A 72,089-nucleotide genomic window follows, 5' to 3' on the forward strand; every position below is an offset into this window, starting at 1 on the left:
GTGTTTAGGAGGATGGAAGTGTTATTCACTGTGATAAAGATACTGGAAAAGGGGCCAGGTGACAGGGGGTTTCATTAGCTCTGTCCCTGTCTTTATGTTAGTGATCAGCTACAAAGAACAGAAAGTCTCACTGCAATGGCTGAACCAGTTAGAGATATGTGTGATTTGCAGGACAGGGAGTCCATGGCTATATAATCTAGGGCATAAAAAGCAGCTCAACCATTCAGAGATGGTAGGGTTTCTTCAGCTTTCTGGTCTACCTACTGTGGTGTGTAACCCTTTACCCTTTTGCTTATCTCCTTATGGTTCAAGATGGCTGCTGTGACCCTGCCCATGTACCTTGTAAAATTGGATGAAGGGCAAAGAGGTGAAGGGCTTTTTCCTAGGAAAAATTTTCCCTTTTATTTGTGAAGGGACCTCTCCCCAGGAACTTTTCCAACATCATATTGATCTGAACTAAGTTTCATGGCCACGCCTAGCTAAATGGAGGCTTGGAAATCTGGTATTTTAGTTTTCTAGCCTCTATGGATAGAGGAAGACCAAGGAGAGGGGCATGTGAATAGCTTTTAGGACTTGCATATGTGGTGTGGAGTTTGGGTGCTTTGTGTTGTCCAAGTAGAGATTTCAATGAGAGGGGAAGTATATTGGCCCAGAGCTATTCCTCCTCCTCCTTTTCTTCCTCCTGAAGGGAAATAGGTGATTTGGTGACAATTTTAAAATATGGCAGTTAAGGTATGTATCCCATCTCCTCAAAATAAAAGGAAAGCATAAAAGCTCTGCAAGAAGTTTGATCAGCCAAAAGGATGATTCCTTAATATTAACTACTATTATTGGAAGTAGGTGACTGAAAGGACTTTAAAATAAAGACCCAATAATTCTGTGTGGGTCATGCTTGGAAATGGCATCTTGCATTGACCCAGCCAGTCTCTCTGATGGTGCGTGAATCTGTAGCATCAGCTTTTAATAATCTCTTCACTCTGGGTTACATTATAAACTTTAATGCACCAATTATAATGACAGTAATAACCTTCCTGCTTCATGGGCTGAATCTCTCTCTTCCCCATACATTTTTTCCTTGAGAGGAGATGATGAGAACAAGGGTAATGTCATTTCATAAGAGATTGTCACTGAGGAGGTGACAGTTGAGCAGAGTCCTAAAGGAAGTGAGGGAGGGTGCCATGAGGACCTGTAGGGAAAGGAATTTCAGGCAGAGGTGGAAGCAGGCCTAACGGCCCAAACTGGGTTAAACAGTTTGTTACCACATATGGAGGGTCTGTAGGGAAGTATCCAGGAGAGAAATGGAATATTAACATCAGTCTCTTTCATTTTAAAAGTTTTAAGTAAGCTATGAAAATGATACACAGGAAAGTATAATATGGGACTTTCTATTTCCACTGCTATTTTGAGCCCTTTTCCTTGCAAACCATCCTGCATCATTGAACTGGTTTCTAGAATTGCATCTGTATCAATCAGGATAAATAGGGTATAGGTAACAGAAATCTTGACAAACATTTATCTTACATAAATGAAGTCTGGAGGTAGGAAGTTCTGGGGTTGGTTTAGCAATGCAACAACCTTTCTCTCACAGGGATAAGATGACTATAATAACTCCAATCATACCCCCAGTGCTGCCCCAAACAGGAAGGAAGGTGAAGGCCAATAAAAGGAGCTCTTTACCTTTCTAGCTCTCTGTGTATCCATGAGAAAAAGAGCTCCTCAGCACATTTCTGCTTATGCCTCATGGGCTGGCACTCAGTCAGCTGCCCTCCCCTAAAGACTATCAGAAAGTGGGAATGGAGCAATCACACTTGACTTGCACTGAGCCTGGCTCATCCTCAAGGGTTGGTGGAGGGGTTTAGCTACTCTGAGCTTGTTGTGGCCAAACCAAGTTGATTTGTATTGACAATGGAGAGAGGAACAATTGCTATGGGGTAGGTAACCAGCAATGTCTGTCACAGCAGCACACCCATGAATCCTCTCAAGTTTGGTCATAGAAAAGATGATTATTTTCCTCTCTTTATTCTGTCCAGATGTGGACCCTCACTGGTGCATTTCCTGACCAATCTAGAGGGTGGACTCACCTTGTCCTAATTTGGGTTACCTCCAGAAGCTGACCTGAGGCAAAGATTCAAGTGCAAAGAGCTTCTTTGGAAGGTGCAGGGAACACTGACAAGGATGTGGAAAGTGATACAGGGATGGGAAAGCAATCAGTAAAGGGTGAATTAGTACACTAGTTACCAAGGTGAGCAACTGCACCTTAATCTTGGTGAGACTCTGGGAAACAGTGGAAAGCACATGCCTCGGAATAATCCCATGTGAGAGATGAAGGAGCTGAGGTATTTATCCTCCAACTCCCATTGATCAATGGTTGAGGGATGCTCCTGAGATGTGCTAATTTCCCAGCACTCCTGGCCTGCATACACAGGCAGATAGTCTTCCATGGCTCTGGGAAAAACTCTTAAGTCCAGAAATGCAGACAATTGCTGGTGGAGGTCGTCCAAAGCACAAAGAGATGGTGGGGTCTAAGGGACATGGGACGTGGGTCTGAAGGGCACAGCACTTGCTACACACCCTACCTCCAATGGTCATCAGCCCCTTCCTTGATATGCACTAAAATGGTGGAGTGCTTCTAACATATATCTGTAACTCTATCAGTGTTCACCAGAAATTGTATGCTCCTCAAAATAAGGGTGGACCAGACTTGTATAATTTTATTGACACAGCATCCTGCACAGTGCTGTGTATAAGTAACTACTCTTTTACATACATTTTGTTGGTGTCATGTTGAGGATAGAATGACTTCATATATCACAACATTTAGGCAGTAGTTATCATCATGACCAGTTTCTATGTTTTTTTTTTCTTTTGATCTTTACTGGAGTATAATAGCTTTACACTGTTGTGCCAGTTTCCGCTGTACAACAAAGTGAATCAGCTGTATTTATACATATATCCCCATAACCCCTCCCTCTTTAGCCCCCTCCCACCCTCCCTATCCCACTCCTCTAGGTTATCACCAATCATCGAGTTGATCTCCCTGTGTTATGCAATTGCTTCCCACTAGCCATCTATTTTACATTTGGTAGTGTATAAATGTCAATGCTACTCTTTAACTTTGTCCCAGCTTCTCCTTCTCCCCATCCCTGTGTCCTCAAGTCTGTTCTCTATACCTGTGTCTTTATTCCTCCTCTGCCAAAAATGGTACTGAGGAACTCAGTGGTAGTTTGTATGTTGATACAACTTTTCCAGTCAGGCAAATAAGTCAAGTGATAAAGTCCTGAAGGAGCACAACTTGTGTAACACGGGGCGAACCTACACTACACCCAGGAAATGGAGACGGGTGGATCCATAGTAATTGATGACAGTAGTCAGGCCAGTGAAAAAGTTCAGTACTCCAAATTCCAGAACCACGATCACATTTACACCTAGAGATTTCCTTGTGTCTCCTTTGAATCCAAATGAAAAGAGCCATAGCAGTGTTTAAAGTCTATATGGTGCATAAGCTGTTTTCATAAATGTGGAATAATTCATTGTGGATATAAGTAATGTTGAAGGGGCATCCTGAAAAAAACCTTGCTTTTGATATAATCTAGTCAAATGGACTATTTTTTTTTTTCATCCTGCTCCCCACCCCCACCTTCCCTAGTTCATTTTTGCCAAAGTGAGTCTCCATATGTTTCATCTAAATGAGTCACATTCAGAGAAATCATTCAAATTATCTGTGGGCACAGATACTTTTCTTTCATTTGTGGCTTGAAGGTGGGTGATTATAAGGAGTGGAAATGATGATGGGCTTTTCTCCAAACCCCAAATCTTTGGTTTACTGTGATTCTCTGAGCTCTCTGAATCTCCAACTTTATTCTATAGCAGAGGGAAATAGCCATAGTAAATTGTAAAGATTATTCAATTTCAGTCCACTTTAAGTATCCTTAAAGGGAGACTGCACTCATGGCTTCTCAGGGGATAGGCAATGCATCTTGCCACAAGTAAAGTGCTGGTTGAGAGGTTTTAAATCACATTTGTAGCTTAGGAGACTAATATTGGAGGCAGTCCTCTTCCTAAAAAGTAATGCCATCTGTGTCACTGGCTGTGCAGAGCACAAAGGGGTGGGAGTGCAGGGGCGGGGGGGAGATCAGAGCTAACTTGTTTAAAGAACGATAGAACCATTCAAAGGGTGCCTTTCAAGGGACATAAATGCCTTCCCCTGGTTACTAAAGACTGTCATTACATTTCACACTTTTAGCTTCAGGGATGCAATTATTCTCTGGGTCTCTCTAAGTCACCTTATGTCAGTCAACCTGAAATATACACAAATCTGAAACCAAATGAAGCAATGCATTTGATCTATGCTTGAAAAAGAGATCTCTGTTGAGTATTTATTTAATGCTTTGCTTGATTGTCACCCTTCTCATCAAAGGTCATCTTAATGAGTGACCACTGACAGAACACTCACATCTGAATGGCCTAGATATGGAATTATTCTTGACTTCCCCCTCATTTGATTGATGTTTTCAAGTGAATGGGTACATTGAATGTTTCATAGATTTCATTGCTATTTGGGTTCCATGATCTCTATAGTCTCTTGGAAAGGACTCAATTCAATCCCATGTGCCCTTGCTGAGTGCAGACTGTGCCTGACACTGGGGTAGTAACCAGCCAGCCTGTCTGGAATCCTGCACAGCTGCCAGCCTCTCACATAGACCACCTGCAGCGTATCCTCACAGTACTTGGTGCTGTCCCAGGAAAGATAGAGAGGAGCAGGGACGGAAGGAAGGGAAAAAAGCAGGAAGGAAGGAGAGAAAGAAGGTAGGAAGGAAGGAATCAGGACTCTATAAATTTCAGATTGTTCCAAGCAGAGATCATCATGTGTGTGATGGGGATGTAGTTGAGCTGGAGGAAAACGCCTTGTCTTTCCCTTTTGCCTCTGTGAACGTTACTCTGTTGGACACATTCCACATTGTGGGCTGGATGATACACCCGGACTCCTTCAACTTCAGCTCTTTAAATGTTTCAAAAATCTGTGAATCTGAAATTCTTCCATGCAGATGAGGTGGCTCATGTCCAACCCTGGATGTTCCATTTCTGCCTCAATAGCCACCTTGGCTTGGGTGGAAATCTGTGTCACTCTCCCTTCCTTCTTGCTCAGTCCTCTTGCTGGCTGAGCAGGACTCCTGCAGCAACCAGCCAGCCAGCCCTGTCAGGCTGACCTATTTCATGGGCCAAAGATGGGTGAAAGCTGATTGTGATCTGTGCAAACAACAGAGTTTGGAAGTAAGTTGGGGTTAATGTGTCTCAGATTGTCCTCATTAATTTTTAAATGTATTTATTACTTAGACCCTACCTATCTCTAAAGCATCTTTTAGATGACTGACAGTAAAAGAAAGAAAAGTAATTAGACTCATATAACAAAGATAAAAATGAAAACATATATGAAATGGTAAACCTAGACTAAAAAGAGCTACTATTATTATAACACTAATTTTAGTAGTAGGTTCTTAGGCAATTGAAATTTTGAAATGTAACGAGGGACTAAACTAAACTACCTGATGATAAAAAGGATACATACTAATTCACCAGGAGGTGAGTTTTCTCTTTAGATTGCTAACTCTTTTTTTTTTTTAATTTATTTATTTTATTTTTGGCTGTGTTGGGTCTTTGTTGCTGTGCGCGGGCTTTTTCTCTAGTTGCGAAAAGTGGGGGCTACTCTTCATCATGGTATGTGGGCTTCTCATTGCGGGGGCATCTCTTGTTGTGGAGTACGGGCTTTAGGTGCTTGGGCTTCAGTAGTTGCAGCACATGGGCTCAGTAGTTGTGGCACATGGGCTTAGTTGCTACATGCGGCATGTGGAATCTTCCTGGCCCAGGGATTGAACCTGTGTCCCCTGCACTGGCAGGCAGATTCTTAACCACTGTGCCACCAGGGAAGTCCTAAATCACTAACTCTTAATTAAAATTTACTACATGGATCCTTGAATACAGGCAGGGACTAGCAAACATTTTTAATGGTGATATTTTTCAAGTTGTAGAAATATTCTTAATGTGTCCGTGTGTCATAGAGTGAAAAAAGTTGATTGGTTTATGTAGGAGAAAGAGGATCCTTTTTAGTTTTTCAGTTTTATTTCATCTGAGCTGTATCTTATCCATGCCAGAAGCATGGACATGGGCTTTTTGGTAGGAAGCATGATAGTTGGCCCACTCGGTCTTGTGCCAAGGTGGTTTATATTCCAGGCTCTTAAAGAGCTCACCAGAAGCTTTCCCTGCAAGGGTATCTTGCCATGGTTACATAGTTGCTTGGTTACACAGTAAAGCTTTCATTAGGAATTCTTTTATCTTTCCCAAAGGAAATCCTCCTTTACTTTTTTCCTCTTTACTGAGATATAATTGACACATAACATTGTATGAGTTTAAGGTATAGAACCTGATGATTTGATACAGCTATACATTGGGAAATGATTACCACAGTAAGGTTAGTTAACACCTCCATCACTCCACATCATTATCTTTTTTTTTTTTTTTTTTGGTGGTGAGAACATTTAAGATCTACTCTCTTCACAACCTTCAAGTATATGACAGTATTGTTAACCATGGTCCCTGTGCTGAAGCAGTTTATCTTATAACTGGAAGTTTGTACTCTTTGACTTACATCTTCCCATCTCCCTCACCCCCTAGCCCTTGGCAATCACCACTTTACTATCTGTTTCTATGAGTTCAGGATCTTTAGATTCCACATGTAAATGAAATTAAACAGTATTTGTCTTTCTCTGTCTGACTTATTTCACTCAGCATAATGTCCTCAAGTCCATCCAAATGGACAACATCCAATGTCACACGTGGCAAGATTTCCTTCTTTTTTATGGCTGAATAATAATCCTCTGAATATACATGCCACATTTTCTTTATTCACCTATTGGTGGACACTTGGGTTGTTTCCATGTCTTGGCTATTGTGAATAACACTGCAATGAATATGGGAGTAGAGATACTTTTTGAGGTAGTGATTTCAATTAGAGATTCTTGAAATTGACTCTTTTGGCTCACTCACAGATGTCCTTGGAATAAGAATTGGTGGCCCCTTTAGTGCTTAGGTCTGTTCCTAAAAGATTATTTTCAGGGAAAACTCCAGGCCTGCTTAGCACCTTTTGCATCCTGTTAAGACCATGGTACTCTCTTACCAAGGGATCACTTCTGATGACTGCTGGAGCTCCAATCACTCGAGAGATGAGAACCAAGCTTTTAGACCGATCCTCAGAATTAGGTATCAATTCATTTCAGCAGTCAGTGCCACAGCTAATTTTGGTAGTCTTTACTATTTGACAAAAATGTTCTTCAGCATGAATATTTAGAGTATTTAACTTCTAAAATTCTGCCTAGTGCAATGACATCACAAATGAGTAATACTGCATGTCCCAACTTCAAAGGCTGACAAATAGTTTGATGAAAGAAGCAAATTGACTCTGGCTCAGAGCCATTTATGCCGTAGACATAGATCCCAGATGTCAAATGTCAAATATCATTGAAGAACAGTAGAGCACTGAAGCAACAGAACGTTTTACCAGGGCAGGCAATACTGTCCCAGGCAGCAGAGAACACAAGAAGGAAATGATATCAGGGATAAAAACACATGAAAAACATTTAATAACCCTCAGAACATATGGAAATTAATGATATTCAGAGCTTGCAGAATACCAAGATTTTTCAGCTTAAAATAATCTTCCTGCTGATGCGCAGTTACTGGAGGGCTCCCAAAACGCCACAGAGAAAATTAGATGCAAGCAAGAAAAAGCAAATCTTTGAGATTCAGGGATGGGTTAGAAATAAAGTAGAATTATTTTCGACTAGTTGAAGAGACAGTGATACGGAGACAGCACCAGATTGAGACTTGGGTCCATGCCCCAGTTTTCTCCTTACCCATTCTAATTGGTCTTGGACAAGATTCTTGTCCTTAATTTCTTTATTTGTAAGGTGCAGTTTTATTTTATAACATTTAAGAACCTTTACATCTTTATTTATTTATTTTTTCCAGATCTTTAATGAAGTATACTTGCTTTACACTGTTGTGCCAGTTTCCGCTGCACAGCAAAGTGAATTAGCTGCATTTATACATATATCCCCATATCCCCTCCCTCTTGAGCCTCCCTCACACCCTCCCCATCCCAACCCTCCAGATCATCACCAATCATTGAGTTGATCTCCCTGTGCTATGCAGTTGCTTTAAAACTGTGTAATCTATGCATATGACAAAGACCCAGTAGCTGGAATGATTTCTATCTGTACTAAATCTATACTGAAGTAGTACTTGACCCCTGACCACCCAGTTCTTGGAAATGTGATAAAAATTTGTAGCAGAAGAAAGGGCTGCTCCACTTCCAAGCTCAATTGCCACTATATCATGCTGCCCCAAGTATAGCGCATGGTGTGGGGAAAAGACGGGTGAAGAAAATGGAGCGCTAGTCCACTGGAAGCCTGTATGTAACCACATTATCCATTTATTCTCACCTATTGCTGCTTGAAATGGGGATTAAATTGAGTAAACAGGTCTGTGCAATCCTAAATCTCAGGAGCAAGGTTTCTCCAATGACAGAGCTCTCCAGCTTAAAAAACAAGGTGTCCCCGAGGGCTGGCTGAATGCACTCAATGGTGACATATCTGAATCTCTTACACTTATTTACTATAATTGAATCAGAGCCTCAAAATCCTTGAACTCTGTCTCCCATTTCACCTCAGGACCTTATTGGCAAGCAGCATGGCTTCTGGAAAGTGGACCAAACCAGAAAGCTTTGAACTGACTCTGGATTCAAGAGTGACAGACTTTCAAAGAGCTCTGAGGCCTGCAAAAAATCCCAGGAGGGTTGGGAAGTCACCAGCAGATTTTTGAATTATTAACACATGTTTAACAATTAAAGAAAGACATATTGATAGGCTATCAAGGCAATTAATTATTTAGTTGTAAAAAGTAAAGAGTGGAAAAAAGATTAAGTACAGTGGATATGACTCATAGGCTGTGAAGGCAGTTCTGCATGAAGTGCCTGTCATAAAACTTTACTTATTTGAAATCAAATCACATCGGATTCCAACCTCCCAATCCACGGGGCTGTGAGAAGTTTCATCTCAGGTGGGATTATTAGCATTCTTTCCCCCCTATTTCCAGAGTCATGGATAAGTCCTTACTGAGAAAGGGTAGGTCTTACATGAAGCTGATGATCAGAGTCCAAGGCTATGAAGCGGGTCTGGCTTCCAGGGGCTCTGCGAATTCTGAGCGTGCTGGGGAAAGGACAAATCTTGCCTAAGGCTTGGGCTTCTTAGGTGTACCCCTCCCCTCCATCACCTCTCAAAGGAAGTGAGGGAGACAGCTGTGGATGGAAACCCAGTAGCCCTCCAGTCAACTCAGGGCCATCTCAGTTCTTCTCTACTGCACTGCTTTTCCTGCAGAAGCATTTTAAATTCTCTCCAGTTCCCTTTGGAATACCTGTCACCATCCCTTCTGAACTGCCCACCTCAATCTCTTCAAAGACTCATACTTTCATAAGAGAATGAAAAAGAGACTTTTCCAGAAGCTTTTTAATTTTCCCCCTAGCAATACAAATTTCTCTAGATCCAGGAAGCACAAAAGCCTAGCCACCTGCATGGCACTGGAGGTGGGAGATGGGTGTGAATGAAAAGACATTGTAAGGACAAGCCCAAATTAGCGCATCAACAAATCATCCCATATCCTCACACTCACCCTGCCCTCTGTCTCAGTAAATTTTGGGGTTCCTTTAGCTCAGATGTCCAGGACCCTTTCCTCAGTAACTGTCCCACACAAAGCTGCAGGGGTGTGATACTTCCCCAGACTTTTCAAGGGCTGGGTATGTGATCCCAGGTTCAAGGCAGAATTTTTGCCTTTTGACGTGAAGAGGCAGCTCTGTGTAACAATTAAAAGCAGATGTATTGATAGGGTATCAGGATGACCGATGATTCATAAGTACAATGGCACGAGAAGAAGGAAGACTACCATTTCAACTCTCATTGGTGAGAAAGACGCTTCATAAAAGAGTTTGTCACCAGCACTCAAGATGAATTGATGTGGAATGTTGCAGCACCATGGCAGTCATCTGGTAAGTGACCGGGGACTCCCTGGCTGCTGTGTAACTGAGAGGCCTGAGGTTATGACAATTAAGTACTAGGTACACTGCCTAACTGGATCCCTAAGCTAGGAATATCCTCCTCTCTTTTTACCCCTCTAATGAAATTCCCTCTGACGTCAAGGGATTTTTTTTTCTGTATTTTGTGTCCTTAGTAAAAGAGCAATTAAATAATTTTTACAACTAATAAATAAATAACCTTTATTTATTTAAGGTTTGTCTTCCTTGCAAGCTCCATGAGCACAAGAACCACTATATGACTTGATTTTCCTGTGTTTCCAGAACCTAGCACAGCACTTAGGGCTCAGTAGGTACTCAATAAAAATTTTGGTTGAACGAATGAGTGATTCAGGTAAAGGGTATTTTAGTCTAAAGATGTCCCTAGCCATTTAGCCTAGAGAGCAATCTCTTTCTTCCTTCGAGTGCCCAGAGCACTAATCACTTATGTGACTGAGTTGTCACAGAACATAAAATGCCTTGTATCACATGTTTGTCCTGCACAAGTACCTGCAAGCCTCCACTGGCAGTTTGTAAGGTCATAGAGGGCAGAGGCGATGACTCACAATGCTCTGATTCTCGCTGGCAGTAGCACTGAGCTTTGAGCTTAGTGGGAACCTGATGTATAGTATTTACAGTTAATTGTTCTGTTTAGAAATAAACGTTTGGCACTCAGCCTTTTCTTGCTAACAGTGCTGTTCATGCAATGAAAATCCTTTTGCTGGAAATCAGTTGTAGATCCTTCTGCTACAAAACAATATGTGCACTTCTGGAAAAAATGCATTTTGTGTATTAAACATAAGAGGGTTTATGGAGAAATTACAATTGGGAGCAGGCAGTTCAAAACCTGTGCAACTCTTTTAACCATAGGCCTTATGAAAACAAGAATTGCTACCTTGAGAGAGAATTTAGCCGGGGTGGTGGTAGCTGGAGAAGGACTCATGGATACTAAAATGCATGAAACCAGTAGGGCGCAGATGGCTGGCCTGGGGCACTGAGACTATGCATTTGGAAGTGAGTCCTGAGTGCACCTGTCCCCAACAGAGAGTGCTGTGAAGCCGGGGGTGATGGGAGGGGAGCCCTCGTTGTGGGCACGCATCTTCAGGTTTCTTAAAATTGAGCTAAAATGGCTCTGCTTATGCAGCAGCCAAACTTCGGGCTCTTTCCTTTGGTGCTGGAGGTTCTTTCTGTTCTGTCTCCCTTTCCTAAGAAAATTCACCTATGAACCGACAGAACTCTCTCATAATGTAGACATCACTCGCTGATTTAACAACTGTGTGTGACCTACTTGTTGTACAGGATAGACTGTACTTCTGTTTGATCTCCATCTGCTTCCAATATTCTAGAATGTAGTTCCACTCAGAACTATGGGTTTAAATGTTTTACTTGCACACCCTTTCCAAAAAACAATAATGAGACAATAGCAACAACAACCATTCCTTTCCACATCTACAGTCTTTGGGATCAGCCTTTTATGGCCCAGAGTGTGGTCTGTCTTGGTGAATGCTCCCTGTGAGTTTTCAAAGAATGTGTATTCGGCTGCTGTTGGACGAAGTAGTCTATAGGTGTCAATTATACCCAATTGATTGATGGAGGTGTTGAGTTCGACTGTGTCCTGACAGATTTTCTGTCTGCTGGATCTGTCCATTTCTGAGCAGGGTGTTGAAATTTCCAGCTATGATGGTGGATCGTTCCATCTATTTCTCCTTGGGTTCTATCAGTTTTTCCCTCCTGTATTTTGATGCTCTGTTGTTAGGTGCATATTCTTTAAGAATTGTGATGTCTTCTTGGAGAATTGACCCCTTTATCATGATTTAAAGCCCCTCTTTGTCCCTTATAACTTTACTTGCTCTGAAGTCTGATCTGTCTGAAATTATATTCCTGCTTTCTTTAGATTACTGTTAGCACAGTTTATCTTTCTCCATCCCTTAACTTTTAATCTATGTGTGTTTTTCTATTTAAAATGGGTTTCTTGTAGACAACATACAGTTGGATCTTGTTTTTTGGTCTGCTCTGACAATGTCTGTCTTTTGATTGGTGCATTTAGATCATAGACAGAGTAATTATTGATATAATTGGATTAATATCTGTCATATTTGTTACTGTTATCTATTTGTTGTCTTTGTTCTTTATTCCTTCTAGTCTTTTTTTTGCCTTTGATGGCTTTAACTGAGAATTTTATATGATTCCATTTTCTCTGCTTTGTAAGCATATCAGTTAAACTTCCTTTTTTTTAAAAATGTTTTTAATGGAGTGGTCTCCCTAGAGTTTGCAATGTATATCTACTAATCCAATATGTATATTTAACTATTCCAAGTCCATTTTCAAATAACACTATACCCTTTGTGTTATATATACATAATCAGACATAATTGAATACACTGTTGCCATTATTATTTTGCACAAACTATCTGTTAGGTCAATTAAGGATAAAAAGAATGAAGGCTTTATTTTACTTTCACTTGTTACTTCTTCAATGCTCTTTCTTTCTTTATGTGGACCTGAGTTTCTGACCTGTATTAGTTCCTTTTTTTGCAAAGAACTTCCTTTAACATTTCTTGCAAGGAAGGTCTACTGGCTATAAATTCTCCAAATTTTTGTTTGCCTGAGAAGCTCTCTATTTCTCTTCACTTTGGAAGGATAATTTCAGAGGGTACTGAATTCTAGGTTGGTGAGTTGTTTTACTCTTAACACTTTAAATATTTGACTCCACTCTCTTCTTGCTTGCATGATTTCTGAGGGTAAGTCAGGAATAATTCTTATCCTTGTTCCCCTAAAGGTAAGGGGCTTTCCCCGCTCTGGTTTCTTTCAGGATTTTTTCTTAATCTTTGATTTTCTGTGGTTTTAATATGCAATACCTAGGTGTAGTTCTTTGCTTGGCACTTATCCTACTTGGTGTTCTCTAGGCTGCCTGGATCTGTAGTTTGGTATCTGACTTTAATTTGGTGAAATTCTCAGTAATTATTATTTCAAATACTGCTTCTGTTCTTTTCTCTCTTCTCTTTCTGGTATTTCCATTACATGCATTTTGCACCTTTTGTGCTTGTCCCATAGCTCATAGGTATTCTTTTTCCTTTTTCAGGTTTTGTTCTATTTTTCAGTTTTGGAGGATTCTATCAACATCTTAAAGCTTAGAGATTCTTTCCTCAGCTATGTCCATCAAGAGCATACACACACACACATATGTGTGTGTGTGTGTGTGTTGTTTATTTTTGGTTCTTTCTTAGAATTTCCATCTTTCTGCTTACATTGACTGTGTGTTCTTGCATGCTGTCTACTTTAGCTATTGGAGTCCTTAGCATATTAATCATAGTTGTTGAAGTTCCCGGTTTGATAATTCCAACATCCCTGGCATGTCTGGTTCCAATGCTTGTTCTGTCTCTTTGAACTATATTTCTTGCCCTTTGGTATGACTTGTAAATTTTTCTCAACAGCTAGACGTGATGTGCTGGGTAAAAGGCCTTTAGCAGTGTGGTAGTAAGGTGTGCAGGGGAATTCTGGTATGTGTGTGGTAATCACGGTCCTGTGATTAGGCCTCAGTCTGTTACTGAGCCTGTGCCTCTGGATTGTGAACTGCACGAGTGCTTCTCGGTTTTTTCCCACCCCTTAGATAGACTGGATTTGGATTTTTCTTTCCCAGCAGGTCAGTTAGGCTCTGATAAAATCCCAGCAGGTTAAGCTCTGGTAAAATAGTTTCTCCTTGCTAAGAAGAACTGAGTGCTCTGGTATGTTTGAAATGGTTCGTTTTTCTCTCTTCTTGCCAGAAGCATAAGGGAATTTTTCTGATATTTAAGTGAGAACCTAGTGGAGCTCCAGGAGGTAACACTCACAAAAGTAACTAGGTTTTTATCTCTGCAACTTGTCCACACTGAGCTTAAGCAATTCATCATTTACAGTTCTAATTTTCTTACCTGGCACTGCTAAGATGAAACACCAATGATGTTTCAGCTCCTGAGTTTTTGCTCCAGTAATTTGTGATTCCCTGTACTAACCTGTTGGTCCCTTCAGTTTGGGGGACTAGCCAGTTGCCTTGTAACATCACTACTTTACAAATCTAAGAAGAGTTGTTCATTTTTCAGTCTGTAGCTTTTTACTTGTTAGTATGGGGTGGTGATTTCCACCCTCTTTATATGCAGAACCAGACACAAGAAGTATCAGATAAGCATTTTACATATTTTGTCTATTTAATATTCAGAGCAACCTTAAAATGAAGATATTCTTGTGCTCTTATTACCAATGAGTAGACTTCCTCTTGGAGCAGACCATGGTCTCATGGGGGGGTCAGGGATGGTGCCTGGATGTTAAGCTGGCACCTCAAGCCAAGCTGGGTAGTGAGGAAGGTCTGGAAAAGCATCTTATAAGCTCTGATCTTTCTTCTCTCCTGGCCTCAATGAGGTTACACTAACTTTCAAAGGGAAGAGTGACTGGTCATTTTCTCTTGTTCACTATCCATAGGTAACTGACAACACAGCATCTGGCTGAACAGGCAAATGGTAAAAGTCTTTTTAGATTGAGAAGGTGAATCATTTGTTTCCAGGCTGACATTTTCTCTCCTTGAAACTTCCCAACCCCTTGTTTTATAGTCAGTCAATTCTGCTGAGAATTTTTAAGAAAGATTTCCTCCCTTATTATTCTGGAAATACTGTATCAGTCTTTTCCCCTAAGCACTTCTGAACTCACCAGAGGCTGACAAAAATTAAACATCTTGAAGGCAAAAGGTAATTAAGTTTCTCCTCTGGTGCCAAAAATGTAATTGAAGATTTTAGACAAGGACTTAATTTTTTTTTCTTTTTAGGCTACCTACAACATCTATAGAAACATAGCTTGTTTTTAATTAGATTATCACATGATGCCAACTGCTTCTAATACTTTAATGGGAAAACATTCTAGATTAATACATTTAAGATTGTCGGCTCCCCTGGTATTTACTGCAGAGTGTATTGATGGAGTAAATGTGTCGTCAATAGCGTCAACCAGAAACAACAATTTGTTAAAATCTATGATGTTATTATGTATAAATTGGTCAGACACTGGAGCAGGGTTCTCCAGAAAAGAGCCCTCAAACTTACTTAAGTCTTATGCCCATGAGCTAAATCAAAATACAGCGGAGAAAGAAACAGTTGAGGTCAAGTATCAATCAATTGCTTATAAAATCCTAAGCCTATTGAAGGAGATACTTTTAGTTTCTCACATTATCAAAAAGGGAAACTGGGACTTCCCTGGTGGCACAGTGGTTAAGAACCCCCCTGCCAGGCGGCTCGGGCTCCGGCTCCTGAGCGATGGGACTGCAGCGCACGGGTGGCTGCTCAGCTCACCGCGTTCCAAGCGTCGGCCGCTAGCATGGTGGAATGTGGACCCGCGGTCAGTGCAGGAGTTCCGGACCTCTCCGGGTGGCCATGAAGTTTCCAACTCGAAACACCAGGGGAGCAGCCAACCAAAGAGCAGCACCCCCTGAACCCTCAGAGAATTCTGTGACCGGTTCCAATTCTGATTCAGAAGATGAAAGTGGCATGAATTTTTTGGAGAAAAGGGCTTTAAATATAAAGCAAAACAAAGCAATGCTTGCAAAACTAATGTCAGAATTAGGAAGCTTCCCTGGCTCCTTCCCTGGAAGGCGTTCCCTGCCAGGCCCCAGTTCACGTCCAAAGACACCCCGAAGGTGCACATTCCCAGGTATCCCCTGCAGGAGAAACCCTGAGCAGAGAGGGTCCCGCTCTCCAGGTCAAGGTCCCGGGTCCTTGGGTCACTCAGCGCCCTGCGCACAGAGGAGGAGGATGACGAGAAGCAGGAAGATAAGTACATGTTGGTGAGAAAGAGGAATCCCATGGACGGCTAAGTGAATGAAGATGACATGCCCCAAAGTCATCGCCCTGGATCCATGACCCTTCCCCACGTAATTCGCCCGGTGGATGAAGTCACGGAGGAAAAATTGGACAACATCTGCAACAGCTCTCGAGAGAAGACCTATAACCATTCATTGGGATCTACTGGTCATCAGTGCCGCCAGAAAACTATTGATACCAAGACAAACTGCAGAAACCCAGAGTGCAGGGGTGTTCGAGGCCCGTTCTGTGAGCCCTGCCTTCCAAATCATTATGGTGAAGAAGTCAGGGATGTTCTGCTAGACCCAAACTGGCACTGCCCACCGTGTCGCAGGATCTGCAACTGCAGCTTCTGTTGGCAGAGAGATGGGCAGTGTGCAACAGGGGTGCTTGTGTACTTAGCCAAGTACCACGGCTTCGGGAATGTGCATGCTTACTTGAAAAGTCTAAAACAGGAGTTTGAAATGCAAGCATAATAATTGGAAGATCCACTACCTGCCTTCCACTTCACAAATCTTTCTTGTGGAAGCTTTCAATTTTGTCATGTGATTGAAACCCAAGTTAAGAATTCTGATCACCTGTCTGTCTTGTAGGCAAATCGAGTTAACCTCATTAGACGTGCATGTCTGGGCATCACAGAGATATAGTGCCAGCTGTACTCTGCCCTCCTGCAGTTTTTCCTTTGCTTTCTCCCCACCCCTCACTCCAGGCCATCCCCCCCCCCCCCTTATTTCCAGTGGTTCTCTTCCATCACTTAGTTTCGGAATCTTTTTTAAATGACAATTTTATGAAAGCATGTCTGATTTAATTGGTGTTGAAATAGCCCTGGAATCCACCCATAAAACCAAGCACTTAGAAATGCAGCAGTAGTGTTAACTAACTACATCTATCAAATTCCAGAGACTAGCCCTCTAAATTGCTTACATGAAAACTCTGGGTCTGATTTAGTGTTTGTTGACATTTTTAACAGAATCAAGGCACAAAAGTCTTAAAATCAGGTGGAAAAATTAGGTGATTGTTGGCAAGTGGAGTATATGACTTTGGAGGCCTCTCAGGAGACTATTCCATGTATCGTGCTTATTATTCAAGTTGTCACAGTTGAGGCTTAGTTGCTGCTGATTTCTTCTACCAAGTGCATCTGGCCCAGGCAGTCACAACCCGAAGGTTCACAAGCAGTGCTAATGCTTGAAATCATTGTATAAAAGCCATCCTGGGGAATTGGGACGGGGAGGCCTATCTGAATTCATGGAATAAAACTTTAGGATAATTGTAGTTTGCCAAATTTATGTCAGTTCATAACATAAGGTATTTCAAATAAATTCTTAATTCATAAGGTATTTCAAATGAAATCTTAATCATGGAAAATTGATACTTATACTCGGCTACAATTCTTTGCAGTTTTTGCTTTGTTGAAGAAATTATAAGCCAGGCATAGGGTTCATGTTCAGGTTTGAAGCACTTTTATAATACTGAGAAGTGTCTTTTTGGAGAAGGGTGACTTTCAACAGTTTGCTAACTTGACATCTCTGCCAGTTTAGTTTCTAGGCAGAGTCCATGTGTCGTCTCTCCCTCTCCCTGTTGTGGCATGAATCCAATCATTCGGAAGAGGAAGAATCTGTGTGTGTGTTCATTTTGCTTTGCATCTGCAGCCTGTAGCTGTGACTGTTCAGTGTTTGGTGCATAACTTGACCTTGAATCCATAAATGTAAATAGAGCTTTTGATCTCTTACGCTTTTATACAAAGGTCTTTATTTTAATAATAAAATGTTTTGTTCTAAAAAAAAAAAAAAAGAATCTGCTTGCCAGTGCAGGGGACGCAGGTTCGATCCCTGGTCTGGGAAGATCCCACATGCCGCTGAGCAGCTAAGCCCGCACGCCACAACTACTGAGGCTGCGTGCTGCAGCTACTGAAGCCTGAGTGCCTAGAGCCCATGCTCCGCCAGGAGAGAAGTCACTGCAATGGGAAGTCTGCGCACCACAACGAAGAAGCCCCTGCTCGCCACAATTAGAGAAAGCCCACCAACAGCAACAAAGACCCAGCGCAGCCAAAAATTAATAAGTAAATAAATAAAAACCTTAAATAATATATTAAAAAAAAAGGGAATTGGACACCAGACATGAGTAACGTGACTTTCGTAAAACAGGAGCAGAGATGTGGCGTGGAGTTTCCTGCAGTCGTCAGCTAGCATGGGAACAAGCTAGCGATACACACCGAAAGGCCTGCAGTGCACATTGCGATCGGTGTCTCTCCAGTCCCTCTTCTGAATTCCAACAAAGAATGCTAATGCAAGATATTTAGTTGGTTTAAACTTCTTCCTTTGCGTCTTATTGTAAAATAATTCTTAAGGGGAAAGAGAAGCCCATAAATAACTCCTCAAAAGCTCACTATTTCTTCTGTCTTTTCCAGATCAAATTTGACTCCGACCGCTTTTTCCATGGGTCTGATTGGTATGTAAGATGGCAAGCAGAGCTTGTTGCCTTCTGGACTATCACGTTGGAACTGGGCTGTAGGTTGCGCTACAGGCAGGGAAAGAAAATACATTTTGTGGTGGCAATATGGTGACCCTTTGGTCAGGCTATTGGGACAAATCAGGGCACATCTATGTGGCTTCACCTTTGAAAGACATCTCAGATTTGTTCTATGGGTTGATACATTGTTATTTAACTTACAACATGAACGGCCTACTATCAATTTTTATGGCTAAGTGAGGTGCTCTGGAGTGACATATGTCTTAAGTTTGAAAAACTCAAAGTCATTAACTGGCAACCTGAAGACTGTAAAGCTATGTTCTCAGCCCCAAGAGAGCCTGAACTCTTCATAAGATACCACTTTACTTTCCTCCCCTTGATATTCGACATGGCAAAGGAAAATGACACGCATAATTCACACAGCTCTGTAAAAATCCCCACCGTAGTGTTTTTTATTTTTTTATTTTTTTTAAGAAGGCATGCTTCAAGGCATTTTTTTCAGGGATTGGAAAAGTTGGTCAACATACGATTTCTCCTTTACAGCCAAGTGAAATGTATTAAGATTTGTTCCACTGTGTGAGAGACAGGGTAGCATAATGGGTAAAAACATGGATTCTGGAGTCAGTCAACTGGGGTTCAGATTCCAGCCCTACCAGTCACTAGCTCTGTAACTTTGGGCACGTTCCTTTACTTCTCTGTGTCTCAGATTAAATGAGCGTGTGTGAGTGTGTTTGTGTGTAGTATTCAGCCCATGATAAATACTATGTGTCTGCTGTATATTTCATAAGGTGAAGTAAAGTTTTGCATGTTTAGTTCAGAAATTTTAGAGACTTTGAGTCACTGTATATAAGTTTTTGAGCAAAATCAATGATCATAGTTGAAGCATGAATGACACTTTACCTGGAAGCTAAACAAGCATCGAAGTAAGAATTTCAATGTCCTATTTATGTGGGCAATTCACTTCTGATTCCTTGAAGAGATTTGCTTATTCCTGATATATTTATCTTCTAGAGGAGTTAAATCTTTTCTAAGTATAGATTCAGTGAAGTCAATTATAAAATATAAAAACTTTCCTATAATAAACAATTTTATCTTCTCTTCCAATTTCTACTTATATTTCTTCTCCCATTTCAGCAAATTAACAGGTGTTAAAATCTTATCATGTTTCTCTAACTTTGCTTCTTAACTTTGCAAAAAGAGAGCTACTAAAAAACAAAAAAACAAAAAAAACCCCACAAAAAACAGCAAAACAAAACAAAAAACAAAAAACAACTCCACCACCACAAAACAAAAAACAAACAAAAGACCTTTTCTCTTAGTGCTTTACATTCACAAACTTTTTTTTTTCTCTCTCCATTCATTCTCCATTCTCTCTTTGGTGTGTTAAATGCCTAGCATGTTGCAGATGAAGCTATTACAAATGTTTCCCATGAGGCTTCTTATTAAGCTCTCAAGCTATGAGATTACCTTAGGAAAAGAAACATGGTATTTGATTTCCTAAAGAAGCCACAGTTCCTGGAGCATCTGGTAAGACACCAAAGCATCTGGAGAGGCTAAAGAATGTCCAGGGATGAGTCCCTTATTTCATCTTAAAACATAACACATATATGCTCCAGTAATCCCACTCTTGGCCTTGTATCCAGAGAAAACTCTAATTCAAAAAGATACACGCACCCCAATGTTCACAGCAGCACTATTTACAATAGCCAAGGAATGGAAACAACCTAAATGTCCATCAACAGATGGATGGATAAATATGTGGTATATATATGCAAGGGAATACTACTCAGCCATAAAAAAGAATGAAATAATGCCATTTGCAGCAACATGCATAGACCTAGAGATTATCATACTAAGAGAGTAAATCAGACAAAGACAAATATCATATGGTATCGCTTATCTGTGGAATCTAAAAAAATGGTACAAATGAACTTATGTACAAAACAGAAATAGACTCACAGACATAGAAAACAAACTTATGGTTACCAATGGGGGTAGCAGAGTGGTGGGGAGATAAATTAGGAGTTAGGGATTAATATCAGTAGCAAACAAGAAGAACCTACTGTATGCCACAGGGACCTATATTCAATATCTTGTAATAACTATAATGGAAAAGAATCTGGAAAAGAATATACATATGTATAACTGAAACATTTTGCTGTACGCTTGAAACTATCACAACATTTTAAATTAACTATACATCAATTAAAAAAATAACACACAAAATCCAGTGCTTTTAGTGCAATAGGATTGACCGAAGTCCTATAAAAACTAGAGATGAACATATTAAAAATAGTTTTTAGTATTATTCTGCAGCATAGGTTTGAAGCTGTTTTTGAGGTGTTGACAATCTGGTGGGATTCCATGGAGGATGACCAGCAAAGACTGAAGTTTGGAATGTTGTCACCTGAAGGGCTGGAGGGAGGCAGAGATGTTAAGCCTGGTGAAGAGGAGGGGAAATCAAAGCTGTCTTGTTATACTGGAAGTGATGATTTGCGAAAGAGGAAGTACATTTGTTCTGTGTTACTTAAAGAGCATAATTAGCATACAGGTGAAAGTTAGAGCAAATTAAATTTCAACTCAGTATAAGAAAGAACCAAGTAACAATTAGAAGTACTGAAAGTAGATTTGGGTTGCTTTTGGACATAGTTAATATTCTTGCCAAGGTAGCTAAGCTGACTGACATTGTTTAATCATTTATCAGGGATTCTTTAGTAGATCATATTGAATGGAAAGTGAGTCTTGCTAATCTCTCAATTCTGTTGCAATTATAACATTCTCTGCATTAAAAAAGCCATATTAAAGATCAAGATTCTAATGTCAGGAACAAACACATTGCAGCCCAAGCTGCACAGATGTATGTGGTTCTCCAAAAGGAGACTAGAAAGAAAGAAGTTGAGTGTATTTCCCCAGACTTTACTGGGAATGTGTAGACTTCCTCTATGAGCACTTATTAGACATTTGTTACATCAAGGCACCATGCTAGACTCTGTTCAAAACCTCCTGCAGGGGTCAGGGGTCATGCTTTTTGGGTGAGCCAGCATCTGAACTGCTTCCCTATGTTTTGGAGGATGCCTTCACTTGATAAGCCTGGAGGAGGGGTAGATCTCACTTCTTTCTACAGAATCTATTTTCACATTTTTCACACTTACCTGCCAACTAAGTCACAGGGATCCACAAATTAGAGGCACCTGTTGCAAGTGTTGTGAGGATTCTCCTCTAGGGGAATGATGGTTTTGGGAAGAGGTACTGTAGCAGCAGAAGCTGTGTAGCAGCAGAAGCTGTGGTGCTCAGGGTAGCATCCAGGATCCAAGTTGGAGATCTCCATGGGGCACAATTTAGCCTCTAATGCCTGGTCACCATGGCCAGGGGCATGCTCACCAGCAGTTCTACAACATGATGTCAGGCAGTGTTCCTGATCGCATACTCCTAAACCTTGTTCTCTAGCCTTCCTAAAAACCCTATGAGATGTGCAATATCTTCTAATAACTTTCTTTCTACCTGTATCAGTCAGAATTGATACTGTTGCTTTCATGTGAGAACCCTGAATAATACCTAAACTAGTACCAGGAATGGTTGCAAGCAACTGACTTTCCAGGAAATGGAGGAGGCTGGAACTTTTTATAAATTTTGGCTGGGGCTGAAGATTGTGAGAATCCATCTAAGTATTAAAGCCTCAACTTTTGCAGCTAATAGTTGTAAAACAGTTGTGAATCATGTAATATCTGGGGAAAGCACTGAAAGACTTTGCCAAGTTATAAATCTTCCAAAGTCTGAAACTGTAGGAATGCATTCTTAGGTAGCTAGATAAAGGAAGAAAGAATATAATATTATAAAGTTAAATTTATTAATACAGGAGCTCTTAGCAAGTATTCTGGATTTAACGTGCTAGCTCAAGCGGTAGGGACTGGTTCCAGCTGGTTGCTTGTTTTAGGGTCTGGATTCTGGATTAAATGGAGGCCATGTTAAATGCAGTTGAGATGCCAAAATTCCCTTGGTATTATGTAGAGGAAGAAATCTTAGAGTGGATTTATCATGTTTAATATGCAAATGTTAATTATGTCTCATTGATAAATGTATTGGTGAAAGAAGCAGCAACACTTTTATTAAGTCCATTAGTGTCTGTTCGCCATAGGCTGAGGATTTAGGACATGATGTTCAAGTGTAAATGAGCCCTCTGTTTTGAATGTGGAAACCAGAGGTGGTCATGAAGGTACCGCACTAGACAACAGACATGGCATCAGAACCAGAATTTTCTGATCCACAGGAATCTTTGATGCTAGTTAATTGATCGTGGGGCAGTAGGATAGAAATGGATGGGTAGCCCATTAAAAAAGAATTTGATTTGTGGAACTGATAAGACAGTAAACCCGGTGAAAAGGGGCCTGATCTGAGCTACCAGAAGAGAGGCATAACACTGTTTTGTGCCTAGGTCCTAATTTATAACGTGAGTGATAAGACGGAGAAGCCAGCACCATTGAGAGATCTTTCATCACTTACATTTCCTGAGAGAAGGGTAAGCCATGCATAGCCAGGAGGAAGCATGGGGTTGGGTTTTGTTTTTTTTTTCCTGAAAAATTTATTTTTGCTTGAAGTAGAGTTGATTTACAATGTTGTGTTAGTTTCTGGTGTATGGTAAAGTGATTCAATTATAGACACACACACATATCGATATAGATATAGATTCTTTTTCATATTCTTTTCCATTATGGTTTGTTACAGAATACTGATCAGGAGGCAGAAGCTAGAGTGTGGGGAGAGCCCAGACTGTGGCCTCTATTGCGGTTTCTGTGGGAAAGGCAAGGCAGGCAGTAAAGAGTTTAGGCTTAACCAGTTTGAATAATGTCATCAGGCTGTGGGCTGTAGGGGTGGTCTCTAGTTGTCTGGTAACCTGTCCTGGGTTGGCTGGGGTGATTTCGGGCAGGAGAAATCTTTGTTTTGTTTGTGATATTTAAAGGTTTAAAGGGCTGGGAAGGGGTATAGACTCACTGGGATTAGTTGTTTTGCATATGAAAAACTACTCCAGGCTGAAGAGGTACTACTGGGTTTCTAACAACTGACTATGCCTGGGAAAGGTAGTCTCTCCAGCAAAATTTTTTAAGCTCTCAAAAATATCAGAAGGTACGAAAATTTAAAAAACATAATTCTTAGGGAAACTAGGAGAACAGCAGAGGGTGGGCAGTGTCAGGACTCTGTCACCTGGTTCCCGTTATCCAGGTGGATTCTCCCTGTGGAGGCTGAGAGACATGTCTTAGCACACAATGCAGGGCTGCTTTCAGGGAACACCCAGACATGACCAACAGGGCTGGATGGGTTTCCATAAAAAAAAAAAAGATTAATGTAAGCCCCTTGTCCAGTTTTCAGACTTGAGTCTGTGCACAGGCAAAGACATTGCAGAGTAAAGGGAGGTCAGCTGCTCTAGAGGAAGAACCACTAGACTTTGTAGCGTGATGCTTCCTCCTAGACTTCACCAAAGGCAATGGCAGATATTTATTAGGGCAAATGCATTGTGGAAATGAAAATACCCAAACATTTTTGAGGTTATTGGACACTGGACAAAGCCAACACTGATTCCTGGAGACCCAGAAAGCCATGGTCAGAACAGGGCTTGAGGGGTTGGACACTAAGGAGAGCTTCTGTCGCAGTTTTTCCCTATTGTAGACTCATTGAGACCTTAAACACCCTTTGTGGTTATATCCCCAGATATATCTGTAATACTCACGTCTGTTGGCAGTATCCCTATAACAGCCTTTTGTCCTGGAGCAGTGGGTATTATGGTAGAAAGAGTGGAATGGAAATCCTTACAACTCCCTCTCCCTGCCCAAAGAGCAAACCAATACACCACCTCTGGAGGAAATCAGAGTTAAAGGCCACCATCGGATACCTGAAAGTTACAGGGATGGTAATCCTATTACATACCCAACCTAACTAATTTGGCTTCTGCTGAAGATGGTTTGTTTGATTAAGAATAGATGCTTGTTTCTTTAGGATTTTCTATGTATAGTATCATGTCATCTGCAAACAGTGACAGTTTTACTTCTTCCTTTCCAATTTGGATTCCTTTTATTTCTTTTTCTTTTCTGATTGCCATGGCTAGTACTTCCAAAACTGTGCTGAATAAAAGTGGTGAGAGTGGATATCCTTGTCTTGTTCCTGATCTTAGAGGAAATGCTTTCAGCTTTTTACCATTGGGTATGATGTTAGCTGTAGGTTTGCTATATATAGCCTCTATTATGCTGAGGTATGTTCCCTCTATGCCCACTTTCTGGAGTAGTTTTTTGTTTGTTTTCTTTTTGTTTAATCACTAATGGGTGTTGAATTTTGGCAAAAGCTTTTTTTGCATCTATTGAGGTGATCATAAGTTTTTTATTCTTCAATTTGTTAATGTGGTGTATCATATTGATTGATTTGCAGATATTGAAAAAAAAAAGAATAGACTGTTGCAGCTTCTCTTCTGTTCCAGATGGGCTCTTCTAATAAAATCAATTAATGCATCTTCTAATTATAGATATGCAACTATTAATACAGTGCAATCCTTTTTTTCTCACAGAACACAACAAATTTTTTCTTAAAGAACCAGAGAGCAAATACTTTAGGCATGTGTTACCATATGATCTTTATGGTAACCACTTAACTATGACACTGGCAAAAACCACCATAAACAGTACATAAGTGAATGGGTATAGCTATTTCCAAAAAAGCTTCATTTACAAAAACTGATAGCCAGCCCCTGAGCAGTTTGCCAACCACAACTCTATCTCAATAGTCAGAAAGCACCAAAAATAATTTGCTCTAATCAGGATAGGACAGTGGAACATTATTACCAGTGAGTCTGGGAGAGGGAGTGCTTCAGTAATAGATGCACTGAAACCAGAACAAATCTCCTCTAAGATAAATATGGCCCTAAGTGTCCATGACTCTTATGCAAATATTTCTGCCCCCTTTTCATCATATCCCAAAGGTGAAGAGAGAGACACTGCAATACCTCATTTGCTTATTGAGTCTCAAGCTTCCATCACCATCTAAAAAAAGTCCAATTACCGACATCTCAAATTATTGGGTGAAACTTACATTGCATGAATATAATTAAAAGATTCCACTTCAGTGACTTTCCCAAACAAAAAATTAATCTGATATTAGGTGACTCAGTAAATTTACCCCTAGAAACAAACTTTTAGCAATTCATTCTCCTAAAAATAAAATAATAAAATTATCACTTCATACTGCATCCACAATTCTTTGTGCTTTTCAATAGTGTAAAGATAGATCATAGTCATTCTGATATTTCCTTGGAGGACATCCGATATGCTTTCTTATTAGTAGACCTTGAGACTCAGGTTTGAATGGGGATAAAGCGCAGTTTTTATTTAGCTATGCATTTCTATTGATAAATTCCAGATATGAGAACTTCACTATGCAAAGGAACTCCCAGGCTATCACCACCTTCCTAATAAGTTTTGTCCATTGAAATCTGATCTCTCCCCAGCAGAGACGTGCCACGGGTTCTGAATTACTGTGTGGCGATCCTATTAGTCACTGTAAAATTGCTAATGTGCCCCATTTAAACAGGCACAGTGGATTTCAGAGCAGCACAGTGATAGAAAGCAGAGCTGACAGCTATGCCGTCAATCATTTTTCTAGGCTGTGCCCTGCAGCTGTTTAGCATTATCACTTATTTACTGTTTAAAATAGACACTTTATAACCATAACTCAAAAGCCAATGTGGCCACAAAGGGGAGAAAACTGGCCCTTGAGATCTGGGGAAACTTTGTGGTCGGATATATATTTACGCTTATGTTGTTTGAATACATCTCATTACTCACTCTGAGTGACCCTTAGCCGGCCGCATTAAGGTGATCAAGCTCACCACAGAGTGACTAAATGGAAAAATACAGCCCACTTTGCCTTCAGACTCTTCTCGTGAAACTAAAGTACTTAAATACCTAAGCGAGATTTCCCGGATTCCAGAACTCAGTGGCTATAGCTTTACTGGCTTAGTATTCAGTCTTGATCTTTATATCCTAATTAAGTTTGCTGAATGTTGGATCCTTCCACAAGAAATGTTGTGTCAACCCAGTAAATTTTTCTCTTAAGCCAATTTGTGGCAAAATGCAGCAAGTAAGTTATACACGGAGAGAATGAGAGAGAGAGAGTTAATAATGACAATAGTTTAGGCTTGGTTTATGTATAAGCTGGCTTAGGAAATTTGAGCATTTCAATCATTGTCATGACTGCTATAAATCAACATGGGTGAATAGGCTGTAGTGACATCCATCTTACCCATTAAAACTGCTGTGCCCTAGTCCACCATTTTCTGAATTTAAACTGGACCTCAGATATGAATTGTTTTTGAAGGCAGACTAGTTAATGATGTAAACTGCAATGAGGTTATGGAAACTCAAGTAAGATATTCTAAAGATAACTTCCCATTCATTGACAAGGTAGGGCAAAGGGAAATCTGATGGAAGAAAAATAGAAAAGTTTCCCTTAATCTGCTCCAGAGCCAAAGAGCTTTTCCTGGTTTCTTTCAATGTCAGGACTAGAAATGAAAGTGCACAAAATTAAGGGAAATTCCATTGGCATTATCAGGCAGTCACCCTTGCTCAATCTATGTGCACTGTAAGAATAAAATAGGGATTTGGGGATTTTATGTATAAAAGTCAGCTGTTTGTTATCTGAAAAATTATTTGTGAATCGGTCAGATAAGGATTTATGGTACCCATTATCTGTGAAATATGGTTTAAATTACCTTCTGTTTACATTTGAATGAGACATCTATTTTGTTTTTCTCAACAGATTTAGTTGCCATCAGATGGTTTTCTTTTTTACTCTGTGAAATTTGAACTTAACGAAATTTACGGATGCTCAAGAAATATTTTGCAAATGGAATATTTTTCAAATTAAATCTATGAATATTTTCAGAAAGAGGAAATTTATTTTGGAAAAAAAAAAACTCAAAATGAACATGTATAAATATCCAGGATTTTAAAACACATTCTTGTTTGATGAAAACCTAATATACAATTAGATAACTATTTCAGCTCTTTTGGGTGGGGTGTCGGGAAGCTGTGGAGAGGGAGCACTAGAGGGTGGGGGAAGGTTTGTGCCTCACTTCCCAGAGCCTCGTCAGCACGTCTCCTCTCGTACTTCCTACTGTCTCGGGGGTAGAACCATCAGTGGCTGAGGAAAAGAGTACAGCTGGCACCTCTGTACTGAATACAAACCTAAAAGTGTGGATGAGGGCAATTAGGACTGCTGAGGGTGGGACAGAACAGCAAGATGAGCGAGTAGTGGGGCCACATGAAAAGCAGTCTCTGCCTCCCAATTCAGCCATTCTGTGGGCCAGAGCCCTCACATTGATATTGAATCCAAGCTTGTACTGCTTGCTGCAAAACAGGCCAATAAATTGGGAGATTTATTGTTGGGGCAAGGAATAGCAACTTTATTCAGAAAGCCAGCAGACCAAGAAGATGGTGGACTTGTGTCCCGAAGAACCATTTTGCCTGAGTTAGAATTCAGGCTTATCTTATACTAAAAGGGGAGGGGGCATGGTTGGTTGCTGCAAACTTCTGGGTGTCAGAATCCTTTGTTCTTGCAGCTGTCCATGTAGGTCAGGTCCCAATGTTCCTGTAAGCCTCCAACAAGGCAAATGTTATTCTCTGTTTTGCAACTTTTTATATCTATGCAAATAGAAAAGTGTTATACCCTTAAAGGTCAGAGCCTTGAGAATGGGCTGTCTTGTATATTTCAGGCTTTAGGCAACATTCTTTACTTGCAGCAAAAGTAATAGAACACAAAGGTTAAAGTAAAAGAAACAGATCCAACATGGAGTTAAATTTGTTCTTCCCTATTAAAACACATCAGATGTGTAGCCTTAGTGCTCCAGTGAGGACTGAGGTGATCACATGGTACGTTCAGGACTCATGGACTCCATGGCCATGGGATCTATGGCCTCTGTGCACATAGGGCCCAAACGGTTCTTGTGGCCATTTGTCTGCCTCCACACAGACAGGTTCTTGGTTAGGGTGCAAAAATGGACCCAGGAACACTTCTCCATCTGTGAGTGCCTTGAGAAGGTGGCAGGACTGTCCCTATTCACAGGCAAGAAAATTAAGGCCAAGAAAAATGGCATATCCCAACCTGGCCAACCTGGAGGATGGAGAGGACTATTTGGGGATTCCAAGTCCCAGCTGGAGATGGATGGCCAGAGGTGGGGGCATATGGAATGGCCCAGGCTTTCTGTTGCCCCTGGATTGGCCAAGACCCTTCCTCTTCATGAATCTTAGTTTCCCTCTCTGGATGTGGCTGGAGTTTTTCATTCCAAGAAACCCAGATAAAATAGTCTCAGAAAAGGCCTCGTATGAGGTTTGGGAAGATCCAAACCTGGGTTGAATCTCCTGGCATTCTATCTCTAGATTCAGCCCAAATTCTGAAAATGGCTTTGACTGCAAATGGATCTTCTAAGGTGGAAGGAGGTGTGCAGTTCCCTCTAGTATGTGGCTAAGGTTTGGGCCATCCTTATCATCCTTATTGTTTGTGGGGTCCCAGGCTAGAGTGCAAATGGCAGTCCAGCAACCTAATGCCTGTGTGTTTACAATGGAAACATGAAGCTATGAACTAGAAAATAAAAATGAGTCAGGGAAAGATCTGGCTGTGGTCTGTCTCTCACTGGCGCTGTACTCCTGGGAAAGACATACCATCCTTCATAGCTGCGGTTTGTAGATTAGCACTTCTCCACCCTGACTGCAAATAAGAATTACCTGGGGGCACTTATAAAACTTACTCTTGCCTGGGCACCAATTCAGAACAATTAGATACAAATATTTTGGGTAGAGTTTGTGTAAGGCATCAAAAAAAAAAAAAAAAAAAAAAAAAAGACAGGGGATTCCAAGGTGAAGTAGAGCGATAACCTTTGATCCATTAAAGAAAGGGTTTGTTTGTTCTTTTAGAACACTTTTGGATCATAATATGTCAGATTCTATGAGAATTTCATTTCACTGTATCAAAGCATAATTTGTTCTTATACTTTTCCCTGTAGCTAAATCATTCTGTATTTCGGGGTCACCTTCGTACTCTAAAGGCCTTACAACTCTTTTGGAAGAAATACTGAAGCCTGATGCTCTGTTCTTCTAGTTTCAGAGAGTCTGTACATACTTTTCCTGCCAAAATTCACTTCATCTACTTAACATCCCTCTTAAGTCAATCAACATATTTTTTTATTTCCAATGTTTTTTTTCTCATTCTGCCCTAAAATTCATTCCCTCCTGTCTGGACAGGCTCCTTCTTGTTAAACTATTAATTAATAAAATTAATTCACTTGTTCATTTGTTCATTAAACAGATACTTAGATAGGGTCCCATCTATGTTCATGGTTGTTTCTGAAGGTGGTTTAAACTCCATGCACATGTACATACACTTCATACCTGTCCTTCTAATTGTCTAGGATGTCAGTCTGCCAATTGCTGTAAGCAGGAAAATGGCTGTTATTCTCAGGTCAGAGATGTAGGAGTGGTGTTTTGGCAGAAGAACAAGAGCAGAGAAGTGTTCCTTTTCTGGATTCTTCTATGATTTGGGTTAATGGAAGTTAACTTTCTAACTTCCAATCCCCTCTTGATGTCTAAGAGTTGGAGGAACAGTTTATCACAGGTCTATGGAGATTAATAAAAAAGGGTTCAGGTGTCTTTGGAATGGCAGCCTTCTGGTTCTTCTGAAACCACAAAAACTGCTTAATTCAAAGAAATGGTTGTAGTCATTAAGATTGCTCCCCTCCCCATCTTAGCACAACACCCTGAGATCTCAGTTTGGCTGTGCTCTACTGGATAGGTCTTGGGCTTTCGATGATTGTACAGCAAAAGCAAGAAGCAGCAGGAGCTTGGAGTGGTTCCGAATCTGCTGAAGCTATCAGATACTGGAACCAAAGCTTTGACGATGCATAGTATTCTTTTTGGAAGAAGTATTTTTGTGGTTAAAGGCAGTATATGTCTTCTTACTTAAGTGGCAGTTTGTTGTCATTATTTCTTCTGATTTTGTCAAATTCATAAGAAGAAAAGCAAATCCACATCGTTTATAGAAGAGAAACTTGGTTAACTGATCAGATTGAGACTGAGAATCTTGAAAGGTACGTAGGTATTAGGAATTGAATACAATCTCTCCTACCATGAATACAATGTTAGCAGCCATGTACAGAGATGATGCAAGACAGACATAGTTTCCAGACAGTGAGCAAATTCATGTTGAGTGATGAAAAAAAATAAAACTGTTAGCAGATCATCTCAGAACACTGGAAGGGAGAAAATGGGCGGCACAGGGTACTTAGAGATCAAAGGGCTGGGCCCTTAGTCTGTTGTGCATCTTGAAGGATTAAGTGGATAGGTGAAGTGGTGGCAGTTGAAGGACAGGAAGGGTGCTCTTTGCTACTGAGTGCTCAATTTGTTGCTTCTAGGACATCTCAGCTGACAAAAGCAAGGCAATATATGTGTGTGTATACATTCATGTATGTACACATATCTGCAATATTTCTAATGTAAACATCTGTTTCTATTTTAAACTAAACATGCGTTCCTAATGATGTCATCAACTCTGATTGACTGCCACATAGATAATCTATTCTTCTTCTCTTGTTTGTCTATAACTTCCCACCCCAACAGGAGGAAACCTGGCTCCTACCATCTGCCAATTATTGACTTAATTGTTCAATCCAGTACGCATGTGTGGTACTTTCAGGATTGTTAACCCATACCTCCATGGGAAACAACTTTATCTACTAGAGTACAATGCTGATGTACAGTTCTTTTGCTTTTGGTCTTAAAGATACTACTTATTTCCAAAGTGATTTAGGTCAGTAGTCTCTCCCCTTTCCCTTTGGTGAGGCTGTTTCGTACATTTTTAACACAGCTAGATTATTTTTTAACATTCAGTATTTCATCTTGTATCCTCTGACAACCTAAATGATTTTTTTTTTTTACATTTTCATACATTATAGCTCACTATAGTATAAAATTCTATAGATTTTCACAAAGTCATAGATTCACGTAACTGTCATTGCAATATCACACGGAATAGTTTCACTAGCCTAAAATTTCCCTGTATTTTATGCATTCAGTCCTCTCTTGCTCCCCTCCCCTCCAGGAAACCTGGCAACCACTTAATCTATTTACTGTCTCTTCTTTTCCAGAATGTTCTAGAAATGGAATCCTATAATATGTAGCCTTTTCAGACCATTTTCTTTCACTTAGCTATATGCACTTAAGATTCATCCATCTCTTTGCATGGCCCAATAACTTATTCCTTTTTATTGCTAAATAGTAGCCCATTGTATGGATGTATCAACTTGTTATCCATTCCATATGGAAGAACACCTTGTTTTTTTCTGATTTTTGTAAAGTATGAATAATTCTGGTTTAAACATTCACATGCTGGTTTTTGTGTGGCTATAAGATTTCAAGTTAATTAGGTAAATATCTAGGCGTGTGATTGTTGGAATTTGTGGTTGGATTATGCTTATCTTTGAAAGAAACTGCCAAGCTGTCTTCCAAAGTATCTACTTTGAATTCCTACCAGCAATGAATGTGAGTCTCTGTTGCTCTACATCCTTGCAAGCAATTAATGTCATGTTTTTTTTTTTTTTTTGATTTTAGCCTTTTTAATAGATGTGCATCTCATTACTGTTTTAAGTTGCAATTCCTAATTACAAATGATGTTGAGCAGTTTTTCACATGCTTTATTTACCTACTGTATATCTTTGGTGAGGTATCTGTTCAGATCTTTTGCCCATTTTTAATTGAATTATTTGTTCTCCTATTGTTGAGATTTAGGAGTTCTTTGATTATTTTGGATAGGAGTTCTTATCAGATATGTGTTTGCAAATATTTTTTCACAATCTGTGGTTTGTCCTTTCATTATCTAAATAGTGCCATTCATGGAGTGAAAGTTTTGAATTTTAATAAAATTTACTTATCACTTTTATCCTTTCATGGATTGCACTTTTGATGTTGTATATAAAAATAAGATCATATATATATTTCCACCTTCTAGAAGTTTTATGGTTTTGAATTTTATAGTTAGATCTATGATCTAAGATGAGCAATTTTTTGTGTGAAATATGTAAAGTCTGCCTAAGTTCACAATTTTTACATATGAACATCTAATTTTTCTAGCACCATTTGTTGAGAAGATTATCTGATCTCCAAAGAATTGCCTTGCTCTTTGTCAAAGATCACCTGACTATATTTATGGCACTCTATTTCCAGGCTCTTTATTCTGTTGTATTGATATATGTGTCTATTATTTTGACAATAGAATGCTGAGTTGTTGTATCTTTATAGTAAGACTTGATGTCAGATAGTGTCAGTCCAGTTCTATTTTTCTTTTTCACTATTATGTTGATTATTCCAGGTCTTTTCACTTTCCATATAAATTTTAGAACCAATATGTCAGTGTCTACAATATAATTTATAGAGATTTGATTGGGATTATTTTGAATTACAGATAATTTGGAAATAATTGAATTTTAACAATATAGAGTCTTCCAATCCATGAACATAGGATATCTTTCCATTTATTTATATTTTCTTTAATTTCTTTCATCAATATTCTTTAGTTATATGCACATAGAATCATAACATTTGTTCAATTTTTGTCTATTTCATTTGTCAGTGTAAATGGTATTGTTTTTAATTTCAAAAGCTCTTATTTAATTTTAGTGAATTATGTCTTTCAAGGAATTTGTTCATTTAACTAATTTGTCAAATTTATTGGCATTTGGTTGTTCATAATTGTTTTTATTATTTTTTACAATGTCTGTGGAATCTAGAATGATGTCCTCTGTTTCTTTCATGAGTGAAATTGGTAATTTGTGTTTTCTCTCTTTTTTAATTGATAATTCTAGATAGAGGCTTGTATTTTGTTAATCCTTTCAAGGGATTTAATCTCAGTTTTATTGATTTTCTCTATCATTTGTCTATTTTCTATTTCATTTATTTCTACTTCACTTCTATTTTATTGTTTTGTTCCTTTTGCTTTAATTTCCTCTTCTTTTACTAGCTTCTTAAGATGAAAGTTTAGATCATTGCTTTTAAATCTTTCTTTTGTCTTTTCTAGGTATTTCCCTTTAAGTGTTGCATTAGCTGCACTCCACAAAATTTTGATGTATTTTGCTTCATCATTCAGTTGAAAATATTTTCTAATTTCCTTTATGATTTTTTTTTTGATCCATGGGTTATTTATAACTTTGTTGCTTAGCTTCCAAATGTTGAGGGATTTTCCTGACATCTTTTTGTTATTGACTTGTCAAAGATCGTACTTTTATTAGCTTTATTATTTTTAAAGAGTATGCTTTGTATGAATTCAGTTCTTTGAAATGGACTGAGACCTTTTTCATGGCCCAGCAGCTGGTCTATCTCATGAATATTCCATGTACACTTGGAAAATATGTGAATTCCACAGCTGTCATGTGTAGTGTTCTGTAAATGTCAATAAGGTTAAATTGGCTAATAGTGTTCTTCAAGGCTTTTATACATTTATTAATTTTTATTTTTTTTTTGCAGTTCTATAACTTTATTCTACAGTTAGCCATCAGTTCTCACCCACATTAACTGTCTGTAGAGTTTTGAAAGTGGTGACAGGTACATAGGTGACTAACGTATAGAGCTTGTTTCATAAATCTTCATCTTTGTTACGTTTTCTGAACAACCGCACATGGACACGAGGTGGGACATTCCTTAGTCCTTTGGCCCAGACAGCTTTGTTAATCCTGGTGTCAATGCATACATCTGGAGTTCCCATCTCCTTCATGGCAAATTTCCGATTTCTTTGAGTGCCTGAGGGGCATGCTTCTTGAAACCCACTCCACGGATGTGCATGTGAATATTGATTATATTCTCTGGTCACCACCTTGTTGATGGCAGACTGGCCCTTCTTCTTCTTGCCACCCTTCTTTGCAGGAGCCATTCTGCAGGGCTCTGGGAGGAAAGCAAGTTTTAATATATTTGTCTTTATCAATTATAGGAAAAGAAATGTTAAAATCTCTGATTTTAATTGGAATTTGTCTCTTTCTCCCTTAGCTTTGTCAGTTTTTGCATTGAGTATTTTGAAGCTTTGTATTAGATGTATATACATTTAGTATTATTATGTTTTCTTAATAAATTGTTTATTGCATCATTATGAAATGCCTACTATTAACTCTGGTAATACTCCTTATCATAAATTCTACTTCTTGTGATATTAACGTAGCCCCTCCAGCTTTCTTCTGATTAGTTGTTTCCTTGGTATAATTTTCCCAATCTTTCATTTTTTAACTTTGTGTCTATACTTAAAGTCCATTTCTTGAATGTAACATATAATGTGTATTTCTTACTTGTCTAGTTTGACAATCTTTACCTTTTAATTGTAGTTTTAGTCCAATCACAGTTGAAGTAATTATGCATATGGTTAAATTTAAGACCACCACTGCCTTGTCTGTTCTTCGTTCCTCTTTTCATCATTTCCTTCTTTTTAAATTAACCAAGTATTTAAAAAAATATTCCACCTTATCTATAACTTTTAGCTATTTTAGTAATTGCCATAGGGATTACAATATGTGTCCTTATACTACCACAGTCTTCCTTGAAGTAGTATTATACTTCTTTAAGTAAAATTTAAATAACTTACTATAGCATATTTTAAATGATCTCTCCCATTCTTAGTGCTATTATTATCTTCCATTTTACCTCTACTTTTTTTTTATAAACCCCATAGTACATTTTTATGTACTTTGAATAATAAATTGTATTTTTAAAAAAAGAAATGAGAAAAATACTTTCTCTTTACCTGCATCTACATACTTCCTGACATGCTACATTCCTTCATTTAGGTTTGTGTTTCTATCTGATATCATTTCCCTTCAGCACCAAGAGCTTTCTCTTATATTTCCTTCTGCTGGGGAAAAATTGTTTTTGTCATTTTTTTCCCATTATTTTTAGAGAATATTTTCACTTGATGTAGAATTTTAGGTCAACAGTCTCTCTTTTTCCCTCTAGCACTTTAAAGATGTCTTGTCATTGTCTTCTGACTTGTACTGCTTCTGCTGAGATATCTGCTCTCATTTTTCTCATTGTTCCTCTTTAGAGAACATGTCTTTATTTTCTGGTTGCTTTTAAGATTTTTCACTCTATCTTTGGTTTTCAACAAGGTGAATATGATATGTTTAGGATTTGTTAAGCTTCTTGGGTTTGTCAGCTGGTATTTTTCAGCAAATTTGGAAAAAAATTTAGTCATTATTTCTTCAAAATTATTTTTGCCCCCATGTTTCCTCTCATTTTGGATCACCTATCTTACATATGTTAGAACACTTGATAGAGTTTTCTATCACTGGTACTTTTCCTTTTTCCTTTTTCCTCATTTTATTTTTATTTACTTATTTTTTTGTGGGGGGATTGCAGTTTATTTTCAGACACACTCAGAGGGTGGGAGGTGGCCAGCTGGCTGCATCTGCATCCCCTCCCTGCATTTGGCTTCATCAAGAACTCCTCTCCTCAGACCTCCAAACCCCTATGCTGTGCACTCCTACCCACCCATCAGGAGGGGCTTGGGCAGGTGTGGAGTGCAAAGTGTAGAGATTGGGGTGGAGTTCAAGTATCCACATTTCCTCTGTCCGTACCTCCAGATTACACGGTGCCCAGGCCATGAGGGAGGCTCCCAACCTTTCTCTCACTCAGAAACATCCAAAGGAGCTCCCTACCCCCTTTCCCTGACAATAACAAACTGCAGTCCTAAACCCTGTAGTCCAGGCAAGGAGGAGGCCTCAGCACTCCACTCACCCAAGACCCCTACCTTCTTTCTCCCGAGTGATGGGAGTGGGGCGAGCTTCAGTTGTCGTGAGCTGAGGTGGAGTGTGGAGAGCAAACGGTACGAGGTGAGGGGAAGGGAAAGACCTAGGGCCTCGGGAGGCTGGCGCGGCAGGTGCTGATGGGCTGCCCCCCCACTCCACCCCCACGGCACCCCCCCAGAATCCCTGAGAGGCCAACTGCAGAGGCAGCATGGGGCAGGGGGGAGTGGGAGCAGGGGTGGGGGGAGAGAGCACCGAGCAGCACCTCGTCCCCACCCCCCACCAGTCCTGTTCCTGGGGGGACATGAGGCTTAGGAAGGGCCAGGACTGGGCTCCAGGCCCAGCTTTTAAGGTCTGACGTTCCAGAACAGCTGAATCTTGGGGAATGGTAGGGCTATTAACCTCCACACCCCAGACATCCTGGCTTTGGGTAGAGGGGTGGGAATGGGGGTGGGGGGAGTGCCCTCCCAAGGATATTATAAAAAGCTAAAACCGTTAACAACTCCTTGGGGAGAAGTGGCTCCCAGCCTCTTCCCCAAGTTATCAGTCTCCCCAACACCCAGCAGACAGGGCGGAGGGGGTCCCAGAGAGCTAAGGGAGGGGGCCACAGCCCCTCTCTGAGGGGTCCTTGGCACCATACAATGTTGGGGCACCTCTGCAGTCTGACAGACCGCTGGGCAGGGGCCCTCCGAAGCTGGAGTGCCCACTTGCTAAGCTTCTGTGCTCTTAAGGGGGGGACCCCTGCAGGGGAGGAGGGGAGGGGAGAGGGCTGGCCAAAGTCCACGCAGGGGTCTCAGGACCCCAAAGGGCCCCTCCAGGAGTCATGACTTGAAGACTCTTCGTACCACAAACTGGCCCAACAAAACCACAGCCAGAACTCTCAGCACATTCCGAATGGGGCCATTTCCCAAGTCCAGGGCTGCCACCCAGCCGCCCCTCTGCACGATCCACCAGGCAACGCAGTGATGCAACATGAAGTCGGCCACGAAGCGGGTCACTTGGCCCAGGAAGCCGGTTAGGCCGCGCTGGTAGACGTGGAGGGCCAGGCGGTAGCCAAAGCCCAGCAGAGCCACCACTCAGCCCCAGTTGATGCCGCTCTCAAACGGTCTCGAGGCGATCTTGGTTAGATACTCACAGGCACTCTCTGCTGTTGGCTGCAGGTGCTGCAACATGGCCTGGAACTCAGAGTCGGAGCGCCAGCCGCTGTCATCCCCGATGATGGCCAGCCGGCGACCCACCTGCCCCATGGTGCTGCTACGTTCTAGGGGCAAGGTGACCATCTCTGGGTCAGTGGGCGCGGCCGCCCCCTCGGCCTCCTGCTGCTGCTGATGCCGGTAATAGACGTAGCTGCGGAAAACCTCCTCCGTGCCCCGGGCTACCTGCTCCTCCGAAGCGGAGGAGGAGTCAGCCTCTCCGCACCCCTGCCTGGGAGGACCTGAGCCTCGTCGGGATGCCATTTCTCAGGTTCTGCCCGGACCCTGGCCCAGGCCCGGGAGGGCTCAGCAGGGCAGAGGCCGGAGATCCTGAGGGGTCAGTGGCTGCTCCCAGGGTCAGACATCCAGGCCTGGCTCCCAGGAGGGGGCGTCAGTGAATTCCTGGGGTCTGGATGCAGCCTCTGCTGGTCCCAGCGCCGCCCTAGGGACCTGTGAGGCTGTGACGATCATAGAGGTGCCGGCAGCTCCCGGCTTCCATCAGCTCCCTCTAGAGGAAGTTGCTCTGTGGCCGCTGTTGCGGACGCGCCAGCCTACAGCCTGGGGCCGGGTCTGGGCTCCAAGGCGGAGAGAGCGGCTCCCACCTAGGCGAGTGGCTCCCCCTCCCCCACTTCCTTTTTCATCTTTTTAAATTCGTCTCTGCTCTTCAGGGTTTATTTTTTATTTTTTATTTTTTTCGTTGCTCCTGACCTGTCTTCAAGTTCACTGATATTTTCTTTTCCAGTATGTACTCTTTTGTTAAGTTTACTCAGTACAATTTTCATTTCAGCTGTTGTATTTTGCAGTTCTGCAGTTTCCCTTAAATTATTTTATGGTTTCTTTTTCTCTTCTGAGCTTTTCTCATCTCTTTGACCATTATGTCCTTCTTTTCCTTTGCATCAAGGAACATATTTCTAATAACTGTTATAAAGCCTTTCTATGGTAACTTTAACATCTGTGTCATCTCTAGGTCTGTTTTTATTAACTATTTTTTGATCATGGCTCACATATGTTTCTTTTCATGTCTAATAATTTTTGTTGTATGCTGAACATTGTAGATGCCACATTGCTGAAAGCCTTGATTTTGTTGTTCTCCCAAGACTAATGAATTTCCACCTGGCAGACAGTTAATTTATTGGCACATCAGTTAAATCTTGTCAAGCTTTATTTTAACTTTTGTTAGGATAGGTCTAGTGTTGTCTTTAATCTAAGATTAATACAGTCTTCTTCCTAAAGCAGTACTTTTCTCAGATCTCAACCACCAGTCATGGTGGTTTGTGAGGTTTTTCCACTCTGCCTGGTCAGAACTCCATGTCTTAGCCCTATCAAATACAGAATCATTATTTAGCTCGAGCCACATCTTCCCCCAGTAGTTGTTTTCTGCCAGGATAGATAAAGTCTTGCCTGAACTTCTGCAGTTTAATATTCAGCCAAGGACTCAAAGAGACTCCTACAGAGGTTGGGGTCCCTTCTTTTGTAAAGTACCTCCTCTTTGGTACTCTGCCCCCACAAATCCCAGCTACCTAAGCAGCTGTGAAATTTTGTTTCCTGGCCTGGTGAGACTTCTGTTCTTTATTTGGTCTTGTCTTTGTGCTGTGATTTGGAATGTGTTTCCAAATCGAAAGCTAGAGAGAATGCAGAATTTATCTCAAGCATTTCCCCTCTTTGAAGCTTTCTGACATCTAAAATCCAAAGCAGTTGCACTGTGTTGTTGCCCCATGAGGGTAAGTCTAATACCTAGAATTCTGTCATGGTTGGAGCCAGAAATCAGTCTTTCCTTTTATTTTAAAAATAAATTTATATTTCTATACAATCCATTTAATTTTGATACATCAATCTGTACTTGTATTTTTATGAGGATCTTCAGCATTTCCCTGTTCATGACAGAGGAATAGAGACAGTTGTACAACGTAGTAGAAGGGCTCATTAATACACACACAACAAAAGAGCTCACTACCCGCTTCATATTGGTAACGCTTTTCTTTCATAGTATCAGAGCAATTGCCAGAACTTGTATTTCTATTAGAACTCTGAATGAATGTTGAAAGTGCTGGCAAAGAAAAGTGACTTGGCAAACATTAGCAGATCCCTTGGGGAATCAGAGATCACTTGTCAACCTTCTTTGCCCCATTACTTCCTGTTGACCATATTACTGCGGAGCCATAGAGTCAGCTCTTTTCTGGCCACCACCTCCCACCTCAACATCCTCACCCAATCACTGAGGCTTGCAATACTCTGCACTGGCTGAGAAAGCTTTCACAGTTAGAGTCAGGACTTGAAACACTGGAAAATGTAACATGTTGAATTGGAATCTCACTGAGGTATGAGTAACCCCAGACATTTTTATGATGGTAAGTTGCTGTGGAGAAGGATGAAGATGAGCTGAAGCTATTTTAGAGGGTGGTAGAAAGTCAAGGAAAAGATTGCTGTGATTAGCAAAGGAAAGCTTTGAGGATGTCACAAAGTGGCTCCCACAAGTGTTTGTTTTCTGAGTGGTAAAGGAAGGAGTAGAAATGTTTGACAACAGTCCTTTATATTGCTCACCCATTTCTGGTGAATAAACTCAAAGAGGCAATTGTGCAAGGTTTGAGTGATAAAGTGTATTCTCTACCTCCAGTGCTCTCATTTGGCTAACATAGGTTAGAAAAAGAGTTACCAGAGGAACTGATGCCCTGACTTATTGCATCAGATGGAGACAGCTCTGGGTCTCCCAAGATTCACCCCTTGGTCAAGTCTCCTGCCTGGATTCTCTTCAAAAATCTGTGAATAATCTCCAGCAAGTCAGGTAGCAATGACATTTAAAGTTAAACAATGTGTAACCTATTTACTTTCCCTCATTAGGGGTAAATCAGAGAAATTAATGAAACCAATTGATTATTAATTCAATTAACTAGCTTAAGTTAGTTAATTAAAATTAAATTGGGAAAGAATTAAAATTTTCTTCTTGGGGAAAAATTAAAAAAAAGTTGAGAAATGTTGCCCTAGTGCCTCAGATGATCCGTGAGAGGGCTTGTTTGATGATGCTCCACAATTAATTTTGAAGAACTCCCAACAATGTTTTTGTCTTGTTTTCAAGTTGTGGATAATTTTCCTTAAACTAAGAAAGCCATAGAGTAGAAATGGCTGTCTGGCATATATAGATAGAGAGGACTCCCTGGAAAGGGTGGGAGCAGAAATGTATCTGCCATGGAATTCAAAGACCCCAAGATTCAGCTAAGGGATAGTCAGACCTGGGGTGCACCAGAAGCTGGAAGTGAGACATGCAGTGGCAGAAACCATGCTGAGCCCAACATATGCCAGAGCACACAGACCACGTCCGGTCCAGCCATGCAGCATGCTCCAGCGTTCTTATATCCTTTTGGACTGTACATGCACCCACAGGGGTAGGGTCAGAACTGACTGTGAATTGAATTTAATTACACTTCCACCCGACAGCGCTGTGGGAACTCAAAATAGAAATTAAGCTCAGATAAAGAAAAACATAACACATCACATTTCTCATATTCTGCATTTTTGGCCTGAGATTTGCCTACTATGTGTACTTATGAAGAATTGCAGGAGTGTAACGTCCAATAGGGACAGAATGCTGGATCCCCTATACTTCTTGAGAACTTGAAACAGCTGCTGAGCAGAGCCACAGAGAAACATGCCCTGGGTCTAGGTGAGCTTCTCCCGTGGAATTCTTACACGTGATATGGGTACATAGTTAACGTGATTGTTAAAACTTCCTCAGGCAAAAGCTAAAAATCCCAGTATTGAATTGTCAGAGATGGTGGTCTTTCTCCAGAAAACTCCATTGGCTGTCTCTTCTCTTTTGCCCAATGTGTCATCTTTCCAGGTGGTAAGATCCTGTCTGAATTTTAGTGCTTAGCATTTTCCTTCCCGAGCTGCTTGAATTCCAGAAAAAGAGCCCCGAGCTCTGTAAAGAGAAGCTCCCGTGAGTAATTCTGGCAAACTTTTATTGCCAAATAAGATATTCCGTTCTGTGGGCTGAGTTAACCAGCTCTGCATAGACGAGAATGATGGTCCAGGGCCTGTGTCATTCCCTGCTGCCCTCAGTTTCTTACCCCCAGGAAGTTCCACTGGAGTCTTTGTAATGTCAAAGTGTAATTTTCCGAAAGTTGAAAATCTTACCCTCATAGAAAAATAGAGTGAGCTTGTGTCAAAGATTTATTCAACTCATTAGTGAAGAAGCCAGTAAGATGGTAAAGCTGGTTCAAGGAAGATTTGAGGAACTGAGTATTTTCAAGCATTTAAAAAATGTTAGAATGAATTGCCAGGTTAGACACAAGACTTGTTGATACCCTACAGGACAAATAAAGCCAAATCTTTGGGGTTATTTTATATACCAGACAGAAATCATTAATATTTTTCTTGGACAGAAATCTATAAGTTATGAAACTTCACAGAATCTAATTACTAGGTAGCAAAATCAAACACAGATATATTCTGCTAGATAACTGAGTAATCTTTAGGCTGAGTTATTAAGCCATGTCCCAGTATGACATCGAAAGAGCATGATTCCTCCCCTGTTCCCTTATTTCCATGTTTTAGATAGTATGTCTTAACAGTAGCTCTGAAATACTGGTGACAGTGTCTAGAACTTATGTCTGAGCTATGAGCCCTGCTTAATCAGCACTTTTGGACATGAATACATACACCCATAATTGAAGAAAATGAGCACATCGCAGGAGGGCTCTGGCTTGGAGAGGAGGAGGGGACCAACTGGGTGGTACAAGGAATTCATTTAAAAAATTTTTTGTTTGTTTTTAAAAATTTTTTTGTCATTGAGTTTCATGTGATTATTACTTTGGGTTCAAAAAAAAATAGATTATGGCTTTGTTCAGGTTAAAAAGAAAAAGAGAGTGAAGAAAATAGATTGCTTGAATTCTGATTCAGCCACTCTCTAAATGCTTGACATGGCCAAGTCACATAAGATTGCTGTAGGTGACAGCTGGTCTCCAAAGATGGCCTCCAGTGAATTCTGCCTCCACTTTAATACCCTCATGCAGTCCTCTTTCAGGGTGACTTGGACTTTAAAATATTTGTGCCTCCCTTTTAACTGAGAGACTGTGGACTAATTGACACCGCCTAAGCCTTGGGAAGGCCTGACTTTTGTGGTCCTAGAAGCCAGTCTGCACGTTAGAAGCCTGACTGTCTCGCTGGGGAGAAAGGCCATGTGAAAGGGCCCTGGAGGATGCGGGGTATGTGGGGAGAGAGATCTCAGTGAGGAGCTCTGAGCTTCTGGATATGTGAGTGATGACAGCATCCTGGGCGCTCCAGCCCAGTCAAGCCTCAGAGGATCCCAGACCAATCCATCCTGTGATGGCAACCATGTGAAACACCCCAAATGAAATACCCGGCCAAGCCCCTCAACCCATTGTGAGATGTGAGATGTGTTAAATGGCTGTTGTCATCCATTAAGTTTTCAGTTGTCCTGTTAGATAGTGATAGATAACCCACACACTGGACTTAGAAGCAGACTTCTAAGACTCCCTTCCAGCTCGACGCTTCTTTGATTCTTCCTCTGATGGACACTGTGTAGGGGGTGGACCCCCATGACAATAGGCACTCAACGTTCATTTGTTAAATTTGAGAGAAGTGATAACACTAGTCTGTGGAAGTACACTTTGGCAAACAAAATGAGGACTTTTAGTAAGTTTCTCTTTACCTAAATGGAAAATTGCAGGTCAACTGTAAAGGAACCCAAGTCTGCTACAGACCATATTATATTGATATTTTCCTTGGTTTCTTAGTTCGAATTGTTCATTTCACTCAGGCCTGTGTTCAAACAGCATCTCCTCACAGATCCTCCCTTATCCCCTATCTGAAGGAGTACCCCTGCCACTTTTTATCCCCTTACTGTGCTTTATTTTTCTTCATAGCTATTCTCTACCTGGCATTATTATAATTCTTTATTTTTTGTTATTTGTATCTCTCTAGGGTGTTAGTTTCTTGAGGACAAGGACTTTCCTGCTCATGTAATATCTCCAGTTCCTAGAATAATACTTGGAACATACTTGCCAGTCAAGGAATATTTGTTGAATTGACTAGAGTGAATTACTACTATTTCCCAAATTGGAAAAGAAAGACTAGAAATATGAAGAAACTAGGGGGTCCCAAGAGGAAAATCTGGCAATGTCCTAAAGTAAAGAGCCTTGTGCCTATATTTGGCTGTACTAACTGAGGCCCTGGGAAGGCAAAATCTTTTTTTTTTTTTTTTTTTTCTTTCCCTGCCCGGAAAAAATACAACAGAGAAAAAATGCCAGGATGCCACAGAAGAATTTAGGGATTAGCCTCTATGATGGTAAAAGCACTGGAGTTAAATGCCTTAAAAGCAAATAAACAAAAAGCTATTTAAATGAAAGCTAAGATGATATTGCCAAACAAGGACAGACTGTTTGCGGGGCTTCCTGCGTGGGAAGAGAGCCTAATGAGAAAGGAGGGGTTTAGGGAGGAAATTAAGCTTAATTGCAATGATCAAAAGTTGTGGCATATTCTTTTAAAAGAAGCCCAAAGATGCTCCATTTCTGGAGTTATTATAAAGTTGTACAAATCACTGGAGAAGATGTCTTAAGGAAGAATCCTGAGTGATAGGTGGTGAGAGAAAGGGAGACCCCAGGTGACCAAATAGGTCTTTTCCATCCTGTGTGAATGGCTTTATAGCTGCAAACTTGAAAATAATGTAATTACTTAAGGATGAGATTTACTATAGCAATAGAATATTTGTCTTCTAAGGAGATCTAGTTGGAGAACAAGGTTTACAAGATGTTAAACAGAAACATACTTTATTTAAAAAATAAATACAATAATTTCATGATTGCTTTAAAATATTTGAGCCTACCCTAAAATAAAACATACCCTCCACAAATCTTGTCTTCAGAGTAATTTTTGAATTCAGAAGAGCTAAACTTTGAAAATGTGTAATTTAATGTAAAGAAAAACTTAGATTTCTTTCCTTTAAATTATTTAGAATAGTGAATTTTAGTATTTACTGACTTTGTAAATACTGAGGGTTTTCAAGTTCTCCAATATAATATCAATAAAGAAACAGTATCAAATGCAGCCTTAGATATGGTTCTTATTTTTTCCCCCAAAATTTGAAAACGTCCAAACTCAAGCAGTTTCTTTATGTACACTGCTTGTTTCTGTATTAGGGACTCCGTTTATGTCCTATGTGGGATCTGTAGATCCCAAAGGGTGCAAGTTGTGTCTCTCTTTTCTTGACATCCAGGAGTGAGGCAAGAGAGGATTTCAACAGGTCCTGAAATAGGGACTGTTTTGTATTACAGGGATCTAGAAAATGAGAACAGAATGTCATGGAACTGCATACAAGAAGAACAGCTGTTGCAAAGGAGATGCAAATACAAACTCTATTCTGAGCTGGCTCTTCTTCTCAGCTCTCAGCACTTTTAGTCTGAGAGGCTCTTCAGAAATCGACAAATCTCCATTCTGATAGCCAATGACAAAGATGGAAATAATATCAGGTTTTGGAAGGAACTTTTAAAACTGTCTAACATTATAGATAAGGACTCTAAGGCTCACAGAAGTGAAGCAACTGGTCCAATGACCCAGAATGGATTCATGGTAGAATTTGGAGAAGGGTGTGAATAATGTTCAGGTAACACTTAAGAAAATATCTGGGGACAATGTTTATGTCATGGCATTATTTGTTTCTGTGTATTTGCCTAACTGCAAAATGTTTTGTACAAAAAACCAATCAGAGGCTTTCAAACTATTAGGATTTTTTTACTCTGAGTTGAGAAAATAAACATAAAGGAACCTCTGTACATATGAAAACTGGTACATGGGGGTCTTTTATAGTTAGTTTTATTAATATGATAGATTTATACACATAGTTCATAACAATAAAAAACTATTCTCTGTCTTACTTGATTACCATGTCATTTTTTTCCCTAAGTGAACCACTTTGCTTCTATTTTTTCTGCAGTTTATACCCTTGTTTCCACATAATATGCTACTTTATATCGATAGAAGCAGTGCTATAAGCTAACTCTCATTAATTTAAGACATTATTTATTAACTTTATCTTATGGCAATAGAGAATTTAGCTTAGTCCAAATGTTACTTATAATAGAACCTGAGACTGAATTTTTCAACCCCTGGTGAGTAGGGATCTGGGATCAGATTTATTGATTTTGAAAAATCAATGACATTTCTTACAATCATGACATTTCTTGCAACTTAGTGCTGTGAAGCCGGTTCCTGTTTGTCCCATTATAATGTACACATATTGGAGTCCTTTATAGATGCAAAGTCACTTATGATCCACATCTTTTGAGATATGTATTATTCCTATTTTCCATTGTTCTGTAATGAGCAATCCAAGGTTATATCCTGTGTAATTAGAAAAGCCAGGATTTAAACTCAAATCCCTTTGATTTCAAAGATCAATCTTTTCCTAATGTTTCATACTCTCCCAAAAAGAAAGTTTTCTTCCAACAGAACTTTCTCTGTACTTTTTGGGCATCACTAGGTGCTGTGGCTGCTACTACCTTCTTCTTGCACAGGAAACCTTTGAAAAAAGAATTCTGTGGGTCTTGAGGAGAAATATAGTGTTATGAAGAGGTATGAGTGGTATGGAAGGGAATACCTGGCATATGGTGATGGGAGGAAGGGACCAAGCTCACAAGCTGATTTTGTGAGAGGAGGACAAAGCTGAGTCCAGTAGGCAGCAGATCTCAAGCATTTTGTTCCTGGGGCAGGTTGATTTTCTCCCAAAGATCCTTTGAATCCAGCTGGTTGAAGAAAACTCCAGCTGTAAGAGAGGTTTCTCCCATACAGAAGAGAAAAGTTCTTTTTGTCCTGTACTTTCAGTAGCAAGCATGAGGAAATGCTATGATGGGCTATGATATTGCTAATGTAACTGAAAGAATGAATGAAAGTGGCTTCTACTCTTCCCTTCTTCCCCAAATGGGGGAGGAGGACGGCCTTTGCCTAAGAACAAAATTGCATTCCTTGATAGTAATTTCAAAGTTTTAGCAGCATCTTTGGTCAGCTAAGGGAAGGACAATTGTGGAGTGTCTCTCTCAGTGACAGGCTGTTTTTAGCACCAACAGGTCTGAAAGTGTGAGTGTGTGTGTGTGGTGTGGAGAGGGGCCAAAGCAACCCAAAGTCTTAAGAATAGCAAAACGAAGAGGAAACTCCACTGTGACAGAGGTGGCACTACAAATCATAGAGTGGTAGAATGTTGTTTATGTTCTTTCTGGTGGTTTTAATTTTGACTGTCTCTGAAAATTAATATTTGCTTTTCTGGAATACGTGTGTGTGTGTGTGTTTTGGTATATTTGATTGACTTAGTTACTTCTTGGGCAATCAAAGGAACACAGGAACAAAGCTGCAGCTCATACTGGTGGAAAGACTTCGAAGAGTATGGGGCTTTGGGTACTTCTACACACCAAACACTGAATATACATTTGATCTCTGTTCTGCTGGAAACCTCATAGTTTATGCTAATACAAATATTTGAGCATTGAGAAAATGTAGCGTTGTGAGGACACAGGAAAAATTGATTGCTTTGGGTAGGGGGTGAGGTTTTCTATAATGTTGGTGGAAATCCACATAAGGATTAGAAGAAGGTACTTTTGTAAAAAGGTACAAAATAGCAAAGTTAGGAACTGGAAATATCCACAGAAGCTCTTTGTAAAGTTTTGACCTCTTGGGTGCTGTTTTCTTCTGACCAATAGAAAAACCTTAATTAGGATACAAATCTTTCCCTGTCTTGTTCTGTAATTCCCTTGTTCGTTCAACTCTTCTTCCCTGTGTGTGATGTTGGTAGAGAAAAGAGGGCAAGAACAGTGAAGGTGGGTGTGTTGTCCCCTCATCCAGCTCTTTGGTGGAGTCTGTGCTGAGGCAGGAGGCATTCTGGGAACTAGCCAGCCACGGGGTTGGAAGTAGCATGGTAAAGGACAGAAAGCACCAATTGCTAAGTGAACAACTCAGAAGAGAGTCACATAAATCTCCTTCCTCTCCTTTACTTACACTTTTAAAGAAAGGTGAAGGGAAGAGAAGAGAAAAGAGAAAAAAGAAGAGGACAAGAGAGAAAGGAGGGAGAAGAGAGGAGAAGACAATAAAAAAGAAAGTTAATAATGAACTATGGCTTCCCCCTGAAGAGCCAGAGTTAGGCGAGCATCCTTTTGTAGGTTTGTTAATGTCAATATCCACAAATCAATCAATGTGCTTTACCACATTAACAAACTGAAGAATAAAAATCATATGATCATCTCAATAGGTGCAGAAAAAGCTTTTGACAAAATTCAACATCCATTTATGACAAAAACTCTCCATAAAGTGGGCATAGAGGGAACATAACTCAACATAATAAACGCCATATATGAGAAACCCACAGCTAACATCATATGTAATGCTGAAAAGCTGAAAGCATTTCCTCTAAGATCAGGAACAAGACAAGGATGCCCACTCTTGCTACTTTTATTCAACATAGTATTCTAAGTCCTAGCCACAGCAATCAGATAAGAAAAAGAAATAAAAGAAATCCAAATTGGAAAGGAAGAAGTAGCACTGTCACTGTTTGTAGATGACATGATGCTATACATAGAAAATCCTAAAGATGCCACCAGAAAACTACTAGAATGAATTTGGAAAAGTTGCAGGATACAAAATTAATATACAGGAATCTGTTGCATTTCTATACACTAATAATGGAGTAACAGAAGGAGAAATTAAGGAAACCATTCCATTTACCATTGCATCAAAAAGAATAAACCTACCTAAGGAGGTAAAACATGTACTTGGAAAATTATGAGACAGTGATGAAATAAATGAACACAACACAAATGGATGGAAAGATATACCATATTCTAAGATTGGAATAATTAATATTGTTAAAATGACCATACTACCCAAGGCAAGATAGAGATTCAATGCATTTTCTATGAAAATACCAATGGCATTTTCCAATGAATTAGATCAAATAATTTTAAAATTTGTATAGAAACACAAAAGATGCTGAGTGTCCACAACAATCTTGACGAAGAAGAACAGAGCTGGAGGTATCAAGCTCCCTGACTTCAGGCTATACTGCAAATCTATAGTAATCAAAACAGTATGGTAGTGGCACAAAATCAGACATATAGATTAGTGGAACAGAATAGAGAGCCCAGAAATAAAACCATGCACTTATGGTCAATTAATCTATGACAAAGGAGGCAAGAATATACAATGGAGAAAAACATGTCTTTTTTTTCTTTTATTTTTTGGCCACACCACACAGCATGTGGGATCTTAATTCCCTAACCAGGGATCGAACCCATGCCCCCTGCATTGGAAGCACAGGGTCTTAACCACTGGATCACCAGGGAGGTCCTGAGACAGTATTTTCAATAAGTGGTGCTGGGAAAACTGGACAGCTACATACAAAAGAATGGAATTGGAACATTCTCTAATGCCATATAAAAAATAAACTCAAAATGGATTAAAGACCTAAATGTAAGACCAGAAACCATAAAACTCCTAGAGGAAAACATGGGCAGAACACTCTTTGACAAAAATCACAGCAATACGTTTTTGGATCCCTCTCCTAAAGCAAAGGCAATAAAAACAAAAATAAACAAATAGGACTGAATTGAACTTAAAAACTTTTGTACCGCTGAGTAAACCATTGACAACATGAAAAGACAACCTAGTGAATGGGAGAAAATGTTTGAAATTGAGATGACAGATAAAGGCTTAATATATATAAACAGCTCATAAAACTGAACATCAAAAAACAAAACAAAAAAACAAAAACAAACAACACAATTAAAAAATGGGAAGAAAACCCAAATAGGAATTTTTTCAAAGAGGAAATCCAGATGGCCAACAGGCACATGAAAACATGCCCACTATAGCTAATCATCAGGGAAAAGCACATCAAAGCCACAATGACATATTACTTCACACAGATCAGAATAGCTATCATCAAAAGGAACACAAATAAATGTTGGTGAGGATGTGGAGAAAAGGGAGCCCTACTACACTGTTGGTGGGAATATAAATTAGTGCAAACACTGTGGGAAACAGTATGCAGGTTTCTCAAAAAACTAAAACCAGAACTACCATTTGACCCAGCAATTCCACTCCTGGGTATATATATTTGAAAAAAACAAAACCACTAATATGAAAAGATACACGCACCCCAAAGTTCATAGCAACATTATTTACATTTGCAAAGTTATGGAAGTAACCTAAATATTCATCAACAACAGATGAATAAAGAAGATGATTTATATATAATATATATCACACACACACACACACACACACACTGAAATACTACTCAGCCATGAAAAAGAATGAAATTTTTCCATTTGCAGCAACATGGATGGACTCAGAGGGTATTATGCTAAATGAAATAAGTCAGACAGAGAAAGACAAATACTGTATGATATCACTTATATGTGGAATCTAAAAAAATACAACAGACTAGTGAATATGACAAAAAAGAAGCAGACTCACAGATATAGAGAACAAACAAGTGGTTACCAATGGAGGGGGAGTGGGGAGGGGCAACATATGGGTGGGGGAATAAGAGGTACAAACTATTATGTATAGAATGAGCTACAAGGACGTATTGTACAACACAGAGAATATAGCCAATATTTTATAGCTACAAATGGAGTATAAGCTTTAAAAATTGTGAGTCACTATGCTGTATACCTGTAACTTGTATATTACTGTACATCAGCAATTACTAAATAAAAATAAATAAATAAAATGCATTGCTCCATTAAAAAAGATATCTGTTTCCTGTTGGTCTCAGGTCAATCTTCAAATTGCTTTCTTATAGTGCTGACTTGGTGGGGTAGCAAATCTTCTCTTTATGCCATCATCACCCCCATGATCTGTATTCTGATAGTTGTCCTCATGAGACAGGAGAGGAACCTGGGCAGGGTTTCTTAAGGCTGAGACAGCCTTCATTTCCATATGGACCCCCCATGCAGACAGATTGGTGGCCCTGTAGGCACAGCCGTGAGAGGGTCAATTCAGGGCTGAGTATGCTTCCACTTGGCTCCCTGCTATACTCCAAAAGATTACTTCCCTTAAGAATTCAAGTTTCTCCATTTCTATCTTCCCCATTATTGATGTCTTGCCCACTCCTCTTGTCTCCTCTAAAATATTTGATGTTTTTATAGTCTCTGTGAGTAAAAAGCTAATTCTGGACTCTTCCTGTCTTTCATGTTATTCCTGAGCATTGTTTGTGTTTTCCCAGTGGATGACTCACATGTGTTCAGTTACTGGGAGGAAAGAATTCCTCAGGATATAATTGAAAGAATTTGGTGGGTACAGAAGTGGGTTAAAATACAGATTAATATTTAGAAAGATTACCCCACTTCCCTGACATTATACAGACAGGGTCTTTGCTCCATCACTTCTTTACAAGTGGGAGCCATTTACAATTCTCGATAGCCATCTCTCTAAGAGAAGGTGATTGCATCACCTAGATAAACTGAAGATGGATCTAGAAAAACAAAGGAAGCCAAAAAATATGTAAAAAGAAGACACATCTGGGAAAATTCCCCATATATGTTCAACAGTTTAGCTAAGTGTGCACAAAAGATCCAAATTTATGATGTTGGCAGAACCCACATCTTGACCTCTGAGGCTAACCTGTTTGGGTGACTACAGAGTTTGCAACTCTAAGTCACTCTAAGTTGGTACACTCTGGCTGCTGTTCAACCTAAGGTCTGAAGTCCAGACTTCCCAGTGACTGAGTACAGAAAACTCTTAGTGCTTTGGAAGTGTTTCAAATCTTTCAGGTCATTAGGGGACTAGTTGGTATTCTAAGAAGGATAATTTACTAAAACAAATCATGATAGTATGATCACTATTGCAGCTCTCCCAGGCAGTTTTTTATTTCTTATTCCCTAGCAGGCTAAGAGCACCCCGGTTGGCATTCATCTCTTCCCACCAACTCTCACATTGTCCATTGAGTGTTACTGTGTTGTTGCACTTGAACCAATCTGCCTGTGTTAAAGTTGTTTGTTACTGAAGGAAAACAAGACTGTGTCATAAGGGTATAAGGGTATCATATGAAGCAGGCTGAGTTGGAGGAGGAGGTGGGCCCAAGACCGGCAGAAGAGCCAGCGAGATAAGAATGGGCTCCCTGGTTGAGGCAAGAAGACCAATTGAGGGAAAGGAAGTTAGATAGTAGCTGCTACCTAAAGTATTTTAGCTCCTCTCTTTTTTAGTAACACCCGGCAGAGTTTGGCATCATGTGTACACCAGGTAGCAAATAGCTTAGACAAGCAACAGCTAACACCTGACATTGGGATTTCAGGAAGGAAGGCAGTGGGGAAACTAGTGTCATAACAAATAGGGAAGGGACGTAGAGAGAGAGATGATGGTTTGGCTGGGGTTGAATTAAGAAATAATTTAAAAAAATTTCAAGAGCCATGGCACACAGTTTAGTCCCCAAAAGGCTGAGACTCTAACTAAGAGCAAGTCTCAGGGCCTGCTATGTCCCTTCTAGAAGACTGTGAAGAGACTTCCCTAGCATACATATTTACCCCTAACACGTTGCAGAAGTCTCTAAAAATGTTTCTGGATTTATTTATGGCAGGTTCCCAACCTTATTGCTGTTTACATTTTGGGTCAAAAATTCCTTTGTTCTTGTGGGCAGATCTGAGCACTGTAGGATGTTTAGCAGCACCTGGGCCTCTACTCAGTACACACCAGTAGCACCTCCCCACTGAGCTGGGCCACTGCTGCTCCCTCCTCCTGGGAGCCCTTGAGATGTCCAGGTGAGGCTGAGGTCTCTGACACACTAAGTGTGGAAGCCACAGTGCTCTGGGCAAGAGAGGAGAGGCTGCCCTTCCTTTTCAATGCCTTATCATCTAGGGGATAAAGCATATGTGGTACCTTATATTGTTCAGAAAAGTTCAAGGAATATTGCATAGAGTCCAGTAAGTTCATCATCTGTCTTTGATCTGGAATACAACTTGAACCAGTTGGGACTGCCCCACAGGACAATTTTCAGAGACAGACACCGTTTTGTTCTTCAGATCTCCTTCCCCTCTGAGGATCTTATACTAGACCATAGTCTTTCTGTTATCCTCCCCTATCCTCCTTCTCCTTCTCAAGAGATCAGACCTTGATGTTCCCAGTTCTCAGGGGGTTACAGAACAGGAAAAGAAGTTGCATGAAACAACCTTCTTCCTGATTTTTTAAATTAATTTTTGTTGGAGTATAGTTGATTTATAATGTTGTGTTAGTTTCTTCTGTACAGCAAAGTGAATCAGTTATACATATACCCACTTTTTTAGATTCTATTCCCATATAGATCATTACAGAGAATTGAGTGGAGTTCCCTGTGCTATACAGTAGGTTCTCATTAGTTATCTCTTTTATATATAGGAGTATGTATATGTCAATCTTAATTTCCCAGTTTATCCCACCCCCCCCCTTTCCTCCTTGGTAACCATATGTTTGTTTTCTACATCTGTGACTCCATTTCTGTTTTGTAAATAGGTTCATTTATACCATGTTTTAGATTCCCCATATAAGTGATATCATATAGTATTTGTCTTTGTCTGCCTTACTTCACTTAGTATGATATGCTCTAGGTCCATCCATGTTGCTGCAAATGGCATTATTTTGTTCTTTTCTATGGATGAGTAATATTCCATGGTATATATGTACAACATCTTCCCTACTCATTCTTCCATTGATGAACATTTAAGTTGCTTCCATGTCCTGGATGTTGTAAATAGTGCTGCAACGAACATTGGGGTGCATGTATCTTTTTCAATTATGTTCTCCAAAAATCTCAACCCATGGAAGAGACTATACTGGGTCCTCTTAAGATAAGAGAGAAATATTTCCCAAACCAGAAGAGCAATAGAGATCTGTGGTTCCCAGGGACATTCTTTTCACTGGCAGTGCCCCCAGGGAGGTCAGAGAATCTCAGAAAGGAGGTATACCAGGTATACCTAAGGAGTTTTAGATTCTACACACCAAGATTCCTGACTTGGCAGTGATTTCCATGCAAGCATAGAGCCACCTGCCTTCACAACTCTGGCCACATGACCCTTAGGGGCAGATTGTGTATTCCAAAGATGGTCACAATGATGTTTTCCATCTTGCACACTCTTCAACAAAGTGGGATCTACTTCCTCTCCCCTTGAATCTTGGCTGGCCCCATGACTCTACCGAGTCAAATGTGACAGAAGTGATGCTGCCTGACATACAGAGTTAGGTTAGAATAGGCTGTGCAGCTTCTACCTGGTCGCCTTGTTTAGTGGGAAGTTCATTAGAAAGCCCAAGTACTCTGTGATTTCCATACATGAGAAGACACACATAGGTGTTCTAGTGGACATCTTTGCTGAGCTCCCCACCACAACCGCCAGCCACGTGCTGTGGCATCTTGGAAGTCCAGACCAGTGGAGTCTTCAGATGCCCAAAGCTCGAGTCAATATTTGACTGCAGCCATGTGAGAGAAAAAGAAAGAATGGCCCACCTCAGTCCTTCCCAAATACCTGAACCACAAAATCATGAGTGAGGAGAAAATGGCTGTGTTAAGCAAAAAGTTTTGAGGTATTTCACTATGCAGCTATAATAACTGGAGTAACCTCCCTGAATTTCCATCCCTCTTCAGCAACTCTAGGGCGCTGGGAAGCAGGAACCTCTTTATAACTCAGTGGCGTTTCCTGGCAGCCCTTGCAGGACAGAGGTCTGAGTCAAATTGATAAGATTTTACTTTTGATATAATGATGGACTTTCCCTGCATACATGAACCTGCAAAGGAGAATTTATACTTGCTATGCTTTGCTCAACTCTTTTTTTCCTTTAGAATGAGTTCTTCCCTTGCAGCTCCTCATGCTTTCTGTATATGGGCTGCTGGGTGGCCCACCCCAGAGCCTCATCAGACCTGGAAGTCATATCTGAAAGCTGCACTCAACACCACTGAGACTCCAGCTGGAACGTCAGCTGCTCTCTCCACTCACAGGTTAAACAGAGAACTGGCATAGTTAGTCTTTCTTGGGATGCCACCAGAACCTGCGTGTCCAGTGGGTCTCTGAACCAGACCACTCCAGGGACCCTGGCTATCATTGGGGCAGCATCTCTGACCCTGGCACAATGCCTAACGCTTAGTAGCTACTCAGTAAATATTAGTTGAATGCATAAACTGATGTTGAGAAAGAGGGCAGAAAACATGGAATAAAGAATTTGGGTTAAACAGAGGATTTAGAAATGAAGGCAAAAGAGTTAACAAACGCTATATTTTTTAACTTGCAATTGCTTTAGCACACACACAAAAAAGTTTAAAATCTTTGTACTTCAACCTAGAGGAACTCCAGTCTTCATCCGAAAGGGAAAAAATGAATCCTTCAGCCTCTAGGATTAGTCATTAGTTGAGTGATCCAGAAGTAACTTCACATTTCTACTTCCATTTCTATTTCTATTTCTCCCTCCATAAAGCTGATTGCTTTACCAGGTCCTTTCAACTGAAAGATTGCATTCTCCTTTAGAAATTGCCCTAGGTCTTTATATTTATAATCAAACATTTGAAAAACTATACCCCAGGCTTCTGAAGCGTTCTGGTTCCTACTTGTATGAAATTTAAATGAAATATTTAATTTTTCCCTCTATAATTTTCCTGCTTAGTGAATAAGTCTGGGTCAGCCATGTCCTGCATTCACATTAGGTTCCTTTCAAAGAGTGTTGGTTCTAGGTCTGGAAATCAAAGTTAGTATTTATACAATGAAATAATATCCATCCGATGGTTCAGAGTTTCCTAAGCAATTCTGTACAAATGTTTTACAATCTTGATTTTCATCACTTCTGTTACTGTCAAAAATAGCTCAGTTGGAATTCCTACTACTGCCTCATTATTTTCATTCTGAAAGTAAATTAAGTCAAGGACTAGTTTAAGGCAATAGCTACAGGGATACCCTCTGTAGAGCAGCGTTTGCATTATAGTATTTTCATACTTGATATTTTGTGTATATTCTATCAAGAATGGGGATAATAATACCTCCTTTATAGGGCTGTGATATTTGTGTATGGAAGTTAATTTCTTGATATTCTCTGGCCAGTGTGCCAGATAAATCAAATTTCTGTCTTTTGAGTTCTTTGCATTTTCCTGTCCTCCGGGTCTTACTCAATGCATCTACAGCCAACATTGCACCATTCTACACTTAATGATACCACCTTGTATTGTTGTTAATATTTTAAACATGTCCATCTCATTTTGGCAACTAGATTATAAAGTTTTAGACTTCTGTAGTCTCAGGATGGCTTGTCCAGTGATGAACAATGTCAGGCTTCAGTAAATACTTGCTGTTCTTTTTCTATCTTTTTTGTTTTCCGATCTGTGGGCTTGAAATCAAAAGATATTCCTGAATTAACCAACGACTCACTTAGATCTTCTTTTATTTTGGTAAGCCTGGGGGAGTGTGTGCCTTGTCTCCTAGCTCTTAGACACATATTAAAGAGAGGTCATTTTCCAATGGAGTCACTAATATGCTTCACAAAACAAACAGAATTTTCATTAGGAGGGTGTTTATTAAATGAACATGTTTTGAAGAAAGCTGAGGAGACATATGAACTAACTCTCATCATTAGTGACAAGACCTCTGACCCAGGAAAGGAGGAGCCAGAGCCTTCAGGCTGCCAAGAAGTGCTGAAAGTCAGCTCCAGAGCAAGGAGCTAGAAAGGAAATGTGTGAATGCTGTGTGCAGCCAGACATATTTCCAGATGACGAGACTTCTGAGGAAAACGTGTGTGGTGAATTTAAACACATCTTTGAATAAGAAAGAAACAGACCCTTCACTTGCTGTCTGATAGTGGGGACTATCTCATAGGGATGGTCTTAGGATGTGGTGGCAGTGATGAGAACTGAAATCAGTGTCATTATACTGCATCTTCACTTGGGCTCTCCTCTTGGAAACCTTAGTGCTGGAAGCTGTACAACTGAGTGGTCAGAGGCATGGAATTTGGGGTCACTCCCACTTGAGCTAGACATTTTACTTCCCTACTTCCTACCTGTGTGACTGTAAGGACTTTGTTTAATCTCTCTACATCTTCTCATCTGTCTAATTAAGTTGATAATAGAGGATTGTTGGGATGATTAATTAGGGTAACACGTATAAGACCTTTTTGGTAGTCCCATGGTGCAAATGAGTTTTCTCGTGCAGTGTCTCCAGATGGAAAGGTCCCTGTACAGGAATGGTAAAAGCCCCCAGCCCAGATGCTGTGCTGGGCTGGCAATGGTGTCTAAAGAGGACCCTGGGAAGGGGAGACTTTCTGAGATCAAAGAAAACAACTTGTTTCTCTGAGGAGCTGAGAAATTTTCTCCCTTTCTGTCAAAAGGTGGCTGTCTGGACCTCCTTAAATAAACCACAGGGCAAAGAGGCTTCGGAGAAAGGGATGTCATTTGGCTCTATTCTCCTTGCTTTTCCTTAGGGAAAAAATGCTCTCATGGGAAGTGCTTCATGGGAGGTATTGAAAAGGTCCTGTTAACAATAGTAAGTATCCTTATAGATCACACATTTATTTCAATTTCTTATTCAGACTTTATTACCCAGAACACCTGCAGAGAAATAATCATTTGAGTTTTAAAAGATGAGAGTATTTAGTCACGAAATCATTTGGCCACTCCCACTCAGCCTCTGTGGAACCACAGATATGACTCCTTGGAGGGAAATCTCATCTCTTCTTCTTTCCCAGGCAGTTTAGCAGGACAAGATGGTGCCATCCTTTTCTCTGAGTTTCAAACATAAGCTCCCTGTTCTCCTTTCCATCCTGTCTACAGAGATCATGGGCAAGCAGGCTGCTGGGTGCACTCTCTGGGGAGACACTGGAAGTCTTGGCAATGAGTAGACTAAACCCCAAGTTTGTATGGGTTTATATAGGAGGAGAGGGGAAAAACTGAGGCTTTCTGTCTACACAGACTCCCTGTCTTTGGTAGGTATACCCTTGGAGTTTCAGGCAGGGTGAAACCACATTAGCTTCTTTAGAAAGTGAGGAGGATGTGCCATGAGAGCAGGAGGACCTCAGAGTGAGAAGATGTGGGGAGAGAAGTGGGGCCAGGGGAGGCTATGGATCATTCTGTGTGTGAGCTGCAAGCCCTTCTAAGGCATTCTGGAAAACGTTTTATCATGCTCCACGAAGGCATCATCAGTTATCGATTGCTGCTTTCTCTTGGGTGGAGAAAACCCCCATCTTTGCTCACATTATTTTGTTTTCAGCCTTTCTCAAGTGCAAAAAGCCCTGGATGTCTCTTTGATCTTCTGTCTCTTACTAACTCCACAAGCCTCCTTATAACTCTCTGCCCCAGGTATTCAGGGGTCTGTGAGAGGCATTGATTGATGGAGTGGTCATCTCAGAAAGCATTTATGAAGGAAATAAAACCTCCCCAGGGCAAAGCAGGAGGAACCCACAGCTTCCACGACTGGGGCAGATTGTAGAGCATCTTGGGTCCTCTGACCCAGCCCAAGCTGCTCTTCCGGCTAAAACATAGTCACTGACCTATTGATTGTTGAGATATGTTTTTAAAAGCAGCTGGAATCAGGCAATTAGTTCCTGCTCAATGCAGAATGTTAAATCAGGGCCTCTGATTCTCTAATTGATCAATGGATTCATTATTTCCCTTGCATGGTTGTATGTGGACTCAGGCCAATGGGAAAAATAAAGTAGAAGAAAAAGTTGAGAAAACGGATTCAAAGATTTATTAGCCCCACAAAGAAGTACATTGTTTATCCATTCATTTCCCAGTAATTGCTTGTTTATTAAGGTGACCACTCAAAGAGAAAGCCAATAGCAGATATTGTCAATAATAAAGAGGGGTTATGTGTTTACTGTAAGTAGATGGTGTTATGTTTCATATATTAGACCTTGCCATTCATAAAAAGCACAGTGAGAGAGCCTACACTACAAAACTAAATGTGGTCTATAGTCTATTATGAAAGGGAATTTCACTAGAGCCTATGGACTTTCAGAGAAAGCTGCTCTGGGTGAGGGGAGTTACCAAATATGATAGTTATTTTTTGGAACTTGAAAGCTAGTGTGTTGCATTGCAAAGAGTGCAGGCTTTTAGGTCAGTCAACTATGGTTTCAGACGTAAGTATGTCATGTATGAATTGCATTAATAACTGTGTAACCTTGGACTTACTTTTTCGCATCTCTGATCATCCTTATCTGAGAGATAAAATAGCATCCTAGTTAAGAATGTGGATTTTGCACCTAGGATGCTGAGTAGCCCCCCTAGCTACAAAAAGCTCTAAAATCCTAGAACACTCTGCCACTTTCTAGCCATGGGATCTTGAGCAATTTATTTTACTTGTTTGTGCTTCTGTTTTCTCCTAAGGGTGACCGTGGGTAGCAGAATTGATGTGCGAACCCAGATTGCCCTGGACAACCTAAGTTTACCTGCAGGTGAGCTACCTGTGCACAACTTCCCATCTCAAGCACCTGGTCTTTCTTCCCTAGGAGGCTGAGGGCTTTCTTCTGGTACCAGGCAGCATGCTTCACTGCACAGGCAAGGTCTGACCTTGTTAGAACCGATGCCCCTCTGGAAACCTTCATGCAATGAGAATGGGAGTCTTTGATAAATATCCCAGCTGCCCCACTCTCTGGTGGAACAATTCTAAGAGCATCTTACTAGGTTTTTCCAAGGGTCCCCAGGAAGCTTGAGCCCACTTTCCCGCAGCAATGGTATTTCCTTTATTGAGAAGTCTCTCGTTTATTTGTTCACCTCCCTAAATTGACTCCCTGAGCCCAAGCTCTTATCTCTAGTACTATTTTCCAAGGTAGCTGTACCAGTTTACATTCCTACCAATATTGTACAAGGGTTTCCTTTTCTCCACAAGCTCACCAGCATTTCTTATCTCTTACCTTCTTGATAGCAGGTATCCTAACAGATGTGAAGTGATACCTTGTTGTGGTTTTGATTTGCATTTCCCTTGATGATAAGTGACATTGAGCACCTTTTTGTGTACCTGTTGGGCATTTGTATGTCTTCTTTGGAAAAATGTCTATCCAGGTCCTTTGCCCATTTAAAAAGTTGTATTATTTTTTGTGTCATCTACAAACAAAGACAATTTTATTTTTTCTTTCTGATTTGGATGGCTTTTATTGATTTATTGATTTATTGATTTTTCTTGTCTAATTGTTCTGGCTAGTACCATATTGGTACCATATTGAATAAAATTGGTGAGAGTGGAGCAGGATGCTTGTCTTGCTCCTGATCTTAGAGGAAAATCTTTCAGCTTTTCATCACTGAGTATGATGTTAGCTGTGAGTTTTGCCTTTATTATGTTGAGGTAATTTTCATCTATACCTAATTTGTTGAAAGTTTTTATCATGAAAGTATGTTGAATTTTGTCAAAGTGTTTTTCTGCATCTATTGAGAAGACAATATTATCCTTCATTTTGTTTATGTACTGTATCACATTGATTAACTTGTTTATGTTGTGTCATCCTCTCAACCCAGGAATAAATCCTACTTGATCATGGTGTATGATCCTTTCAGTGTATCACTGAATTCAGTTTGTTGATATTTGTAAAGGATTTTTGCATAAGTTCATCAGGAATAGTGGCCTGTAATTTTCTTTTCTTGTACTGTTCTTACCTGGCTTTGATATCAGGGTGATTCTAGCCTTGTAAAATTAGTTTGGATTTGTTCCCTCCTCTTCCACTTTTGTAATAGTTTGAGAAAGATTGATATTAATCTTCCTTAAAGGTTTGGTAGAATTCACCAGGAAGTTATCTGGACTTTTCTTTGTTGGAAAAGGTTTTTGATTACTGAATCAATCTCCTTGCTTATTTTTGGTCTGTTCAGATTTTCTATTTGTGATTCAGTTTGGTAAGTTGTATGTTTCTAAGAATATATCCATTTCCTCTAGATTATCAAATTTGTTGCCATATACTTATACATAGTAGTCTCTTATGATCCTTTATATCTCCATGGTATTGTTGTAATGTCTCATCTTTCATTTCTGATTTTATTTATTTTAGTCTTCTTTTCTTTGCCTAGCAAATGGTTTGTCAATTTTGCTTATCTTTTCAAAAAACCACCTCTTAGTTTCATTGATCTTTTGTCTTCCTAGTCTCCATTTATTTCTGCTCTGATCTTCATTATTTCCTTCATTTGCTAACTTTGGATTTAGTTTGTTTTTCTTTTTCTAATCCCTTGAAGTGTAAGTTAGGTTGTTTATTTATGATATTTCTTCTTTCTTGATGTTGGTCTTTACTACTATAAACATCCCTGTTAGAGCTGTTTTTGATGTGCCCATAAGTTTTATTGTATTGTTTTCAATTTTCATTTGTGTCAAGATATTTTTTATTTCTCTTTCGATATCTTCTTTGACCCATTGATTGTTAAGGAGCATGCTGTTTAACTTCTACATATTTGTGTATTTTCCATTTTTTTCTCCTGTTATTGATTTCTATTTTCACACCAATGTGGTCAGAAAAGATATTTGGTCTAATTTCAATCTTCTTAAATTTGCTAAGATTTGTTTTGTAATCTGTCATATGATCTGTCCTGGAGAATATTTCATTTGCACTTGAGAAGAATATATATTCTGCTGTTGTTGGATATATAAGTCTGTGAGGTCCATTTGATTGAAAGTATAGTCCAAGTCCAAAGTTTTCTTATTGACTTTCCATCTGGATAATTTATCCATTGTTGAAAGCGAGATATTTTAGTTCCCTGTTATTATTGCACTATTGTCTATTTTTCCCTTCAGATCTATTAGTATCACCTAGTATATTTAGGTGCTTCAATGTTGGGTGCATGTATATTTATGATTGTTGTGTCTTATTGGTGAATTACTTCTTTATCACTATATAATGACCTTCTTTGTCTCTTGTTACAGTTTTGGACTTAAAGTCTATTTTGCCTTATATAAGTATAGCTACCCCTGCTCTCTTTCAGTTTCCACTTGCATGAGATATATTTTTCCATCCCTTCACTTGGAGCCTATGAATGTCCTTAGAGCTGAAATGAGTCCCTTATAGGCGGCATATAGTTGGGTCCTGTTTTTTAATCCATTCAGCTACTCTGTGCATTTTGATTGGAGAATTTAAATCTATTTATGTTGAGTATTGATAGGTGGGGATTTACTAATGCTATATTATTAATTGTTTTCTGGCTGTTTTGTAGTTCTCTTGTCCTAATGAAATATTTTTTCATTTGTTTTCATACTAGTCTTTGAAAATCAGTAACTGCTTTACAGCATGTCTCAATTCATACTAGCCACATTTCAAGTACTCAATAGCTACAGGTGGCTGGTGGCTATTGTACTGCACAATTGTATCGCAAGTCTCTACCTTTGTATCTGTCGTTCCCTCTTCCAATAATACCTGTCCCCTCTATGTCTGCTCAATGATTTTCTTTGTCCTTCAAGAGAATGTTCGTTTGTTCTCTCTAACTTATTCATTAATTGACTTAAGAAACAGAATCAAGAGTGTGTTCTTTGGGTACTTCCCTGGTGGTGCAGTGGTTAGGAATCTGCCTGCCAATGCAGGGGACACAGGTTCAAGCCCTGCTCCAGGAAGATTCCACATGCCACAGAGCAACTAAGCCCATGTGTCACAATTATGGAGCCTGAACTCTAGAGCCCGTGAACCACAACTATTGAGCCCATGTGCCACAACTACTGAAGCCCATGTGCCTAGAGCCTATGTTCCGCAGCAAGAGAAGCCACTGCAATGAGGAGCCCACACACCACAATGAAGAGTAGCCCCCGCTCGCCGCAACTAGAGAAAGCCTGCATACAGCAACAAAGACCCAATGCAGCCAATGAATAAATAAATAAATAAATTAAGAATACTTTATTAAAAAAAAAAAAAAGAAGAGTGTGTTTTTTGGTACCAGACCACCAGATTCCAATATCCTGAGAGAGTCATTTTAGTGTCTCTGTGTTTTATCTGAGAAATGTAGATTGCAATGGCACCCACTTAAATGAGTGAGTTTTGTAAATACAGAACATGCCAATAAATGCCTAGTAAGTGTCAGCAGTTATTTCCATCATTGTTGTTATTTACAAGATTCCATGTTAGATACTACACTGATAAGGACTAGTAAGACCCATGACCTTCACTTAATGAGCTTTGAGCTAAAGGCAGTATGACATAGAAAGAAGTGTAAGGAAGTTTGCAGGTGATTTTTAGTTATTCCCTCACCCAGCATTGTGTCTGACATATAGCAAATCTTCAATATATATTTGAGGAATTACTGGATCCACTAAACAAAACATTTCAACTATGAAAAGTATAATTTCTTTGTCACTTGTTCCCTCTTCTTTCTAGGAAGAATAAACAAATTCAGATATCAGGAAACACGTTTAACTTCAATTTTGTATTCTTGGCTAGAACATCTCTATTTTTTGTTTTGCACATAGTAAAAATCACAGACGTCACATGGGTTTGCATAATAAATGATAGTGATGCATTTACTAATAGAAAGCATTATCTCTAAAAATTAATGGTAAGAGAGTTCCTACGATTCCAAGAATAAACTTTTAAAAAATTAAAAGGACCATCTCCAGCTAATTATTGCATGCCTGTTTGCTCTGAGGCTAAGCAATTACCCAGCAACTCGTATTTATTTCTGATTAAAACACACTTCAGTAGCAGCAGCTTATTCCTGACTTGAGACCAAATGGCTATGCTGGATGTATGTAGCTAACGGGTGACTCTCAGAGAATAAGTAAGCAGAGTGTGTTTGGAGGGAGGGAGTGGAGGAACTGGCTTAAGCCAATTGTAGAGAAAACATTTTGTCGGTTGAGAGACACATCTGCCTGGGGCTGTTTACAAGTAAGTTGTGGCCCTGTTTAGGCTTCAGTGAGACTTCTGCCTCAGTTCTCCTTCTAGAACAGGCCAGGTGAATCTGAGAAGGTGATTAGGAACAGGGGTTGTACACAATCACAAAAATATTTCTGGAGCCCACACTTGCTATATTGCAATGCTTTACTCACTAGTCTTGTAATACAAGCATAGTTTCCTCGCTGTTGTCAAAGATAACTAACATGTGGTTTTAGTAGCCCTCCCCATGGTCATTTGTGTCATGTTCCTTAGAAGGAAGCTATTTAACATATGGAAACACTTCCCCCCTTTGACATTCTGTAGGGTTATTGAGCTTAGTTATCTTGAAGGCAAATAACTCCAACCATGGGGTAAAAAAACCCATCATACTTCATTAAGTATCTTATGAGATACTTAATTATTTAATGGTATGGAATTTTTTGTAGCCTGCATGCTTGCAAAATAGTCCCACATTTTTGACTTTATTGTAGATGATTGTGGAAATACTATTCTTAAAAGTGAAGCGTTAGTATAGTAGATAACAGATTACAGCTTTTAAAGAGAGAAAACACATTTTTTTCCCCTGTGTGGCTTCTTATAATTTACTGTATTTAGGTTGACATAACAATTAAGACCAAGTTTACATCTTCAAAATGAGTTCCATTGAGTAGTAGCCATTTAAATATTTACAAAAAGCTATGTGCTCCAGGGCAGTGTTCCTTAAGTATGTCTATGGTGGGCCATGGAAGTCTGCCAATGGACCATAAAATGAATCAAAATATTACTATGTTTCCTGAGTGTGTCTTGTAAGTGAAAGCATACAATTCCATTGATGTTTTTTTCTTTTCAATGGCAAGTGGGAATGGATGTGTAAAGTAAACCACTGAGGTCTTTTTTCTCTATTATTTTGGCTTTGTTGATATGTGTTACAGTCAATATTATCAGAGAATCACTGGTCCAGGGTAGCATTTCCAAACTGAAACCACAAATAAGTCTGGGAACACTGCTCCTTGTGTTCTTACTTGGAGATGCATGATACATTGAGACTCCAAATGGCTGAAGCAAGGGTTTACCATCATTTAATTAATCCTTTCCTCCCAACGACTTTGAAGCAAAGCCACTTTTGTTTTTTGTTCATAAAATATCTAATAACATCTTAGAGATTACTGGGGTTCCAAGGAAAGCAGTTTGGAAACTGGGGGCTATAGTGGACCTGAAGGAAATACAATCTAAATCTCTGTATGATCACAATTTGAATCTGCAAACGTGGCTACATTGACTGTAACATGTGACTGCCCTCTTGTCAGTCTTTTGTTTGGTGATTTTAAACTATAATTATTTTGGCCGTGATTGTTAAAGAATGTGTACTGAAATCCCAGGACTGTAATGGAAGACCTACAAATGGCTATAATACACTTGACAATTTACACACACACACACACACACACACACTCATGATTTCTCAGGGGAACAATTCACATTGTATTCTATGTGAAAGTCACCCCCTAGAGTAAGTCATATACATACAGGTGTGCATCAATTCACACGTGTGCACATACACACAAGGAATTTGGAAATAAAAGTGAATCGAATGAACATGTTTGACCAGAGTAGGGGTTGAAACAGAAGCACAGCTTTGTCTTACCCCAACAGGTGAGGGCTGAGGAAAAACATTTTCTCTCTGCCTCTTCCCACTTCAAAACTCTCTTCCATATGAAAAAACCTCCTTCTTGTATGCAGTGCTGTTTAAAGTAATTTAATAGATATTTTCTCCTATCTTTGGGAAGTATACCTTTAAGATCCACTCCTTTGTTAAGGCAAGGGGAAGCTTCTGATGGTGGTAATCATGAATTAAAGATAGTCTTAGATTTCAAGACTTCTTCAAAGAGGGTTTTAGAACTTGAAGTACTCTAAAGAATTTTTTTTCACCTGGAGATAAACCAATGTCCTTACTTTCATGTAATTTATTTCTTGCTTTACTTTTGCCCCTTATTTATGCACCCTTAAAAAATATAGTAGTTTTGCCTGACTTTGACATTAATATAATTGGAATAATTCTATATTACTTTATTTCTTGCTTATTGCATACAACATTGTAAGATTCATCAAGCTATTGCATGTAGTTCTAATTTGTTCATTTTCATTGCTATGTATTATTCCCAAGAATGAATATACTGTAATTTATTTATCTGTTCTACTATTGATGCATATTATGGTTTTTCCACTTTTTGAAAGATGCCATCACTAAGTGGCAGCTTGGAGGGTAGCCACCAAAAAGATCTGCCCAGGCTGTATTCAAATATGACATGAGGAAGAAATAAGCCTTTGCTGTCCTACACCACTGAGACTTTGAATGTACTTTTTCCTATAGAAGAGCCTATCTTATCATGAATAATATTACTCGTCATAAAAACACATTTCTACTAAAGAAATTTTAGACTCCTGTGGTTTTGCTAAAGGTTTCATTGAACATTCAAGGAAGTAAAAATAACAAAAAACCTTCAATTTAGCATTGACAGTTTCAGAGACTAGAATAAGAGAGTAAACTCCCTGGTTTACTGGTTGTAATGGGCAGAATGATGGCTCCCCAAGGATGTCCGTGGCCTAATCCTCAGTATCTGGGAATATGTCACATACATGGCAAAAGGGACTTTGCAGATGTGAGTAGGTTATGGTCCTTGAGAAAGGAGATTATCCTAAATTATCCAAGTGGGTCCAATCTAGCCACATGACTTTGAAAGCAGACAAGCTTTCCTGGCTGTTGACAGAGCACAATGTGACCAGGAAGAATGACCAGAGAGAAGTGACCAAAGAGGACTCCAACTGGCTTTGAAGATGGAGGATGAGGGTTTCCAGACAAATATACAGAAGCCTCTAGAATCTGGGAACGACAGTTCGTTTACAGGCAGCAAGAACACAGGAATCTTAGTCCTACAACCTCAAGGAACTGCATTCTGCCAGCAATCAGGAACTAGACTCTTCCTTAGACCCTTCAAAAAGGAACACAGCTCTGACACTTTGATTTTACTTTTGCCCAGTGATGTCTGTGTCAGCTTTGACCTCAGAACTGTAAGAGAATAGATTTGTGTTGTTTAAGCCACTAGATTTGTGGTGGTTTGTTATGGCAGCAATAGAAAACTAGTACACTTGTATAACCTTGATATCAAAACCTGGCAAGGACATTATGAGAAAGAAAAATATCAGGCCAACCTCATTTATGAACATAAATGCTATACTAAAAACTTAGCAAACTAAATTCAAGAATATATAAAAAGAGAAAAGCATTATGACCAAGTTGTGTTTATGCCAGAAATGAGGGGTTGGCTGAAAATCAATCAATATAATTCACCACATTGAAAAATTTAAGGAATGTATCATGTGGTGTCCTCAGTGGATGCAATATAATTTAACATCCATTTATAATTAACTTGTGAGGTTATCAGTAATGCGTTCTCCTCCTAGAATTGCCACACCAAAGAAATGATGAAATTCTAAAAATGGAATTTCAAGGGGGAGGATGGGGTGATGTGGGGAAGGTGGGAAATTCTTACTAGGAATGCCCTTGAAACCTTACACGTCAGTGACCCAGACCTGTCCGTACAGTTTGAGAATCAGTACACACCTCTTTATTCTCCATGGTTCAAATACCACTGTACACCCTGGAACAGAACAGAACTCCTTTTATCAGGGCAATCTGTTGTCGACACCTGCAGCATCCTGGATTCTATACCTCTTGTGATTTTAATCTTTTCAGGAGGCTGCAAAGTTCATTTCCAACTCTGAGTCTGAGTCATTCTTGAGCCAACAGTTACAATTAGGTGCAGTGTTAGAATACACTCCCAGCCCCTCAAATTTCCATGCCATCTCTCTTGCTTTCCTTACTTAAGTACTGAAAAGCAAAAAAAGAAACTCCTGTCCTTTGTCTTGTCCAGTGCCTCCTCCTGACCTGCATGGGATGCTGTGGCATTGATCTTCCCTCTTTAATGGACATCATTATTTCTTTTAGGATGGATGGATAGGCAAGCAGTTGGCCACTGACTTTTTTTTTTAATCAGTATCTGTTTTTCTATCTTTTTTGAAGATTTTTTTTGATGTACACCATTTTTAAAGTCTTTATTGAATTTGTTACAATATTGCTTCTGTTGTTTATGTGTTTTGGTTTTTTTGGCACCAGCCATGTGGGATCTTAGCTCCCTGTCTGGGGATTGAACCCGCACCCACTGCATTGGAAGGTGAACTCTTAACCACTGGACTGCCAGGAAAGTCCCTTGACTTTCTTTTTAGTTACATGCCATAGGGTATTATACATCATTCTGAGGGTGAGCAAGGCTGCCACTCTGCTTGCAACATATTTTTTATACTTTATTTTCCATGGAGTGGAAGACTTCCAACGTCTAATTCCTTTCTCTTCTTATTAACAAAATAATTGATGCTTCAAGCTGGTTTCTTGATCAAAATCTTAACTAATCAGCTCTTATGAAATTCAGGAGTAATTCCTTCTATTTATGTTGGAAACACCGTGGACTTTTGTCAAAGTTTTTGTCTCTCTGTGTTTCCAATTTTCCTTGTCCTAAAATTCTGAAGTTATTTACTTCTTGCATTCTTTCCTTTTAGAAAAAAATATATGGTGCTGCCAGAAGAGGGGACAGGGAGGCAGAAAGGGAATGACTATTAAACCTAACTTCATCTTGACTTGGCTTTGGCATGTCCTTTGGTCACTGGAATTCTAATTGCTTCCTCATGGATGGAGAGGCAGCAGGCCCCCATGTCCACAGTGCTGGTTTTGGAGCTGGGGGTCAGTCTGGATTCCATCCCAAATCTTCAGCTTCCTACCTTTGCACCTTGAATAAGCACTTTAACTCTTTGATCCCCAGTTGCATCATCACGGAGAAAAGTCTGTGTCCCGCAAAGGACTGCTGTGAGGAGTGTCCATGTAGTGCCCTGGGTACAGTGTCTGGCAAAGTCTAGTCTCCATCAGGGCTCACTCCCATCCCTTCCAGCTCCTGTCTCAAGGCTGGAAGTGAGGACACCTGCACTTCAGTCCTGGACAACTCACCATCAGCCAGGGCTCTGGCAGGTCTTTTTTACTTCTCTGAACTTTTGTTTCTTCCTCGAGAAAATGGAGGGGAGGCCTGCGCTTGCAGGAAAGCCACTCCAGCTTTTAGAGCCCCAGAACCCCAGGCTACACTTCATTTCCTGTCTGCCTTTCTGTGTCTGTGACCCGTGAGCCTTTCCTTTGCACCTGTCACAACTATCTGTTAATCTTTCCTGCAACTTCCCTCCACCCAAGTCAGCCTTCTTCCTCCTCCTCAGCCACCTCTACCTCCTCTTCAACCCCACCCCTACCCTTATGGTACTCTTTCTCTCTCCTTTTGATTCACTCCTTGGTTGACCCATATGTACCAAGCAGAATTGATGGGACTGGAAAATCCAATTTTCCCCACTATAAAGCATCATAGTTCTCCTGGCAGCTGAGACCAACAGAGTGGTTGTCACAGGAGGACACTGAATGGCAGTGCTCTCTCCCCTCACCAGCCCCTTACCTAGAAGTTCCTTAAGGCATGCACTCACTCTCAGCTCTTTCTGTCCAAATAGCAGTGATCAGCCTCTAATTGTCACCTCTGATATTATAGGATCTGACAATTAAGCAAACATCTTCCTTGGAGTCCCTATTAAAGTTCCAATAGAAAGTTCTTATTTTGGCTTCTCTCTGAATTTTAATATAAGATCTCTAAATGCTTTTTCCCATCTGTCGTGTATTTTGGCATTTCCCCTCCCATCTGTCAGACAATTTTAGTCCCTTCCCTTCTCTAAGGTGTGCAGGAAGAGGCCTCTTGTCTCCCCACCAACCATCTTTTTTCCTCTTATCTATTTTTTTTCTGCTTACTTACATTTATAGTAATGGTCATCATTTATGTGTTTGAATTTTAAAATCACAACTTTTCATCTAGGTCAAAGAAAGATGGGTTGGAGTTTGTCAACTAAACAAAAGAGAGAGCATTCCAGACAAGGAGACTGCAGTTAGAATTGGGGATCCATCTCTGCTATTATTTAAATGTGATTTGATCCTGTACAAGTTACAGGACATTTGGAGCTTTCATATCCTTACCTGTAAAATCTTTTCCACATCCGAGTTGGGAAGAGTAAATGAGATAACATAAAAATATAATTTGGAAAGTTGAATATGAATTCAAATGCAAGCTATTACAATTGTCACAAAGGAAATTGAAGATGGGCTGTATCTATAGCAAAGTAGGCCCTGAGGATTTCACTTCTTAACACTAAAGTCTGATTACTGTAAAAACCCTCCTTGCCTAAGAGCTCGATTCTGGCTGCTGGACTACAGTGAGTAGGTGAGCAAGGTAAACTGGAGACATATGAGTAAACCTAGCCCAGATCAGCAGAAACACCTGGGCGACCCACAGATGTGTGAGCTGAATTGTTCTTTTAAGGCACTAAATTTTAAACCATTAAATATTATGCATCAACAGATAATTAATATATCATGTCTCTAGTCTCTTGCTGCCTTAGCCAGCCACAACACTAAGAGCTATGATCAGGGGCCCCCAGGTCTGTATATTTTCTCTTCTGAAGGTCCACAAAGCACTCCCTTCTTCAGAGCCACTCCTAATTGTGTATATTAGGGAAGGAGATGATAAACAGAATGTTAGCGGAGGTTACTTTTCCTTTTGGAATAAGCTCAGACAGACAATTGTAAAGCATCTGAGGGGTAAGGGGTAATAGAAATATTGCAATCTATCAGACATGCTATAAATTTGCTTTCTATTACTCCAAAATGTTTTAAATAGAAAAATCTGGAAATTAAGTGAATTGTGGAGCCTTACAACTTGAATGGATCTGATAGAAATTTAACTTTTTGGCCCAACTAGAAACAGATAACTGTTAGTTATATTAGAGGATAGTTGCAAACTCATAATCGTAAAGGGTTCAATGTAAATAGAATCTGCCATTTTGAAGCCTTGGTCGTGTCTGAGTGTGTCTTACCTTTTCCCCATATGACAGGGCTGTGAGTGGGGGCAGCAAAATTTAAATGACCTCTGAGGACAACAAGTGCGTCAGAGAAAAATGGACAAGGTTGTTGAAGCGGACCTTCTCCCAAGCATGACCATTTCTCCTTCCTTCTGGTGAGCTATCCATTTTGGGGGTATAAGCCACGCTAGAGTTTGTAGGAAGGCGTTACATTTTCTAGATGCAAATCAGTTACCCGGCATTCAATGTTATTGTCACCAGGGGATGAGGAGGTGTACCTGTTTGCTGCTTTAACAATTCCGTCATGGCCTCTAATTCTACAACAGGAAATGTATCAAGTTGTTTCCTCCTTTTTCATAGGCAAGTCACAAATTCTCTCAAAGAGATGGAGGCATCTTGCTCTATGGTACCTAATCTAATATATATATTTTAATTGGAGGTTAATACTTCTTAAACCTTATGATTCTTTTTATTAGTGTGATCTAATCCAGAGGCATTGTGATTTCTGAACAAGTAAATATAGTTAGTAGTTCCAATATGGTTTTCTTAAAGCAGTAGGAAAAATCAGGCTGGACAAAACATTTTTAAAAAATTTACAGGCAAAAGCTGGAATAGATCTTGAAAGATGAGCAACAAACAACTTCTATTTCTCAGATTCCTCAATTATCCTTTGTTAATCCTTTGTAGTTATTCCAACATATTTGGGAAAGAAAGGATAATGGTAAAAACATTGTCTTATTTTTAAATACTTGTCTACATTGATATTTAGTTTTCATTTGCAAACAAATGTTCAAGATAATTGTTGAATCATTTATGCTCAGCATTGACAGAGAAATCAAAGACTGTATAGAGCAACCACCTAGTGTTTAAATCCCTTCTGTAAAATCCAGCTAGTCGTTCAATTTGTGCTTGCATGCCTGCCAAGACGGGGAGCACACCACCCTGCGTGAATCTTATTATCTCTCTGGACATCTTTGACCATTTAGAAGGCCTTTTATATATTAAATGAAATAAGTTCCTAGAAACTTCCAATGATCAATTACTGTTCACAGAATTACCAATGATCAGAATTATAAAGGACTTGCTAGATGTCATAAACCCAATTTAGTAGGGTTCAACTAGCCTTTTATAAAAATGAAATAGAATAGAATATTACAGTACATCACGGGTAGCAAGGCCACATTTTATTTTGTAAAATTTTGTTACATATGTATATATATCTGTTGGGTTGCAATGAAAAATTTATTTACCGTTGATACTGTTAAAGACTTTAAAAGATACTGATATACTTTACACTCATTTTGTAGATGGAAAAAGTTAGGCCCAAAAAGGTAAAATAACTATCCCAAGATCCTACAACTGGCCAGCAGAGGAATCCAGCTGGAGTTCTGTTGACCTACATCTGGTATTCCTTCTGCTACAACATCAATGTTTGGGACCTTGCTGAACAAATCTACTTCCTTTTTCCATATATTGGTCCCTCAACTATCAGGTAGCCCTCTTGCCTCCCCACTCAGTTTTCTCTTCTTCATGAGATACATTCCAATTTTAAAAAATAATGCCTCAAATGAAATGGTTTTGAAGCCCTTGATCATCCTCATTTGCCTTCTTCTACAAATGCTGCAAATACTTTCTACCCCTTTTTAAATGCTTCAGATAGTTTCTAAGTGTTGAACTTAGAACAGAAAAAAATTCTGATGTGTTAGTATGGCCATTATCTCCATTATTCCAGACATGCTGCTTCTATAAAGGCAATCCGAGTTTGCATGATTATTTGGGGAAGCCATGTCATATTATGGAGTCTTACTGAGTTTATTTTCAATTCAACCACCTAATTCCTTTCACTCACAATGGGACAATAAGGAAGGAAAAAAGAAACCAGCGTTTATTAAATGCCTACCATACCCCAGGTAAGATATTACATTTTA

General features: G+C 39.8%; 3 pseudogenes; 1 reads left to right on the plus strand and 2 right to left on the minus strand.

Moving 5' to 3' along the window:
* Positions 1-15,477: 15,477 nt before the first annotated feature.
* On the plus strand, positions 15,478-16,415 carry LOC130846732 (cell division cycle-associated protein 7-like; annotated as a pseudogene).
* Positions 16,416-33,981: 17,566 nt separating this feature from the next.
* LOC130846258 (60S ribosomal protein L31-like) lies at positions 33,982-34,356 on the minus strand (annotated as a pseudogene).
* A 2,676-nt stretch (positions 34,357-37,032) lies between these two features.
* Positions 37,033-37,668, minus strand: LOC130846663 (bcl-2 homologous antagonist/killer-like; annotated as a pseudogene).
* Between the last annotated feature and the right edge of the window lie 34,421 nt (positions 37,669-72,089).

The sequence above is a fragment of the Hippopotamus amphibius genome, chromosome 2 (assembly GCF_030028045.1).
Source record: "Hippopotamus amphibius kiboko isolate mHipAmp2 chromosome 2, mHipAmp2.hap2, whole genome shotgun sequence".
Lineage (NCBI taxonomy): Eukaryota > Metazoa > Chordata > Mammalia > Artiodactyla > Hippopotamidae > Hippopotamus > Hippopotamus amphibius.